At 45.3% G+C, this 72,089-nt stretch overlaps 2 protein-coding genes and 1 pseudogene across 2 annotated transcripts; all 3 read right to left on the bottom strand.

The window, feature by feature from the left end:
* Positions 1-21,551: 21,551 nt before the first annotated feature.
* On the bottom strand, positions 21,552-21,926 carry LOC137364996 (histone H2AX-like; the record flags this gene model as incomplete). The annotated part of the gene is made up of 1 exon (XM_068027868.1): positions 21,552-21,926. A coding segment is annotated over exon 1 (375 nt), but the record flags the coding sequence as incomplete, so codon positions are not given.
* A 14,673-nt stretch (positions 21,927-36,599) lies between these two features.
* On the bottom strand, positions 36,600-36,734 carry LOC137365032 (U2 spliceosomal RNA; annotated as a pseudogene).
* Positions 36,735-43,587: 6,853 nt separating this feature from the next.
* On the bottom strand, positions 43,588-54,658 carry LOC137365006 (histone H2A-like; the record flags this gene model as incomplete). Its single annotated transcript, XM_068027878.1, has 3 exons — positions 43,588-43,759; positions 47,932-48,062; positions 54,299-54,658. Coding segments are annotated over 3 exons (663 nt in total), but the record flags the coding sequence as incomplete, so codon positions are not given.
* Between the last annotated feature and the right edge of the window lie 17,431 nt (positions 54,659-72,089).

The raw sequence follows: 72,089 nt of genomic DNA, 5'->3' as shown, positions 1-72,089 counted from the left end.
ACTGCAGTTCCCGGTGGGCCGTGTTCACAGGCTCCTGAGAAAGGGCAACTATGCTGAGCGTGTGGGTGCCGGAGCCCCGGTCTATCTGGCTGCTGTGCTCGAGTATCTGACCACTGAAATCATCGAGCTGGCCGGTAACGCGGCCCGGGACAACAAGAAGAGCCGCATCATCCCCAGGCACCTGCAACTGGCCGTCCGCAACGACGAGGAGCTCAACAAGCTGCTGGGAAGGGAGGCCATCGCTCAGGGCGGTGTGCTGCCTAATATCCAGGCCGTGCTGCTACCCAAGAAAACCAGCGCTCAGAGCTCCCAGAAAAAGTAAAGCGGCCAAAATGTCATCTAATAAACCAAAGACTCTTTTCAGAGCCACCCACAGTCTCTGTGAAAGGGTTGGTTACTGTCAGGAGGGAGTCAGAGATGGAGTTATTGTAATGGTGCATTGACCAGTTTCACATCTGTCCAGGTGTGTTTTCCGTTCCCTCTCTGGATTTCGCTCTGCTCCTCTGCTCACACATCCCCCTGCACCCTTCCCCCCACCCCCAATTAAATGAAGAACTGAACTACATGATGTCAATCAACAATTTAATAAATGCCGCCACCTTCAATTTCATAAATTTGGAGACCCTCACGGTGCATTAATGATAAGTGGTTTGGTGCTGATGAATTAATTTAATAATGGAAGTATCTGGGTCAATTCTGGTCTGTTTTTCATTGAGACAGTTTGAATTCTTTTTTCTCTCTCCGGTGATCAATGAGAATCTGCTCCCGGAACAGAGCAAGTGCAGGAAGGAAGAGGCCATTCTCGGGCTGTGTGTGGACAAGGTAAGGGAGACAGAACGGGAAGAATCTGCTATTGAAAATCATTGTTGTTTTCTGTCCTCAAACCTGTAATGCACGTTCCTGGTTTGGCTTTAGTTTCACACTGTTTGTTGTTCTTGAACAGTGAATAGAGGAAATAGAGCCGGGCAGTAGGGATGTGGGCAGTTATGCGAACAACAACGATTGCTGTCACTCGGTAAGTATCGAGGAAATATTTTAAACAGCGGCTGTCGATTTCGGTTGAATTGTTGGTCCAATGAGAAACAAGGAAATGGCAGAGACTTTGAACAAGTATTTTGACTCAGTCTTCATGGTAGAAAACACTAAAAGCATCCAAAGAATAGTATAAAATCAAGGGGAAAAGGAGGGAAGGAACTTGAAACGATCATTGTCGCTGGAAAAAATGTATGAGGAAAACTAATGGGACTAAAATCTGACAGATCCCCGAGACCTGATGGCCTGCATCCCAGAGTTTAAAAGAAATGGCTCCAGCCATAGTGGATGCGTTGGTTGTAATCTTCGTCAATTCACGAGATTCTGGAACAGTGCCAGTGGATATTAAAACCACAAATGTAAAACCCCTATTCAAAAAGCAGGTAATGATAGGCCTGCTAGCCTAATGTCTGTCATTGGGAAAATGCTGGAATCCATGATTAAGTAAGTGGTAGCAGAACATTCAGAAAATTAAAGTACAATCATGCAGAGTCAACATGGATTTATGAAAGGGAAACCATGTTTGACAAAATTATTAGAGTTCTTTGAGGATGTAACAAGCAGGGTATATGAAGGGGAACCAGTAGATGTAGTGTATTTGGATTTTAAAAGCGTTCGATAAAGTGCCATGTAAAAAGTTACAACACAAGATAAGAGCTCATGGTGTTCAGGTGTAATATGTTAGCACGGATAGAGGATTGGCTAACTAACAAGAAACAGAGAATTGGGTTAAATGGGTCATTTTTCAGGTTGGCAAACTAACTAGTGGGGTGCCACAGGGATTGGTGTTGGGGCCTCAACTACTTACAATCTATATTAATAACTTGGATGAAGGGATCGAGTGTATTGTAATCAAATTTGCTGGGGATACAAAGATAGGTGGGAAAGCAAGTTGTGAGGAGGACACAATGAGTTTGCAAAGGGATAAAGACAGGTTAAGTGTGTGGACAAAAATTTGGCAATGAAGTATAATGTGGGAAAATGTGAGGTTATCCACTTTGGTATGACGTATAGAAAAGCAGAATATTATTTAATTCGAGAGAGAATGCAGAATACTGTGGTATAGAGGGATCTGGGTGTCCTCATATATGAATCACAATATGTTAGCATGAAAACACAGCAAGTAATTAGGAAGGCAAATGGAATGTTGGTGTTTATTGCAAGGGGGATGGGGTATAAATGTGCAGGTTGTTGGTTCGACCACACCTTGAGTGTTGCATGCAGTTTTGGTCTCCTTATTTAAGGAGAGATATATTTGCATTGGAGGTAGTTCAGGTAAGTACCACTAGGTTGATTTCTGGGATAAAGGTGTTGTGTTATGTGGAAAGGTTGACCTGGTTGTGGTGCACTCATTGGAGTTTAGAAGAATGAGAGTCAATCTTATTGAAATACATAAGATTCTGAGGGGGCTTGACAAGGTATTTGCTGAAATGATGTTTCCCCTCATGAGGGAATCGAGAACTATGGGGGAACAGTTTCAAAATAAGGAGTCTCTCATTTTAGATGGAGTCGAGGAGGAATTTCTTCTCACAAAGGGCTGCTATTCTTTGGAATTATCTACCCAAGAGGATGGTGGCGGTTAGTCATTGAATATATTCAAGGTTGAGTTAGACTGACTTTTGATCTACAAGGGAATAATTGGTTATAGGGGCAGGCAGGATAGTGGAGTTGAGGCCATGATTAGATCTGCCATGATCTTATTGAATGGTGGAACAGGCTCGAGTGGCAGAATAGCCTAATCCTGCTCTTAGTTATTATGTTCTTATGCTGTAATGCCAGATGGAAATAAAAATCTGACAGAGACTGCAATTTGAAGACAACAGAAGGCAGGTCTCTCTCTCTCTCACACACACACATGCAGAGTCCCAGAGACCCATGGGAGTAGCTCAACCCTCAAGACAGAAGACCAGCGAAACAAGTTTGAAAGTGTGCACTGGTCCCCAACAAGAACTGCAAGCCATAACAGCAATCAAAGACTTTCCATCAAACCCAAAGCCAGCAACTGAACTCCAGCTATTGCTTCAAATCTTTTCCCCTTTTCCGTTTCTATTTGTGTGTCTGTTTATCACATATGCACGCTAGCGTGGTTGTGCTGCGTATCTTTATTCATTTTAACTGAATTAGATTTTTAAGGTTAATAAACTTACACTGTTCTTTTTTAAATCTGAGAAAACATGCCTGGTTGATTTCTTTGCCATTAGAATTAGGGAGTAGTGAAGCTAAAACATGGTGTTTGAAAAAGTTAAACCCTGTTACAGGTAAGGAAGAGGCTGAGAGGGGGAGCCTTTCTCACCTGGTCGTAACAATGACTTTTCTAGCTTCTACCTCAATTGATCTTGAGTTACAGAGATATTTTTCTTTCTCCCTGTAGGCAAAAGCTTGAACGAACCTGAAGGAAGGTGGTGATTCCCCAGCACAAGGAAAAGTGCAGTCCACTCCTTCTAACACAGAGTAGGTACATTATCACACCCAGAGCACAGAGACACAGACAGGCCATGAGTTCCACAGGCACAGAGAGCAGAAGTAGTCAGACTCGCACAGATCCCAAGTTCCAGAGACACATTTTCAATCCAGCAGACAATCAAACAATGCAGGAGTGGCAGAAGTTGTTTCCAATTCACCCCAGCTCAGTACTGCTGAAAGGTAGGTCTATCAATCTCAGTTCAAAATCACACCCGCCATCAGATTGAAAGGCACCGGATTAATCCCACAAAAGTGCAGCCTAAGCTACAAATTAAATATCAGGTAGAGCAGCTGATGGAAAGGTACAGAATGAATCCTTAGCATGTAGCCCAGACTGCATACTCAGTGACAGATTACAATGTAGTACAAACATCTCATACAGTATCAAAAATAAAGTTATAGTATTATGTCAATTAGTGCACACTGCACTACTCATTTCATACCAGTCCAATAATCTCTGTAAGAGCTGTAACGAAAGATAGAGTATCAATTCAATGATTCTAATTGTACTGAGCACACCATTTGTGAGTTTGACATATATGCCATCATTCACAAATGTGTTCAGTTAAAGACTAAATATTAGTCCAAAACAGATAGCAATGAGGAAAAACCTCTTTACTCAGAGCGTTGGTAAACATTTGGAATTCTGTACCCCAGAGGGCTGTGGAAGCTCAGTCATTGAGTATGTTTAAAGCAGAGAGTGACAGATTTCTAAATACAAATGACATAAGGGGAAATGAGGATAGTGTGTGAAAAAGGCATTGAAGTGGATGATCAGCCATGATCATATTGAATGGCAGAGCATGCTCAATCGGCTGAATGTCCTGCTCCTATGATCCTATGTTCCTAAAATTCTCACACCACAACTCAATAAAACACACAGTTAAAATGTGATCCATATTTTGAAATACAAATGAGGCAAGCAAATCGTGACACATTATGGCATTAAACAAATAGTTCTCAATACCATCACTGAGATACATATTAAGTGCAGGTACAGAGGAATCCTCTACCAGAATTTCATAGATACACAATGTATCACATTTGCAGACAATGGCAGTAGCTGAGAGATACAAAATTAATCCCACTGTAACTGACTGTCTGAGAAACAGACACATAAAAAATGAATTGTAACACACATTCAGTACCAGAGACTGCCAAATGCAGAATGAGCCCTGGATGTGCACATGCAGAGTGTACCAGAAATTGACTGATACTGAATGAGACCCAGACTCATATGCAGTACCAGAGACTAACAGCTGAAGAATAAAACCAACATTCACTTCCAGTACCAGAAAATAATATATGCATAACAGATATCACTCATGTACAGTAGCAGAGATTGACAAACAACAGAATGCAGTTTGACAGTCGGGAAGGTGCGAGAGCGAGCTTACAGCTGGGAAGTCAATTTCAGTGGAAGTTTAAAAGTTAATTCCCTTTTGTTTTCGGAGGACCAGGGGACTGCTGGGTAAGTAAAAACTATATATTTGGGTGGTTTATAATCTCTTTCTTTTAGTTTTGGTGACTGCAGCTTGACAGTAGCGAAGGTGCGAGAGCGAGCTTACAGCTGGGAAGTCAATTTCAGTGGGAGTTTAAAAGTTAATTCCCTTTTGTTTTCGGAGGACCAGGGGACTGCTGGGTAAGTAAAAACTATATATTTGGGTGGTTTATAATCTCTTTCTTTTAGTTTTGGTGACTGCAGCTTGACAGTAGCGAAGGTGCGAGAGCGAGCTTGCAGCTGGGAAGTCAATTTCAGTGGGAGTTTAAAAGTTAATTCCCTTTTGTTTTCGGAGGGCCAGGGGACTGCTGGGTAAGTAAAAACTATATATTTGGGTGGTGGCTGTACCCGAGACACTACACGTGTAGTGTCTCCCACCCACCCTCCTCCTCTAACAAAAAAAAAGGACTCTGTTGTGTTGATATGGTAAGCTTTTTATTTAAGAAGTTCTGTCCGTTGGCTTGCTAACCTAACAAGTTTTGACAGTGTTTTGGTTTTTCAGTAGATTTGTTGGGAATTTAGAATAGAGGGAATGGAAGTTAAGGCAGTTGTATGTTCCTCCTGCGGAATGTGGGAGGTCAGGGTCGACAAGAGTGTCCCTGCTGACTGCATCTGCGGGAAGTGCACCCAACTCCAGCTCCTCGAGAACCGCGTTAGGGAACAGGAGCTGGAGCTGGATGAACTTCGGATCATTCGGGAGGCGGAGGGGGTTATTGAGAGGAGTTATGGGGAGGTAGTCACACCTCAGGTAAAAGTAGGTAGATGGGTTACCGTCAGGGGAAGGAGAGGGAACCAGCAGGCAGTGCAGGGATCCCCTCTGGCCCTTTCCCTCAACAACAGGTATACCGTTTTGGATACTGTTGCGGGGGACGACTTACCAGGGGTAAGCAATGGGGTACAGGTATCTGGCACAGAGTCTGTCCCTGTTGCTCAGAAGGGAAGGGGAAGAGGAGCAGAGCTTTAGTCATTGGGGACTCCATAGTTAGGGGAACAGATAGGAGGTTCTGTGGGAACGAGAGAGACGCACGGTTGGTATGTTGCCTCCCAGGTGCCAGGGTTCGTGATGTCTCGGATCGTGTTTTTGGGATCCTTAAGGGGGAGGCGGAGCAGCCCCAAGTTGTGGTCCACATAGGCACCAACGACATAGGTAGGAAGAGAGATGGGGATTTAAGACAGAAATTCAGGGAGCTAGGGTGGAAGCTTAGGGCGAGAACAAACAGAGTTGTTATCTCTGGGTTGTTGCCCGTGCCACGTGATAGCGAAGCGAGGAATAGGGAGAGAGAGGAGTTGAACATGTGGCTGCAGGGATGGTGTAGGAGGGAGGGTTTTGGTTTCCTGGATAATTGGGGCTCTTTCTGGGTAGGTGGGACCTCTACAAACAGGATGGTCTTCAACTGAACCAGAGGGGTACCAATATCCTGGGGGGGGGGGGGGGGGGAGATTTGCTAGTGCTTTTCGGGGGGGTTTAACCTAATTCACCAGGGGAATGGGAACCTAAAATGTAGTGCCAGTGTACAGGATGTGGAGAAGTGAGGTCAGGGATAAGGTTACAAGGACGCAAGAGGGCACTGGCAAGCAAGAAACTGGTTTAAAGTGTGTCTACTTCAACGCCAGGAGCATCCGGTACAAGGTGGGTGAGCTTGCAGCATGGGTTCGTACCTGGGATCTCGATGTAGTGGCCATTTCGGAGACATGGGGAGAGCAGGGGCAGGAATGGATGTTGCAGTTTCCGGGATTTAGATGTTTCAGTAAGAACAGAGAAGAGGGTAAAAGAGGGGGGGAGGGTGTGGCATTGTTAATCAAGGGGAGTATGACAGCGACAGAAAGGACGTTTGAGGACTCGTCTACTGAGGTAGTATGGGCCGAGGTTAGAAACAGGAGAGGTGAGGTCACCCTGTTGGGAGTCTTTTATAGACCGCCAAATAGTTCCAGAGATGTAGAGGAAAGGATAGCGAAGATGATTCTCGACAGGGGCGAGAGTAACAGGGTAGTTGTTATGGGGGACTTTAACTTTCCAAATATCGACTGGAAATACTATAGTTCGAGTACTTTAGATGGGTCTGTTTTTGTCCAGTGTGTGCAGGAGGGTTTTCTGACACAGCATGGAGACAGACCAACCAGGATGCCACATTGGATTTGGTACTGGGTAATGAACCCGGCCAGGTGTTAGATTTAGATGTAGGTGAGCACTTTGGTGATAGTGATCACAATTCGGTTAGGTTTATCTTAGCGATGGGCAGGGACAGGTATATACTGCAGGGCAAAAATTATAGCTGGGGGAAAGGAAATTATGATGCGATTCGGCAAGATTTAGGATGTGTAGGATGGGGAAGGAAACTGCAGGGGATGTGAACAATCGAAATGTGGAGCTTATTCAAGGAGCAGCTACTGCGTGTCCTTGATAAGTATGTACCTGTCAGGCAGGGAGGAAGTTGTCGAGCGAGGGAGCCGTGGTTTACTAAAGAAGTTGAAGCGCATGTCAAGAGGAAGAAGAAGGCTTATGTTAGGATGAGACGTGAAGGCTCAGTTAGGGCGCTTGAGAGTTACAAGCTAGCTAGGAAGGATCGAAAGGGAGAGCTAAGAAGAGCAAGGAGAGGACACGAGAAGTCATTGGCGGATAGGATCAGGGAAAACCCTTAGGCTTTCTATAGGTATATCAGGAATAAAAGAATGACGAGAGTTAGATTAGGGCCAATCAAGGATAGTAGTGGGAAGTTGTGTGTGGAATCAGAGGAGGTAGGGGAAGTGTTAAATGAATATTTTGCGTCAGTATTTACAGTAGAGACAGAAAATGTTGTCGAGGAGAATACTGAGAATCAGGCTACTAGGCTAGATGGGATTGAGGTTCACAAGGAGGAGGTATTATCAATTTTGGAGAGTCTGAAAATAGATAAGTCCCCTGGGCCAGATGGGATTTATCCGAGGATTCACTGGGAAGCTAGGGAGGAGATTGCAGAGCCTTTGTCCTTGATCTTTATCGTCATTGTCGACAGGAATAGTGCCGGAAGACTGGAGAATAGCAAATGTTGTCCCCTTGTTCAAGAAGGGGAGTAGAGACAGCTCTGGTAATTATAGACCTGTGAGCCTTACTTCGGTTGTGGGTAAAATGTTGGAAAAGGTTATAAGAGACAGGATTTATAATCATCTTGAAAACAATAAGTTCATTAGCGATAGTCAGCACGGTTTTGTGAAGGGTAGGTCGTGCCTCACAAACCTTATTGAGTTTTTCGACAAGGTGACCAAACAGGTGGATGAGGGTAAAGCAGTGGATGTGGTGTATATGGATTTCAGTAAGGCGTTTGATAAGGTTCCCCAAGGTAGGCGACTGCAGAAAATACGGAAGTATGGGGTTGAAGGTGATTTAGAGCTTTGGATCAGAAATTGGCCAGCTGAAAGAAGACAGAGGGTGGTGTTTGATGGCAAATGTTCATCCTGGAATTTAGTTACTAGTGGTGTACCGCAAGGATCTGTTTTGGGGCCACTGCTGTTTGTCATTTTTATAAGTGACCTGGAAGAGGGTGCAGAAGGGTGGGTTAGTAAATTTGTGGATAACACGAAGGTCGGTGGAGTTGTGGATAGTGCCGAAGGATGTTGTAGGGTTCAGAGGGACATAGATAGTCTGCAGAGCTGGGCTGAGAGATGGAAAATGGAGTTTAATGCAGAAAAGTGTGAGGTGATTCACTTTGGAAGGAGTAACAGGAATGCAGAGTACTGGGCTAATGGGAAGATTCTTGGTAGTGTAGATGAACAGAGAGATCTTGGTGTCCAGGTGCATAAATCCCTGAACGTTGCTACCCAGGTTAATAGGGCTGTTAAGAAGGCATATGGTGTGTTAGCTTTTATTAGTAGGGGGATCGAGTTTCGGAGCCACGAGGTCATGCTGCAGCTGTACAAAACTCTGGTGAGACCGCACCTGGAGTATTGCAAGCAGTTTTGGTCACCGCATTATAGGAAGGATGTGGAAGCTATGGAATGGGTGCAGAGGAGATTTACTAGGATGTTGCCTGGTATGGAGGGAAGGTCTTACGAGGAAAGGCTGAGGGACTTGAGGTCGTTTTCGTTGGAGAGAAGGAGGAGGAGAGGTGACTTAATAGAGACATATAAGATAATCAGAGGGTTGGATAGGGTGGATAGTGAGAGTTTTTTTCCTCGGATGGTGATGGCAAACACGAGATGACATAGCTTTAAGTTGAGGAGTGATAGATATAGGACAGATGTCAGAGGTAGTTTCTTTACTCAGAGTAGTAGGGGCGTGGAATGCCCTGCCAGCAACAGTAGTGGACTCGCCAACTTTAAGGGCATTTAAGTGGTCATTGGATAGACATATGGATGAAAATGGAATAGTGTAGGTCAGATGGTTTCACAGGTCAGCGCAACATCGAGGGCCGAAGGGCCTGTACTGCGCTGTAATGTTCTAATTCTAATTCTAAGAATGAATCCCACAATCTCATTCAGTGCCAGATACTGACAGGTACAGAATTAATCCCACCCGTACACACTGTACTAGGCACTGAAAGACATAGGAAGCATTGCACATTCACATACAAGAGCAAACATTGACAGATATTGTAGGAGTCACATGCTCACAGTCAGTACCAGATACTGTTGAAAAGAGAATTAATCCCACACTTGCATTCATTGCAAGAGACTGACAGTTACATAAAGGTTTTCCCACACTCACATAGAGTAACAGAGACTGACATGCAGAACTTGATCCACACCCATATATAGTACCAAAACCTGAAAGATATTGAGTCAATACCACAATCAGATACAGTGTCAAAGACTGACAGCCATATTATAGAGTTCACTTCCATGGAATGCCAGTTATTTACATGTGCAGAATGCATCTTGTTTCACATTCAGTCTGGATACTGACAGATACACAATGAATCACTACAATCATACTCAATACCAAGTTCAGACAAACACCATATATATCCCCCAATTATTCACAGTATCATAGACTGACAGACACAGAGTGAATCACAAAATCAATTAATTTCAGAGACCAGCAGATAGAGAATTAATCTCACTGTCACGGAAAGAACCAGAGAGTGACAGATATACAATGAGACCCAAGCTCACATAAAGTGACACACATAATTAAAACCACGCACATACATAGTACCTTAGATTGACACATTGAGAATGAATCAAACACATTCTGACAATAAGATTGATGCATACACAATGAAGCTCACACTCACATTTAGTTCCAGACATTGACAGATACAGAATGATATCCACATTCAGCCACAGTAGCAGATAGATACAGAAGCTGCCCCACATTCCCATACAACACTCATGAATGACATACAGAATGAATCAAACAATCACATTTAGTTCCATAGACTGACACTCAAATAATCTTACACTCAGACACAGTACCACAGAGATATATTTAGAATTAAATTCACTGTCATATAATGTACCAGAAAGTGTGGCAAAATTAATCTCATACAGTACAAAGGATGGATGGAATTTGTCCCACACTCAATGTAATAGGTTTTAAGTAAGTGAAGTGGGGTTGTCGGAGGGATGGGGGTGGAGGTGGGGAAGAGAACAAAATGGAAGGTATGTGTTAGGGCAGAGGGCAGGAGAGATTAACTGACAAATAGGTCATGCGGTAAAGGGAGAGTGCTAAGGGTGCAGTGAAAGGCAAAACATTAGTATAGAGAGAGTGTTAATGACAGAATAATGAACAGTTCTGTCCAAAAGCACAAACTTGAAACATCAAGATTAAGGCAGACACATGGTGACAAAAAATGATAAAATAAAATAAAATAATCTAAAAGAGCCAGTCATGCTCTGAAATTATTGTACTCAATGTTCAGTCCGGAAGGCTGTTGAGTGTCTAATCAGAAAATGAGGTTCTGTTCCTGGAGCTTGCTTCACTGGAACACTGCAGCAGGCCGAGGACAGAAATGTGGGCATGAGAGCAGGGTGGTGAACTGAAATGGCAAGCAACCGGAAGCTTGGGTTTATGCTTGCGGACTGAGCAGAGATGTTCCGCAAAGCAGTCACCCAATCTATGTTTGATCTCCCCAGTGTAGAGGTGGCTGCATTGTGAGCAGCGAATACAATGTATTAAATTGAAAGAAGTACAAGTAAATCACTGTTTCACCTGGAAGGAGTGTTTGGGGCCTTGGATGGTGAAGAGAGGGGAGGTAAAAGGACAGGATCTATGCCTCCTGCAATTACATGCAAAGATGTCATGGGAAGGGGACAAGGTGTCAGGGGTAATGCAGGAGTGGACAAGGGTGTCACGGAGGGAACAGTCCTTTGGATTGCTGACAGGGGAGTGGAAGATGGGTTTGGTAATGGCATCACGCTGGAGGTGGCAGAAATGGTGGATAATGATCCTTTGGATGTGCAGGCAGGTCGGGTGGAACTTGATTGCAGTTCTGGAAGGGAGGAGAAGGGATGAGGGTACAAGTGCAGGAAATTTGTCAGACACGGTTGAGGGCCCTGTCAACCACAGCTGGGGGGAAATCCTCGGTTGAGGAAAAATGAAAACACATCAGAAGTGCTGTTGTCGAAGGTTGCATCATCAGAAATGATGTGTCTGAGATGGAAAAACTGGGAGAATGGAATGGAGTCCTTACAAGAGGAAGGGTGTGAGGAAGTGTAGTCAAGGTAACTGTGGGAGTCAGTGGGCTTAGAATGAATATTAGTGGACAGCCTTATCCTCAGAGATGGAGACAGAGAAGTCACAAAGGGAAGGGAAGTGTCGGAGATAGATCATGTGAAGGTGAGGGAATGGTGGAAATTGGAAACAAAGTTGATGAATTTTTCCAGTTCGGGGCAGGAGCAGGAAATGACACTGACACAGTCATCATTCTACCAGAAAAAGAGCTGGGGGGTGGGGCCCTGAGTAGGACTGGAGAAAGGAATGTTTGACATACACCACAAAAAGACAGGCATAACTAGGACCTATGCGGGTATCCATAGCAAAGCCTTTTATGTTATTCTCTGAGTAACATACCTTCTGACTCACCAAACCCTGTCCATCATCTACAAGGCACAAGTTAGGTGTGTAATGGAATACTCTCCACTTGCCTGGATGAATGCAGCTCCAACAACACTCTGGAAGCTCGACTCCATCCAGGACAAAGTAGTTCACTTGATCGACACCCCGTCCACCACCTTAAATATTCACTCCCTCCACCACTGGTGGACAGTGGCAGCAGCGTTTAACATCCTAGACATCACCTTCCAAACACCCGACCTCTACCACCATTTTTTTTACAAGATGCACTGCAGCAACGCACCAAGGGTCCTTCGACAGCACCTTCCAAACCCGCAACCTCTACCAACTAGAAGACAAGGGCAGCAAATGCATGGAAACGCCACCAACTGCAAGTTCCCCCCAAGTCACACACTATCCTGACTTGGAACTATATCGCAGTTCCTTCACTGTCACTGGGTCAAAATCCTGGAACTCCCCTCCGAACAGCACTGTGAGTGTACCTACCTCACATGGACTGCAGTGGTTCAAGACAGCAGCTCACCATCACCTTCTCAAGGGCAGTTAGAGATGGGCAATAAATGCAGGCCGAGCCAGCGACGCCCACATCCCATGAATGAATTTTAAAAAGGTGCACACTGCTGCCACTGTACATCAGTGGCGGAGGGAGTGAATGTTTGTGGATAGGGTGCCAATCAAGTGGGCTGTTTTGGCCTGGATGGTATCGAGCTTCTTGAGAGTTGTTGGAGCTGCACCTATCCAGCAAGTGGACAGTATTCCATCACACTCCTGACTTGTGACTTGTCGATGGTGGACATGCTTTGTGGAGTCAGGAGGTGAGTTAATTGCCGCAGGATTCCTAGCCTCTGACCTGCTCTTGTAGCCACATTATTTTTTTGGCGACTCCAGTTCAATTTCTGGTCAATGGTAGCCCCTGGGATGTTGATAGTGGGGGATTCGGCGATGGTAATGCCATTGAATGTCAAGGGGAGATGGTTAGATTCTCTCTTGTTGGAGATGGTTATTGCTGGCACTTGTGTGGCATGAATGTTACTTGCTACTTATCAGCCCAAGCCTAGATATTGTCCAGGTCTTGCTGCATTTCTACACAGACTGCTTCAGTGTCTGAGCAGTCATGAATGCTGCTGAACATTGTGCAATTATCAGCGAATATCCCCACTTCTGACCTTCTGATTGAAGGAAGGTCATTGATGAAGCAGCTGAAGATGGTTGGGCCTTGGACACTACCCAGAGGAACTCCTGCAGTGATGTCCTGTAGCTCAGATGATTGACCTCCAACAACCACAACCATCTTCCTTTGTGCTAGGTATGACACCAACCAGCGGAGAGATTTCCCCCTGATTCCCTGGAAGGACAATAGCAGCAGATACATGGGAACACTGCAACCAGCAACCTCCCCTCCAAGCCACACAACATCGTGACTTGGATCTATTTTGCCGAGGGCATATCAAAATCCCGGAACTCCCTCCCTAATAGCACTGTGTGTGTACCTATAACATGTGGACTGCAGTGGTTCAAGTAGGCAGCTCACCAAAACCAGGGCAATTAGGGATGGGCAATAAATGATGGTCTTGCCAGCGATGCTTACATCCCATGAAAAAAATAACAAAAATGAAATGGAGTTAAAATCTCTATGAAAGAAATCTTTATAAAATTCTGCAATCAGTCCATGTGACCAGGAGATCCCCACCCCCTTCATTCCAGTTCCTGCTAAGTTTACTTGCATTGATTCCACTTCATTGTCACACACGATTCTCTCATCCTCCTTTAAACCCTCTTCAATAAAACCACTCACTTTCAATAATTTGCAAATGGATTCATTTGCACATAACTCCTAATAAATAGGAGATACTGGAACGGCTGGCTGTACTTCATGTTGATAAGTCATTAGGACTGGATGGGATGGAACCAAGACTGCTGAGAGCTGTCAGGGTGGAAATTGCCAGAATCTTCTGAATTTTATTTTTTGGATTGACAGCTGCCAGCCATTTGTTTGTCCCAGGACACAATAACGAACTAAAATGAATCTGCACCGAGCAAATATTAACGTCCCACATCTGCAGGTTTCTTCCAAAACATCAGGAATTTCAGTTTCAATCCTCGGACCTTTTATGTTCTGTTCCATTGATATTTTGTCCCCTGATTAAAATTGATTCTGGGAAGTCTGTCCTCTGAGCGGCCTGGCACTCCGAGTTCCTCTGCAGACATCCGGTTGCTGTTGGTGGACCAAAAGATCCCGAAAACCCGAGAAGAAACGTCTCCCAAACCCCTCCGAGTGTGTCTCCATTAGACCATGCAACCACTACCTGTATAATGGATAGCAATGGTGAGGAGTATGAGTTATTTCAGTGCCTGCGTTTTGTGGAAATAGAGGATTAAAGATTAAAAATAATTAAAATCACTGAATAGATCTTCTGTGAGCAGGACTTAAACCAAACTGGGATAAGTCCAGTGGATTTCAATGTTGAAATCTTTAACCACTGGACCATGGCAGCTGAAATCACACCCCTTTTATACAGACCGAGAATCATCCTACACTGATCCACTTCTGTTCATTTTTGTGTCCTGGGACAAAAAAGTTCTTCGTAGCTGTCAATCAAAAAATGGTTGGAAGGAACTTCATTTATTCAAATACCAGCAGCCGCCAGTTGTCAATGAACTCAATCCCTTCAGCAATAGACTGGGAGAAAGAGAGAGAGAGACTGTTAGAGAACTTCCTGCATTCAGTCCTGACCCTGTCACACTCAGCAGTTTCTCACCCAGACCCTACTCTCATCAACACTGAACATTGTTACTGAGACCCTTCAAATACTGTTTATAAAATGAATAAAGGTTCAAAGTTTATGACAGCTGGATTGACTGGAACCAAGTTTAATAAACTTTTCACTCTGACTTGATAACCACATTAGACAGTCCTTCAATTGGTAGCAAAGTTATCAGCTGTAAGAATGTTTTTACTGAGTTGAATAATTTCTGTGTGAGGAATGTTCCAGCATCATAAACCAGGGGAACGTGCTGACTGAGCTGTGTCTTCATCACTTCTGGGCAATCAGACAGTTCATCCTTCATTCTGTTCTGATTCACTTTCCCAAAGTGGATCTCCAGATTCTCAAATCTGGGGACAAGGATTTCTTATTTGCTTCTTTTCAGTTTTTATCATTCTCAACTGACAATATAATCCAAAACTCGGACAAATCCTCCACCTTGCATCGTGTCCCAGACTCAGTAGAAAGCAGCACATAGTGACGTGAACACACTGACAGATACAATCCGTCACCCTCTGATTCAGTGAGATTAATGTCAAGAGTGGTTTCCAGATCAAATGTAATGATGAACAAATTTCTCTCAAAGGAGGTGTGGTTGACAGAGGTACCTTTATAGTATTTGCAGTGAATTTCTGTACAAGAAGGGACAATCGTCAAACATCCATTCCGAAATCCTTCGCTCAGCAAAGACAGATCGAGTCCTGTTTTAAATAAAAACAGAAAGTGCTGGAAATATTCAGCAGGTCTGGTAGCATCTGTGCAGAGAGGAGCAGAGTTAACATTTCAGCAGTTCTGATAAAATGTCACAGACCTGAAAGGTTAACTCTGCTTCTCTGTCCACAGATGCCACCAGACCCGCTGAGTATTTCCAGCACTTTCTGTTTTCATTTCAGATTTCCAGCATCTGCAGTATTTTGCTTTTGTTACTGTCCTGTCTTGTTGTGCTGCTCAATAAAGTAGTTGGAAAACCAAGTTACAGTCAGGCTGAAAGGGGATTTGAATCCAGGATTGATCTGTTCATTAAAGAGGTACTTCGACCAACTAAGTCAAAGGGACAAAATACAGTGTTTGAGTTTTTTGAGCTACAGATTAGTGCAGATCTTTCTAGCTGTGCTGAACATTGATTTCCATCTCCGGGTTCTTTCTGAATCTGTGAGTTTGCAGTTCTTTGCGAGTGAGTGGGACACATGGAGATATGTTTAGACGATTTCCTGGCAAATCATTTGCAACTCCATATTTTTCTGAAATTTGTACGAACACATTAATGACATACGTCACGCCGTGAAATTTCTCCACAAAACACTGAAAGGTGACATTGTTAATTGTGAGGGGGGTTTTTCACTTATTCAGACATACATTTGGAAGGAGTGATCAGAACGTGATTCACACATGACGTGATGACGTAATGGCGTGAAGAAACACTTCCTTGAACTGGCCATATTTGGTATCCATTTTTTCTGCTCGACCCACCTGAATATTATAGAGAAAATGGCAACAAGGGGAAGATAAAGTCTGTAAATATAGGCAGAAAACAGCAGCAGGGACTGCAGTAAACAAGATCAGCCAGTTCCTGGTGACTTCGTTGCTCGGATAGTGAAGAATTTAGATGGGTTGTGGACAGCCTGAGCCTCAGACTGTCTCCTGAGTTGAATAGGATACCGCACGGTCTTCGTGCTCATTGAGGAAATTTGGCTGTACTCATGGGATACAGCTGAAAGATGGCAACGAATGAGAGGGTTTGAGCAACATTCCGTTCCTGTATTGAAAGAATGGGCATGTTTTTAGAGTTAAGAATATTTTGGGACTGGAAGGTGAGGCGGTCAAGACTCAGAATAAGGCAATTCCTGAGCAAAAGAAAACAATTTTGTTCGTGGAAATTGGCCTGGAAGTGTATGACATGCTAACAAAGCTTCCTGCTCTGAATAAAGCAAAATATGTGCCAGTCAAAACAAAATCACCAAGTTGGAGGAACATTTCAATCCTAAGCCACTAGAGATAGCAGAATGCTATAAATTTGGAACCAGAAATCAGAAAAGTAGTGAAGCAGTTGGTGAGTATATTGTGGCACTGAAGAATTTTTATTACGTTGCAACTTTGGCACATTCTTAGACCATGCATTATGAGACATATTTGTGTGTGGATTTGTGAACAAAAGAATCCAATCGAAGCTACTAAACACACAAAATCTTACATTTGAGATTGTGTGTAAGATTGCTGTTTCCATGGAGATGGCATCAAAGAATGTTAGGGAATTTTGTCCTATGCAGGTAACTAGTACAGGCTTCTGTCCACTGTTAAAGTGCTTCAGCCAAGTCTAAAGTGGACAGACATAGCCAGAAGAGTGCCAATGATAGCAGTTTAGTGTCGTTATCACCATCAGGGCAACCACACAGCCCAATCAGGTCAGTACAGAAATGCAAAATGTTTTAATTGTCAAGCAGAGGCCAAAGAAGGAAAGGGAACTAATTCCAGTGGTAATGGAAAACAGTGATGTTATAAGGGTGGAGTTCACAATCTTGAAGTGAATCCAGAGTGCCTAACCAAAGAGGAGCAAGGGCTGTACAGCATTTATGCCACTAGCAATCACTCAAATGATGGAGACTTTTGTATAATGTTGTTGGTAAATAAACAGTCCATTGCTACGACCATGGATTGCTCCATCATGAGTAGAGAAATGTATGGGAGCAAAGTCAGTGATGTCCGTCAAACTGAGAGCACCAGTCAATTGAAAACCTACTCTGGTGAGGTGTGAGAAATGTGTGGGCAAATGGAGTGCAATATCCAACATAAGGGCAGGCCCCTCAAGTTACCCATTGTTTAAAAAATTAGGTCAGTGGAAGTAGGCATCACTGGCAAGGCCAGCATTTATTGCCCATTCCTAATTGCCCTTGACAACTGAATTGCTTGCTAGGTCATTTCAGAGGACAGGTGAGAGTAAACCAAATTGTTGTGGGCCAGCATCACATACAGGCCAGACCAGGTAAGCACAGCAGATTGCCTTCTGTGAAGGGTATGAGTGAACCAGATGGTTTTTAATGAAAATCAATTATAGTTGCATGGCACCACTGCTCAGATTTTATATTATTCATTAATGAATTGAATCTGAATTCCACCAGCTGCCATGGTGGGATTTAAACTCATATCCCCAGGGCATTAGTCTGAGTCGTGAGATTATTAGTTCAGTGACATTACTGCTATGCCAGCCTCTCCACTACAAGGTAGTGAGATATGTCAACAAACCAATAATAATGGGGAAAGACTGGCTTTGAAAGCTGAAGTTAGACTGGAAGCATGTTTTTTCAAGTTGAAACAACCAAGGAGCTTGATCAGGCATTGAATTGTTACAGGAACACTTTCGAGGACAGCTATGAAGGCATAATCAGTGTGAAAGCTCACATCTGAATCAGGCCTGATACCAAACCAGTATATTGCAAAGTTTGGCTGCTTCCTTATGCTTCCAAAACCAAGGTTGAAGAGGAGCAAAAGAATCTGGAGAGATATGGTGTGCTGGTGAAAACTGATCACTGTGATTGGGCAAACCCAATTGTCATTGTGCCCAAGTCAGACAAAACCATCAGTCTATGTGGGGATGACAATGTCACAATGAACCAGGCAGTGGATTATGAGAAGTATACACTACTGATCTCGAGATTTGTATGCGGATTTAGCAGGATCCAAGCTATTCACAAAGTTGGATTTATTCCATGCTTATGCACAGCTCAATGTGAATCAAGTGAATCTGCAGTATCTCACGATAAACACACACATGGGGTTATACTCCTACATAAAGCTGCCGTACGGTGTGAAGCCTTCTCCAAACTTCTTCCAAGTTACAATGGGTAAGATTTTACAAGGAGTGCTACATTGCTTGTGCAATCAGGATGATGTGTTGATCATGACTGTAACAAATGAAGAGAATTTTCAAGTGTTGGATGAAGTGTTAAAAAGGCTCAATGATCACAATGTGTCAGTTGAAAAAGAACAAGTGTGCCTTTGTACAATCTGAGGTGGTGTACCTTGGCCTGATAATCAATGAAAAGTACTACAGCCAGTGAAAGAGAAGATAGAGGCTATGGTCAAAGCCCCGAAGACAAAAAGATGTGTCTGAGCTTAGATCTTTTCTACGCATGGTCCAATACTACTTGCAATTTCTGCCTGAGCATGCAATGGTGTTAGCTCCACTACATGAGTTGTTGAAGAAAGATGTGAAATGGAAATGGTCTAAAGCACAGCAAGATGCTTATGATGCATGTAAGAGAAGCTTGACCAGTGACACACTACACATTCATTACCACACAAATGGTGAACTGAAGCTAGCTTCAAAATATGGAGTTGGAGCAGTAATCAGTCATGTTGTGGATCATGGTCAGGAGAAGCCCAGAGCATTTGTGTCACGTACCCTGACCAAGAGTGACTGGAACTACACACAGATAGGAAAGGAAGTGTTTGGAATCATCTTTGGAAACAAAACGTTTCACCAGATTTTGTTGGGTGGTAACTTTACGCTAGTAACAGATCATAAACCACTAATAGCTATTCTGGGACCAAAGTCTACAATACTGACAATGGCAGTATCAAGGATGCTGCAGTGGGCTGTACTTCTCTCACTGTTTGACTGTAACATTGAATATCGTAGTTCAAAGGAGAATGCTATCGCTGACGCACTGTCACATTTACTGCATGAAGATTTAGATGTAGACTGTGAAGGTGCAATCTTCATAATAGAAATTGTGGCCATGACTGAGTCGACCAGTCGGCAGGTTCACTGTGAGCCGATAACACTGCCGGGTAAAGGCCGCTTTCCAACTCCAATCTTAACACAGGAGATTCCCCAAACAGCTGTAATAAGGTGTTTGTAAACTGCTGGAAGCGGATGTGTGTGGAAATGGTGATGTTACTGAGGAGGTTTCTTAGTATCGAATGGATTGCGTTTCGGTGGGAACATAACTGAGTGTTAATTGTAGCGGGACCATATTGAAAAGCTCCGGCTTTCTGGAAGGCTTTGACTACGAATGCCGAGTCTGGAAGGGTTTGTGTGGAGAGCTGGGTTTCGGTTCTACTGTTAATAAAGGGTTTGAAATTGGCAGCCCGGAGGAAACTGGAGGTGGATCTGAAAGATGAGGGGCCGTTCTCTCTCTGTCTTGTCACTCTGGGTGTCTCCTCCCTCTCGCTCTCTGTTTAATCCTCACTCTGTCTCCTCCACTCCCTGCTCTCACTCTGCCTTTCTCAGCCAGGTCCAGGGGGTCTGTATACAAAGGATCCTGAAGGATTCTGTTACTCATGTACTGCAGTGATCTGAGTGAAGAATCATCATGTCTGGCAGAGGTAAAGGAGGCAAAGGACTGGGCAAAGGCGGAGCAAAGCGGCACCGCAAAGTGCTTCGTGATAATATCCAGGGCATCACCAAACCAGCAATCCGCCGCCTGGCTCGCCGTGGCGGGGTCAAGCGAATCTCGGGTTTGATCTGTGAGGAGACTCGCGGGGTGTTGAAGGTTTTCCTGGAGAATGTGATCAGGGATGCGGTCACCTACACTGAGCACGCCAAGCGCAAGACGGTCACTGCCATGGATGTGGTGTACGCTCTGAAACGGCAGGGCCGCACTCTCTACGGATTCGGCGGTTGAACAACTTGACCCTTTCCAGCAAACGCACAACAAAGGCTCTTTTCAGAGCCACCCACCACCTCACAGAGAAAGCAGTGACCTGGAAATGGGAGCTGGGATAGGCTGTTCAGAACAGTTCAATCAATCTGCTGTGTTCGGGATACAAAACTGGAATCCCCGAGTTTGATATTTCAGTTGTAGCAAGGATGTGCAGTGGATTTGATTTTGTAAACGTGCTGTGTAAACAGTGCCCGAGACTCTCCAGTTAGTTATTTCCCCAGTCGACACATGCCCTCAGTGAAAAGCCACATCACTCCTCCAGAATCACTCATTGTTTTCATAGAATTTCAAAATGATTTCGATGCAATGAGAGAATCCGGGAGTTTTGCAGCAGCCGTTGAATCGGTCACTGGAACCAGACCCACTTGTGATGTTATTTCTCCCGAGACGGTGTTTCCTGCACTGAAACTGAGAGGGTTTGTGAAACTGATCAGTTTCAGCTCAATCATTCAGGGACCTGGAATTCCCGCAGTTTGAGCCCGAGCCCACTTCTGATTGGTCACCCTCTTCCCATTCGTATGTCTTAACCAATCGCAGAGCTTCGAATTGGAAAATGCAGCAAATCATTGGCTCAAATTGTCGACCTGACAAAGTTTGAATTCGAAAAAGCCGCCAATTTCAGTATCGGAAAGAAGCGATTACTGGAAAATCTATCCAAAGCTGATCGTTTTATATATATATATATATATATATACATGTATGACCATTAAAAAACATTTATATTCCGCTTTTATCAGCAAATTCCTGGCACCATTTTAAAGCTGTTCGTAAAATAGCGCCAGGAAATTGTGCTGATAAAAGCGGAATAAAAAACAAGATTTTGGATGGTTATGTCCATATTTTACGAACAGCTTTAATCTGTAATATTATTGGTTACTCATCTGTAACTGCCGGCAAAATGTAACGGGACAAATAACTCAAATTCGGTGTGGAAGTAATAAATTGGACAGGGTTTCGGGGGACAGTGAGAAGTCACTGAAATAGTTGCTTGAACATTGTAAATAAATCTGATTCGGTCCTGTTACTGACATTCTGGAATCAGACAGTAATCAGCCCTTTCACAGAGACTGTCGGTGGCTCTGAAAAGAGCCTTTGGTTTATTCGATGATATTTTGGCCGCTTTACTTTTTCTGGGAGCTCTGAGCGCCGGTTTTCTTGGGCAACAGCACGGCCTGGATATTAGGCAGCACCCCGCCCTGAGCGATGGTCACCCCTCCCAGCAGCATGTTGAGCTCCTCGTCGTTGCGGACGGCCAGCTGCAGGTGCCTGGGGATGATGCGGGTCTTCTTGTTGTCCCGGGCCGCGTTACCGGCGAGTTCGAGGATTTCAGCGGTCAGATACTCGAGCACAGCAGCCAGATAGACCGGGGCTCCAGCACCCACACGCTCAGCATAGTTGCCCTTTTTCAGGAGCCTGTGAACACGGCCCACCGGGAACTGCAGTCCAGCCCGGGAGGAGCGAGACTTGGCCTTGGCCCGAGCTTTGCCGCCGGTCTTTCCTCTTCCAGACATTTTCACAAATTCTTTCACGAAGAATGGATATTTTCCACTGCATTTACTGTACTTACAGACTGAAAACTCTCCTCATTGGTCGGTACTTAATTCACCTTATTTGCCTATATTCATCACCAATCAGGTCACTGACAACAGAAGAGGGCGGGATTTACCCACCACAACCTCAGAAACAGAATTTGTCAATTTCAAAAAGCCCGCCAATTTCATTTTCGGAAAGGAGCGGATTAAAATAAATGTCATCCTTCGTCAAAGATTTAAAATCCCTTCTCTTTATTTTCTTTCATTCAACTCCTTTCGTCACCAATCAGAGACGCGGGTTTAAAATGTTGTTTAAATTGTGGATCTTCCCACAATCGCTTTCAAACTGTCCCGGGAGGTACTAAATCCCTGTTCACAGCATTTCCCTGAAGCGAAACGTTCAGTTTATCTTCAATCAGAGCCCAGTGTCCTTCTCTGAAAAGAGGGAGCCGGATCGAATCCTCAAACTGCCCTTAATCTGCTCTCTAATGATCCCATTCCGGGCTGTGACACTGCGGAGAGTTACTGTTAATAAAATGATGAATCAGTTCACATTTCAGGAATAGAGTGAAGGAACGGAGGTCTGACTCTTCCCGCTGAAAGCAGCTGTTAAAGCGGTCATTCAGGGGCTGTGCAAAATAAATAACAGCTTAAAGCAAAAAAGGAAAGGCGAATGAGCGCATTATGGGTTCATGGGACAGGAGACACAAACACAGTATATTATACATTATCTTAAAGTGATTTAATAGAGATGTTCGGATGCAGCTTTTTCAGAGAGATTGTGGGTGGCTCTTCAAAGAGCCGTTGTGTTTGGGATGTTTTTCAGTCCATTGTGCAGTTTTACTTGGAGCTGGTGTACTTGGTCACCGCCTTTGTCCCTTCCGACACGGCGTGCTTGGCCAGCTCCCCGGGCAGCAGCAGGCGCACGGCGGTCTGGATCTCCCGGGAGCTGATGGTGCTGCGCTTGTTGTAATGGGCCAGGCGGGAAGCCTCACCCGCGATGCGCTCGAAAATATCGTTCACAAACGAGTTCATGATGCTCATGGCCTTGGAGGAGATGCCGGTGTCGGGGTGAACCTGCTTCATCACTTTGTAGATGTAGATGGAGTAACTCTCCTTCCTCGACTTTCTCCGCTTTTGCCGCCCTTTGCTGACGGTTTATTTAAGGTTTTCTTGGCGCCCTTCTTAGGAGCTGCTTTCTTCTTCTCTTCAACCATCTTCAGATTCAATTTCAGACACAGAAATAAACCAAACCCCTTCCGAGTGCGGATTAAATAGACAATCCCACAGCTCTATGCAAATGAGGGATGGGGGAAAATAAAGATTGTGATTGGGTGACTGGCAGTGATGTCACAAAGGTTTCATATTGTAATTCTCTAATTGGTCTCTTTCGCCATCCAATCAGATTAAACATTTGCAACCAATCACAAACACCCTTCCTGCAATCAGGAAGTATATTTCCCAAAGACTGTCTCCAACCCCAGTTTCTGTTGAAAGAGCCGCTTCTTATGTAAAGCTCCCTGGAAATGTCCTGGCTGTTGTTGGGAAGACACATATTGGCTGATTCTGTGTCCTTGTGTCTCTGCTATTGCATGTGAGCGTGCAATTAATTTCATTTATTTTTTCTCTGATCCTGTGTTTGAGCGTGTTGTGTAATTCGGTAGCTCTCAGTCTCTGGTGCAGTAGGGATTCATTCTGTATATTACAGACTCTGGTACTGTGAGTGTGACATCCATTCTGTATCTGTCTGTCTCTGGTACTGTGTTTGAGTGTGAGGAGATGAGGTGGAATGTTGCAGGGAGGAAGATGGAAAAGAGCTTTGGTGCGATGACACAGCCTTGCTTGAGCCCAGTTTACATTGGGATTAGGTCAGTGCTAGGTCCGTTGCCAATGATTACATGTCATGCAGTCGGCAGACGATGGTGCCGAATTTCTCCGGGCAGCCAAATTTGAAGAAGATGTTCCATAATCCCTCCCAGTTTGGAGAGTTGAAGGCCTTTGTCAGGTCAGAGAAGGCCATGTAGAAAGGTTGCTGCTGCTCCCTACATTTTTCTTGGGAATGTCTTGCTGTGAATATTATGTTTACTGTGCCTCTTGATTGACAGAATCCACATTGTGATTCCAGTAGGAGCTCTTCAGCCATGGGGAGGAGGCGGTTGAGAATGACTCTTGTGATGACCTTCCCTGTGACGGACAGCAGGGCTGCCCCTCTGTAGTTACTACAGTCGGGGTTGTCACCTTTTTTGAAGATGGTCACAATTACGGCATCTCGGAAATCCCTGACATGCTCTCTTCCTTCCACATGAGAGACGTGAGACGATGTATTTGTGTCAAGAGTGCTTCTCTGCTGTATTTTCGAATTTTGGTGGGAATTCCATCTATGCCGGTGGCCTTATTTTTTTTTTAGCTGTCAATCTCTGTCAGTCTGGGATTGTGCTGACGTCATGGTGGGTAGCATGCTGTGGAATGTAGTCAAGGGCACTCACATCAAAGACGGCATCGCAATTGAGGAGATATTCAAAGTGCTCCTTCCAATGAGTGCTGACTGCCTCTCTGTCCTTGATCAGTGTCACTCCATTTTTTGCTCTCAGTGGGGTAGGTCCTTTGATACTTGGGCCGTGAATGATCTTGACAGTGCCGAAGAAGCCACATATGTCGTGGCTTTCAGCAAGTTTTTGTAGTTCCAGCGTTCTTTCAGCCCACCAGCTGTTGTGTCAGTCGATCTACTCTATAGTACGAGTTGGAAACTATTGAACTGACATTGCCTCCAGTCCAGAAGCAAGGCCATTCCAACATCTGTCATCTAGCTGCAATACGCTGACAACGCCTGCGGGTGCGCACACCCAGTGACCAAGCTTCAAACCCTGATCGATGCATTCATTGAGGCATATGAAAGAATTGGCCTTAAGCTAAATGTCTGGAAGACAAAGGTCCTCTGCCAGCCTGCTCCCCGACACTGCCCCTCTATATCAAGATCCATGGCGAACCACTGGACGATGTGATCACTGCTCATCCCTAGCGAGCATTGTCTCATCAAGGGCAGCCATCGACAACAGGGCAGCACAGTGGTGCAGTGGTTAGCACTGCAGCCTCACAGCTCCAGCGACCCGGGTTCAATTCTGGGTACTGCCTGTGTGGGGTTTGCAAGTTCTCCCTGTGTCTGCGTGGGTTTCCTCCGGGTGCTCCGGTTTCCTCCCACATGCCAAAGACTTGCAGGTTGATAGGTAAATTGGCCATTATAAAAATTGCCCCGAGTAGAGGTAGGTGGCAGGGAAATGTGGGGATGTGGTAGGAATGTGGAATTAGTGCAGGATTAGTATAAATGGGTGGTTGATGGTTGGCACAGACTCGGTGGGCCGAAGGGCCTGTTTTAGTGCTGTATCTCTAAACTAAAGACAATCCAACATCCCAGGAATCAGCCCAGTGAACTTTCTCTGAACTGATTCCAATGCATGTGTACCCCTCCTTAAATAAGGAGACCAAAACTGTGTGGAGTCCTTTAGTTGGGATGTCACTAATGCCCTGTACAGTTATAGCAAAACTTCCCTACTTTTATACTCCATTCCCCTTGCTAAAAATGCCAATATTCCATTTGCCTTCCGAATTACTTGCCTTAGCTGCATGCTAACGTTTTTGTAATTCATGTACCTGGACACCCAGATCCCTCGGTACAGCAGCATTCTGCAGTCTCTCTGATGCAAGTAATAGTCTGCTTTTCTATTCTTCCTGCCAAAGTAGACAATCTCACATTTTCCCGTATTATACCCCATCTGCCAAATTTTTGCCCACTGACTTAACCCATCTATATCTCTTTGCAGACACTTTGTGGCCTCCTCACAACTTGCTTTCCTACCTATCTTTGTACCGTCCATAAATTTGGCAACAAAACACTCAGTGCCTTCATGCAATTATTAATATAGGCCATAAATAGTTGAGGCACCAGCACTGATCCCTGTGACACTCCATTAGTTACAGTTTGCCCATCTGAAAATGCCCCATTTATCCCCACTCTCTGTTTCCTGTGAGTTAGCCAATTCTATATCCATGTGTGTGTAGTTTTCAGATTGTGTCTGTCAGTGTCTGGTACTCTGAGTTTTGGACTCTTTCACAATCTCTCAGTGCTACTATTTGTGTGTTAGGTTCCTTTAGATGACTCAGGCTGAGATACTGTGAGTGTAGTAATCAACCTATACAGTGGCGCAGTGGTTAGCACCGCAGCCTCACAGCTCCAGGGACCCGGGTTCGATTCCGGGTACTGCCTGTGTGGAGTTTGCAAGTTCTCCCTGTGTCTGCGTGGGTTTTCTCCAGGTGCTCTGGTTTCCTGCCAAAAGACTTGCAGGTTGGTAGGTAAATTGGCCATTAGAAATTGTCGCTAGTATAGGTAGGTGGTAGGGAAAGGTTTGGTAGGAATATGGGATTAGTGTAGGATTAGTATAAATGGGTGGTTGATGTTCGGCACAGACTCGGTGGGCCGAAGGGCCTGTTTCAGTGCCGTATCTCTAATCTAAAAAAAAAACCTTTCAGCATCTGGCACTTAGCATGTGTTTCAGACGATAGAGGTCGAGGTCAAGGAGGACCTCCATGAGGTGAAGATTCAGGAGGCCTCACTCTTTGCCACAGAGGCCTCCAAAATCATCTTCCGGTCCAGAGTCCACTCCATTGAACAGGATGAGATGTGTTTGCACTACCTCTTCCAAAAGCTTCACACAGCTTCATCAGAAGCCTGAAGGAAGAGGATGGCTCGGTAACGTCTTCGCAGTCCGACATACTAAGAATTAGCAAATCCTTTTATGCCGGGCTGTCTGACGCGAAGCGCACAGACAGCAGAGCTTCCTGTGATCGATCACAGCTGTCTTAGATGATAGCATGAGGGAGAGACTGGACATGCCGCTAACTCTGGACAAGCTGACAAAGGCCGTCAAGTCCTTTGAGACGAGTAAAACTCCCGGAAGCGATGCCTTACTGGTTGAGTTGTATTCGGCCCTGTGGGACTGGATCGGCCCAGACCTGCTGGAAGTATACGAGAGTATGCTCCTGGCCGGCAGCATGTCAGAATCCATGAGGAAAGGCATCATCACCCTCATCTCCAAGCGGAAGGGGGAGAGGGCAGGAATCAGAAATTGGCAGCCCATCTCACTACTTAATTTTGACTACAAGATGCTGTCCAAAGTCATAGCCAGTCGAGTCAAGTCTGCTCTGGAGTTGGTGATTCACCCTGATCAGACCTGTACTGTACCCGGCAGGAAGATCTCTGATAGTCTCGCGTAACTCAGGGATACGATCGCCTATGTACGGGACAGGAGGGTGTACACCTGCCTCATCAGCCTGGACCAGGAGAAGGCTTGTGACAGGATATCGCACACCTTCATAATGGATGTGCTTTCCAAAATGGGGTTTGGGGAGGGAATCTGCAATTGGATCAAACTGCACTTCACAAATATCAGTAGCGCTGTCTCAATCAATGGGTGGGAATCAGAAAGTTTTCCGATCCAATCTGGAGTCAGACAGGGCTGTCCTCTCTCCCCGGTCTTGTTTGTTTGCTGTTTGAACCCTTTGCTAAGTATATTAGGAAGGATGTGAACATAAGAGGGGTGACAATCCCAGGCAGCAGAGCCACTCAGGTTAAAACCTCCCTGTACATGGATGACGTCGTCGTCTTCTGCTTGGACCCGCTGTCTGTGTGCATCTGCAACCAGTTCGAACTGGCCTCAGGGGCCAGAGTTAACCAGGGCAAGAGCGAGGCCATGTTCTTTGGGAACTGGGCTGACCAATTCTTTGTCCCCTTCACCATTAGGTCACAGTACCTGAAGATGCTGGGGATATGGTTCGGAAGGGCTGGGGCGTGCACCAAAACCTGGGAGGAGTGAGTAGCCAGGGTACAACATAAGCTGAGCATGTGGGAGCAGCGATCTCTCTCCAATATGGGTAAGAACCTGGTCATCAGATGCGAGGTGCTCACGTTGTTGCTGTATGTGGCGCAGGTCTAGCCCATACCCCACTCCTGCGCTCTGGTGGTCACCCAAGTCATTTTCCACTTCATCTGGGGATGCAAAATGGACCGGGTCCGGAGGGACACGATGTTCAAACCTCTGGATAAGGGCGGGAAAAATGTACCCAACGTTGCCCTCATCCTGATGACTACCATCGTGTGCGGCGGCATCGAGCTGTGTGTAGATCCCCAGTACGCAAACACCAAATGTCACTATGTGCTGAGGTTCTATCTGTACCCGATGTTGAGAAGGATGGACTTCGTCACATTGCCGCGGAACGCTCCATCCTGTTGGGCCGTGCCGTACCACCTATCCTTCGTGGGAAAATTTCTGCAGAAAAACACCTTTGACCACCAACCCATCAGGCAGTGGTCTGCATGGAATGTCCACAAGGCCCTACGGGAAAAGGAGATGGTGGATCCTGTTGGATGGTTCCCCAAGCAGACTGCCAAAGTCATTAGACAGAATGCCTCATCACCAGAACTTTCAAACAAGCACCAAGGTGTAGCTTGGCTGGTGGTGAGAAGAGCCCTCCCCGTCAGATCCTTCCTGCACGCCCGAAGTCTCACACCCTTCGCACAATGCCCTTGAGGTGGCTGCGGTGGGGAAGAGACGGTTGCCCACCTCCTTCTGGAATGTGTCTTTGCAAAGCAGGTGCGAAAAGAGATGCAGTGGTTTTTGTCGAGGTTCATCCCAAGCAGCTCTGTAACACAGGAGTCTGTGCTGTATTGGCTGTTCCCAGGGACATACACAGAGATAAACATCAACTGCTGCTGGAGGACTATCAATTTGGTCTGCCCCACGAAACTTGCTGGTCTTCCAGCACAAAGAGTTGTCCACGACCGAATGTTGCAGACTGGCACATTCCAAGGTCCAAGACTACGTGCTGAGGGACGTACTAAAGCTTGGGGCAGCCGCAGCAAAGGCTCAATGGGGAAACACCACTGTGTAAGGTCCCCCCACCAAGCTGAACTGCAGGGCTGGATCCATAGAAAACCCCTCGAACTTTATCGGGAAAATATTTGTTTGCTGTAAAATGTACATGGTACGTAAAATGAAATGGAAGGGTTGTGAGGCAATTCACTCCTGTATTGAAGGAAACTGATCTCCTTTGCACTCTTTGTATTGTCTGACTCGATGATGTTTGGAACTGTTCTGTATTGTTTTTTCTTACAGACTTTTATGAATAAAGTATATTTTGGAAATAAAAAAAGTCAGGAAGAGGAAAGACCAGCGGGAAAGCTCAGTCCAAGGCCAAGTCTCACTCCTCCCGGGCTGGACTGGAGTTCCCAGTGGCCGTGTACACAGGCTCCTGAGAAAGGGCAACTATGCTGAGCCTGTGGGTGCTGGCTGCTGTGCTCGAGTATCTAACCACTGAAATCCTCGAGCTGGCCGGTAACGCGGCCCGGGACAACAAGAAGATCCGCCTCATCCCCCGACACCTGCAACTGACCGTCCGCGACAACGCGGAGCTCAACAAGCTGCTGGGAGGGGTGACCATTGCACAGGGCGGGGTGCTGGCTAATATCCAGGCCGTGCTGCTGCCCAATAAAACCAGCGCTCAGAGCACCCAGAAAAAGTAAAGCGGCCAAAATGACATCTAATAAGCCAAAGGCTCTTTTCTGAGCCACCCACAGTCTCTGTGAAAGGGCTGATTACTGTCTAATTCCAAAACATTTGTAACAGGAATGGCAACTATTTAAAATGTTTAAGCAACTATTTCAGTGACTTCTCACTGTCTCCCTGAAGCCTGTGTGAAGGGGAATTACCAATTGTCCATAATTTATTAATTCCAAAGGATGTAGGTGCTTTGGAGAGGGTGCAGAGGAGGTTCACCAGGATGTTGCCTGGTATGGAGGGCGCTAGCTATGAAGAGAGGTTGAGTAGATTAGGATTATTTTCATTCGAAAGACGGAGGTTGAGGGGGGACCTGATTGAGGTGTACAAAATCGTGACATGTATAGACAGGGTGGATAGCAAGAAGCTTTTTCCCAGAGTGGGGGATTCAATTACTCGGGGTCACGAGTTCAAAGTGAGAGGGGAAAGGTTTAGGGGGGATATGCGTGGAAAGTTCTTTACGCAGAGGGTGGTGGGTGCCTGGAACGCGTTGCCAGCGGAGGTGGTAGACGCGGGCACGATAGCGTTTTTTAAGATGTATCTAGACAGATACATGAATGGGCAGGAAGCAAAGAGATACAGACCCTTAGAAAATAGGCGACATGTTAAGAAAGAGCATCTGGATCGGCGCAGCCTTGGAGGGCCGAAGGGCCTGTTCCTGTTCTGTAATTTTCTTTGTTCTTCGTTCTTTGTTCCACACGGAGTTTGAGTTACTTGTCCCATTATAGATTGCTGAACAGAGTTGTTTCCCGCCAGTTCGAACAGTTGACAACAATTGACAAATTAAATCTGCTTGTGAAATAGCGCCCGGAATTTGTGACAGTAAAAGTGGAATATGGAAACAGGTTTTTAACTTGTTACTGGACTTTTTTTTATTATTTCCAAAATATGCATTATTCATAAAAATCTGTAAAAAGTACATGACTAAACAGTTCTAAACAGCACCAAGTCGAAAATTACAAACAGTGCAAAGGAGGTCAGTTTCCTTCATTGCAGGAGTGAGCTGCCTCACAACCCTTCCATTTCATTTTCCATGCCATATACATTTTACAGCAAACGAAAATTTTCCTGATACATTTCGAGGGGTTTTCCATCGACCCAGCCCATCCGTTCAACTTGGTGGGGGGACCTTACACAGTGGTCTTTTCCCATTGAACATTTGCTGCGGCTGCCCCAAGCTTTAGTGCGTCCCTCAGCACATCGTCCTGGACCTTGGAATGTGCCAGTCTGCAACATTCGGTCGTGGACAACTCTTTGTGCTGGAAGACCAGCAAGTTTCGGGCAGAACAACGGGTGTCTTTCACCGAATTGATAGTCCTCCAGCAGCAGTTGATGTTTATCTCAGTGTGCGTCCCTGGGAACAGCCCGTAGAGCACAGACTCCTGTGTTACAGAGCTGCTTGAGATGAAGTTCGACAAAAACCACTGCATCTCTTTCCACACCTGCTTTGCAAAGACAAATTCCAGAAGGAGGTGGGCAACCATCTCTTCCCCACCACAGTCACCTCGAGGGTGTTGTGCAGAGGGGGTGAGACTTCGGGTGTGCAGGAAGGATCTGACTGGGAGGGCTCTTCTCACCACCAGCCAAGCTTCATCTTGGTGCTTGTTTGAAGGTTCTGGTGATGAGGCATTCCGCCAAATGACTTCGGTGGTCTGCTTGGGGAAGAGGATCCGCCATCTCCTTTTCCTGTAGGGCCTTGAGGACATTCTGTGCAGACCACTGGCTGATGGACCGGTGGTCAAAGGTGTTTTTCCGCAGAAACCGCTCGACGAAGGATAGGTGGAACGACACAGTCCAACTGGATGGAGCATTCCGCGGCAATGTGACAAGGCTTCGCAACACCGGGGACAGATAGAACCTCAGCACGTGGTGACACTTGGAGTTTGCGTCTACACACAGCTTGATGCAGCCACACACGAAGGTAGTCATCAGGATGAGGGTGATGTTGGGTACATTTTTCCCACCCTTATCCAGAGGTTTGAGCATCGTGTCCCTCCGGACCCGGTCCATTTTGGATCCCCAGATGAAGCGGAAAATGGCTCGGGTGACCGCCACAGCGCCGGAGTGGGGTTTGGGCCAGACCTGCGCCATGAACAGCAACAACGTGAGCGCCTTGCACCTGATGACCAGGTTCTTACCCACATTGGAGAGAGATCGCTTCTCCCACATGCTCAGCTTGTGTTGTACCTTGGCTGCTCGCTCTTCCCAGATTTTGGTGCACACCCCGGCCCTTCTGAACCATATTCCCAGCACCTTCAGGTAGTCTGAGCTGACGGTGAAGGGGACAAAGGATCGGTAAGCCCTGTTCCCAAAGAACATGGCCTCTCTCTTGCCGTGGTTAACTTTGGCTCCCGAGGTCAGTTTCAACTGGTCGCAGATGCTCATCAGTCTGCACACAGACAGCGGGTCCGAGCAGAAGACCGCGACGTCATCCATGTAGAGGGAGGTTTTAACCCGAGTGCCTCCTCTGCCTGGAATTGTCACCCCTCTTCTGCTCACATTCTTCCTAATAGACTCAACAAATGGTTCAATACAGCAAACAAACAAGACAGGGGAGAGAGGATAGCCCTGTCTGACTCCAGATTGGATCGGGAAACTTTCCGATTCCCACCCATTGATTGAGACTGCGCCACTGATGTTTGTGTAGGGCAGTTTGATCCAATTGCAGATTCCCTCCGCAAACGCCATTTTGGAAACACGTCCATCATGTATGTGTGTGATATTCTGTCAAAAACCTTCTCCTGGTCCAGGCTGATGAGGCAGGTGTCCACCCTCCTGTCCCGTACATAGGCGATTGTATCCCTGAGTAGAGCGAGACTATCGGAGATCTTCCTGCCAGGCGCAGTACAGGTCTGATCAGGGTGGATCACCAACTCCAGAGCAGACTTGACTCGACTGGCTATGACTTTGGACAGAATCTTGTCGTCAACATTAAGCAGTGAGATGGGCTGCCAATTTCCAATTTCTGCCCTCTCCCCGTTCCGCTTGTCAATGAGGGTGATGATGCCTTTCCTCATGGATTCTGATATGCTGCCGGCCAGGAGCATACTCTCGTATACTTCCAGCTGGTCCAGGCAAACCCAGTCCCACAGGACACAATACAGCTCAACCGGTAAGCCATCACTTCCGGGAGTTTTATTCGTCTCGAAGGACTTGACGGCCTTTGTTAGCTCATCCCGAGTTAGCGGCTTGTCCAGTCTCTCCCTCCTGCTGTCATCTAAGACCTCTGTGATAGATGACAGGAAGGACTGGGAGGCTCTTCTGTCTGTGGGCTTCGCGTCATACAGCCCAGCATAAAAGGATTTTCTGATCCTTAGTATGTCGGACTGCGAAGATGTTACCGAGCCATCTTATTCCTTCTGGCTGCTGATAACAGAGCTCTCTCTGTGTACCTTTTGGAAGAAGTAATGCAAGCACATCTCATCCTGCTCAATCGGGTGGACTCTGGACCGGAAGATGATATTGGAGGTCTCCGTGGCAAAGAGCGAGGCCTGCTTTCTCTTCACCTCTTGGAGGTCCTCCTTGACCTCAACCCCCATCGACTGTAGCCGGAGCAGATTTTGCATACTTTTCTGGAGTCAGGACATTTCCCTCTGTCTCTCTCTCGCTCTCTGAACACCTTTTGAGGAGAAAGAACCTCTTGATGTTCTCCTTGATCGCGTCCCACCTGTGAACTGGAGACTCAGGAGGGGTTTCACGGTTCTCCAACCTTTGTAATCCCTTTTAAGTTCCTCAACGTTCTCTGGGTTTAGCAGTGTAGCATTGAGCTTCCACGTCCCTCTGCCAACCCGCTAGTCGTCCTGTAAGTGACAGTCGGCCATTACGAGGCAGTGGTTCGACAAGAACACCGGCTTGACGTCAATGGATCTGACCGTGACGGCATGGGCCACAAACAGGAAGTCAATCCTGGAATGGGCAGACCCGTCCAATCTTGACCATGTCTATCTACGCTGCACTCCGTCTGCAGGTTTGCTGAATACGTCGTGCAGTTTTGCATCTTTTACTGTTTCTATTAGGAATCTGGACATAGCGTCCAGTTTGCTGTCGTCTCTGCCAGATCGCCCAGCTGCATCGATGATGCAGTTGAAGTCACCGCCGAGGATGACTGGCCTGCACGTTGCCAGCAGCAATGGTTGATGGCAAATGTTCATCCTGGAGTTGAGTTACTAGTGGTGTACCGCAAGGTTCTGTTTTGGGGCCACTGCTGTTTGTCATTTTTATAAATGACCTGGATGAGGGTGTAGAAGGGTGGGTTAGTAAATTTGCGGATGACACGAAGTCGGTGGAGTTGTGGATATTGTCGAAGGGTGTTGTAGGGTACAGAGGGACATAGATAGGCTGCAGAGCTGGGCTGAGAGATGGCAAATGGAGTTTCATGCGGAGAAGTGTGAGGTGATTCACTTTGGAAGAAGTAACAGCAATGCAGAGTACTGGGCTAATGGGAAGATTCTTGGTAGTGCAGATGTACAGAGAGATCTTGGTGTCCAGGTACATAAATCCCTGAAGGTTGCTATCCAGGTTAATAGGGCTGTTAAGAAGGCATATGGTGTGTTCGCTTTTATTAGTAGGGGGATCGAGTTTCGGAGCCACGACGTCATGATGCAGCTGTACAAAATTCTGGTGAGGCCGCACCTTGAGTATTGCGTGCAGTTCTGGTCACCGCATTATCGGAAGGATGTGGAAGCTTTGGAAAGGGTGCAGAGGAGATTTACTAGGATGTTGCCTGGTATGGAAGGAAGGTCTTACGAGGAAAGGCTGAGGGACTTGGGGTTGTTTTCGTTAGAGAGAAGGAGGAGGAGAGGTGACTTAATAGAGACATCCAAGATAATCAGAGGGTTAGATAGGGTGGATATTGAAAGTCTTTTTCCTCGGATGATGATGGCAAACACGAGGGGACATAGCTTTAAGTTGAGGGGTGAAAGATATAGGACAGATGTCAGAGGTAGTTTCTTTACGCAGAGAGTAGTAGGGGCGTGGAACGCCCTGTCTGCAACAATAGTAGACTCGCCAACTTTAAGGGCATTTAAGTGGTCATTGGATAGACATATGGATGAAAATGGAATAGTGTAGGTCAGATGGTCGGCGCAACATCGAGGGCCAAAGGGCCTGTACTGCGCTGTAATGTTCTAGTTCTAATTCTAATTCTAATTCTAAAGACGGTCAACCGTTCGCTGCATTGAAACGGGGCGTACATGCTGATCAACCAGAGCGAAGCATTGTTGTACATTACATCTGCGATGAGGAGGCGACTGCCCACCACCTCCTTAACTTCGGAGATGGTGAAGTTACCTCCCCGCAGCAGAAGACCCAGGCCGGAGGAATGGCAATCATTACCCCCTGACCAGATCGATGGCCCGTGGGACCACCATTGCGACCACTGCCTGTCGGTGCTGAGATGTGGTATTCCACACTCCTGCAGAAACAGGGGGTCGGCTTTGACCTTGGCGAGGTAATCCATCGCATAGTGGATTTAATGCTGCGCACATTAATTGAAGCAATCCTTATACCCATTTTTTTAAAGTTAGTTGTTGCTTCCCATACCATTTGTCCTTGCTAGTCCCAGTCCTTCAGGATGTTCCTGTATACCCATAGTGTACGCAAGCTGTTTCACACTCGTTGGGCTCAGAAACCCCTCCTGGTTTTTCATGCAGGGTTTCTTCCACTGAGGTGACATCGGTGGGGGGGCAAGGGTCTTGTTGGCAGCAGGGATTGGGCTGTTCTCTGCTGTTCCCCTCTGTTCCTCCTCCAAAACATCACTGCTGCCGGCTTCCCAGAGCTGAAGTGCGCCAGACGTGTCTTTGCTCTCAGTGTCCCAGAGCTGGGATGTGTTGGCCATGTCGCTAGGTGTGGCGCTTTGGGTTTGGGGCTTGACAGGCCCATCACAGCTTCCAGTGCCCGGGGGCTGGGGGGTTTTATCTTCCAGCTCCTTTTGAGTTCTGCCGCTTCTTTTGAAGGTGCTGTCGCTCCGGCACTTCCTCATCCAGTGAAGAGGAGCTGCTGTAGTCTGTCTCAGACGGTAGCCTCCTCTTGCCACTGGTTTGGGTGGTGGCCTGTTCCGCTTTTGGATGTCTTTTCTTTGTGGTTTTCCTTTGGACAAACTGCCACTGATCTGTTTGTCCATCTGCTGCCTCCTCCTCCATTGATTCTGTCTGTGGAGGAGGGGTTTCCGGGTGCAGGTTAGGTGCCGGGTTGCTGGTTTCAGTTGCCTTCCCTTTCTTCTCCTTCTCAGGTAGAAGTTCCTCACTGCAGAGAAGGTTGCTTGTCTCCTTTCCAACACCGGACGCCTTCGTCGAACCTTCTCCCGGCCTTTCCTTGGACCTTGCCGCCTGAGCATAACTGAGGCAGCGTTTGGGGCAGGTTTTGTAGAGATGGCCTGCCGCACCGCACAGGTTGCAACACTTACTCTGCTTACAGTCCTTGGTCTGATGGCCTTCCTTCTTGCAGTTCTTGCAGACAACCGTGCTGCAGTTAGCTGCCACGTGACCAGATTTGCCACAGGTGCTACAAACTTTGGGCTGCCCAGCGTAGACCAAGAAGCCTCGACTTCCCCTGATAGCGAAGCTGGAGGGAGGGTGGATGATGGCTCCATTGGCATCGACCGTCAAGGTCACCTTGACTTGCCGCTTATTGGTCCAAATCCCAAAGGGGTCTTTGACATCAGTGCTGGCCACCTCGATGTACCTGGCGAGAAAGGTGAGTACATCCACCACAGGAACATGGGGGTTGGAGAGGTGAATTGTCACCACCCGGTCATGTTGTGACGGAAGCGTGAAGAGCGACTCCACTGGGAGGATCGACAGCGGCGCCCGGTCCCCTTTCTCCTTGAACGCCTTCAGGAACTTGATGCACCCCGCCACATTCTTGAATGTCATGTCGATATACCCACTGCTGGGGAAATCCTGCAGGCAGAAGATGTGCCTAGCTTGAAATCCACAGCAATCGATGAGGATTTTCTTGATGAAGAAGGTGCGATCGACCAGTGCATCTCCTTCCTTGTCCTTCACCACCACCCGAATGGTGTTCCGCACTCCCTGGCCTGAAGCTCAAAGATTGGTTATAGCCATTTTACTCAAAGCCTACCCAGGATCAAAAGCCACTGATCATGGTTTCTCCTCTGCCAAGTAAGTACTGATAAGAACAGATACTACACTTGATCTTAGCCAAAAGGCTGAGAAGCTCCACCACTGGCGGTCCTGCCTTCAGTTGCCTGGACCCCAAGCTACTGGACATAGATTTTCCAGGAATTCGCTTCTTCACTGCACTGAAATTGGAGGCTTTTTCGATTTAAAATATTCTGTCAGGTCGACAATTTAAGCCAATGCTTGGCTGCATTTTCTAATTCAAGGCTCTGCGATTGGTTAAGACATGTGAATAAGAAGAGGGTGACCAATCAGAAGTGGGTTCGGGTAAGCATGGGCTCAAACTGTGTGAATTCCAGGTCCCTGAATGACTGAGCTGAAACTCTGTCCAAAGTCATAGCCAGTCGAGTCAAGTCTGCTCTGGAGTTGGTGATTCACCCTGACCAGACCTGTACTGTACCCGGCAGGAAGATCTCTGATAGTCTCGTGCTACTCAGGGATACGATCGCCTATGTACGGGACAGGAGGGTGGACACCTGCCTCATCAGCCTGGACCAGGAGAAGGCTTTTGACAGGAAATCGCACACCTACATGATGGACGTTCTTTCCAAAATGGGGTTCAGGGAAGGGAATCTGCAATTGGATCAAACTGCTCTACACGAACATCAGTAGCGCAGTCTCAATCAATGGGTGGGAATCGGAAAGTTTCCTGATCCAATCTGGAGTCAGACAGGGCTGTCCTCTCTCCCCTGTCTTGTTTGTTTGCTGTGTTGAACCCTTTGCTGAGTCTATTAGGAAGGATGCGAGCATGAGAGGGGGTGACAATCCCAGGCAGCAGAGGCACTCAGGTGTGGTGGTCACCCGAGCCATTTTCCGCTTCATCTGGGGATCAACAATGGACTGGGTCCGGAGGGACACGATGTTCAAATCTCTGGTCAAGGGCGGGAAAAATGTACCCAACGTTGCCCTCATCCTGATGACCACCTTCGTGTGCGGCTGCATCAAGCAGTGTGTAGACCTCCAGTATGCAAACTGCAAGTGTCACTCCGTGCTGAGGTTCTATATGTTCCCAGTGTTGCGAAGGATGGGCCTGGTCACATTGCCGCGGAACGCTCCATGTAGTTGGACCGTGCTGTACCACCTATCCTTCGTGGAGCAGTTTCTGCGGGAAAACACCTTTGACCACTGATCCATCAGGCAGTGGTCTGCACGGAATGTTCTCAAGGCCCTACGGGAAAAGGAGATGGGGTATCCTGTCGGATGGTTCCCCGAGCAGACTACCAAAGTCATTTGGCAGAATGCCTCATCACCAGAACTTTCAAACAAGCACCAAGATGTAGTTTGGCTGGTGGTGAGAAGAGCCTTCCCCGTCAGATCCTTCCTGCACGCCCGAAGACTCGCCCCCTCCGCGCAATGCCCCCACGGTGGCTGTGGTGGGGAAGAGACGGTTGCCCACCTCCTCCTGGAATATGTCTTTGCAAAGCAGGTGTGGAAAGAGATGCATTGTTTTATGTCGAGGTTTATCCCAAGCAGCTCTGTAACACAGGAGTCTGTGCTCTACGGGCTGTTCCCAGGGACACACACCGAGACAGACATCAACTGCTGTTGGAGGACTATCAATTCGGTGAAAGACGCCCTTTGGTCTGCCCGAAACTTGCTGTCTTCCAGCGCAAGGAGTTGTCCACCACCGAATGTTGCAGACTGGCACATTCCAAGGACCAGGACTACGTGCTGAGGGATGCACTAAAGCTTGGGGTAGCCGCAGCAAAGGCTCAATGAGGAAAGACCACTGTGTAAGGTCCCCCCACCAGGCTGAACTGAGGGGCTGGATCCATGGGAAACTCCTCGAACTGTATCGGGAAAATGTTCATTTGCTGTAAATGTAAAACTGTAATTGGCATGACAAATGTGAAATGGAAGGGTTGTGAAGCAACTCATGATTGTGTTGAAGGAAACTGATCTCCCTTGCAATGTTTGTATTTTTTGGTGCTGTTTGAAACTGTTTGGCAATGTAATTTTTACAGATTTTTATGAATAAAGTATATTTTGGAAATTGGTCAGTTTCACAAACCCTGTCAGTTTCAGTGCAGGAAACACCGTCTCGGGGGAAATAACATCACAAGTGGGTCTGGTTCCAGTGACCGATTTAACGGCTGCTGCAAAACTCCCGGATTCCCTCATTGCAGCGAAATCATTTTGAAATTCTTTGAAAACAATGAGTGATTCTGGAGGAGTGATGTGGCTTTTCACTGAGGGCATGTGTCGACTGGGGAAATAACTAAGTGTGGAGCCTCGGGCACTGTTTACACAGCCCGTTTTGAAAATCAAATCCACTGCACATCCTTGCTGCAAATGAAATGTCAAACTCGGGGATTCCAGTTTTATACCCGAACACAGCACAGATTTATTCCAGTCAGTTCTGAACAGCCTATCCCATCTCCCGTTTCCAGGTCACTGCTCTCTCTGTGAGGCGGTGGGTGGCTCTTCGAAGAGCCTTTGTTGTGTGTTTGTGGGAAAGGGGCTGGTTTCTCAGCCGCCGAATCCGCAGAGAGTGCGGCCCTGCCGTTTCAGAGCGTACACCACATCCATGGCAGTGACCGTCTTGCGCTTGGCGTGCTCAGTGTAGGTGACCGCATCCCTGATCACATTCTCCAGGAAACCTTTCAACACCCCGCGAGTCTCCTCATAGATCAAACCCGAGATCCGCTTGACCCTGCCACGGCGAGCCAGGCGGAGGATTGCTGGTTTGGTGATGCCCTGGATATTATCACGAAGCACTGTGCGGTGCCGCTTTGCTCTGCCTTTGCCAGGTCCCTTGCATCCTTCACCTCTGCCAGACACTTTTTCCCAAAAGTATACTCCATTCATAAAAATCTGTTTAAAAAAAGCTTTACAAAACAGTCCAAAACAGCACCAAGTTGACATTCCAAAAGCGCAAAGGAAATCAGTTTTCTTCGATACAGGAGTGAGTTGCCTCACAACCCTTCCATTCCATTTTACATGCCATGTACATTTTACAGCAGACCCATGTTGGTGTCGACAGTCAGAGGGGTTTCCCATGGGTCCAGCCCTTTAGTTCACTCTGGTGGGAAGACCTTACACAGTGTTCTTTCCCCATTGAGCCTTTGCAGCGGCCATGATCCACAACATGACTGATTACTGCTGCAACTCCATATTTTGAAGCTAGCTTCAGTTCACCATTTGTGTGGTAATGAATGTGTAGTGTGTCACTGATCGAGCTTCTCTTACATGCATCATTAGCATCTTGTGTTTCAGACCATTTCCATTTCACATCTTTCTTCAACAACTTATGTAGTGGAGCTAACACCATTGCATGCTCAGGCAGAAATTGTGAGTAGTATTGGACCATGCCGAGAAAAGATCTAAGCTCAGACACATCTTTTTGTCTTTGGGGCTTTGACCATAGCCTCTATCTTCTCTTTCACTGGCTGGAGTTCTTTTCATTGATTTTCAGGCCAAGGTACACCACATGAAAAAAACATGCTTCCAGTCTAACTTCAGCTTTCAAAGCCAGTCTTTCCCCATTATTATTGGTTTGTTGACATATCTCACTACCTTGTAGGGGAGAGGCTGGCATAGCAGTAATGTCACTGAACTGATAATCTCACGACTCAGACTAATGCCCTGGGGATATGGGTTTAAATCCCACCATGGCAGCTGGTGGAATTCAGATTCAATTCATTAATGAATAATATAAAATCTGAGTAGTGGTGCCATGCAACTATAATTGATTTTCATTAAAACCCATCTGGTTCACTCATACCCTTTACAGAAGGCAATCTGCTGTGCTTACCTGGTCTGGCCTGTATGTGATGCTGGCCCACAACAATGTGGTTTACTCTCACCTGTCCTCTGAAATGACCGAGCAAGCAATTCAGTTGTCAAGGGCAATTAGGAATGGGCAATAAATGCTGGCCTTGCCAGTGATGCCCGCCTCCCATGAAATAATGAATAAAAAACAGGTATCTTGAGGGGCCTGCCCTTATGTTGCACATTACACTCCATTTGCCAACACATTGCTAACACCTCACCAGAGTAGGTTTTCAATTGAGCTGTGCTCTCAGTTGGAGGTACATCACTGACTTTGCTCCCATACATTTCTCTATTCATGATGTAGCAATCCATGGTCGTAGCAATTTGCTGTTTATTTACCAACAACATTGTACAAAAGTCTGCGTCATTTGAGTGATTGCTAGTGGCATAAATGCTGTAAAGCCCTTGCTCCTCTTTGGTTAGGCACTCTGGATTCACTTCAAGATTGTGAACTCCACCCTTATAACATCACTGTTTTCCATTACCACTGGAATTAGTTCCCTTTCCTTCTTTGGCCTCTGCTTGACAATTAAAACATTTTGCATTTCTGTACTGACATGATTGTGCTGTGTGGTTGCCGTTATGGTGATAACGACACTAAACTGCTATCATTGGCACTCTTCTGGCTATGTCTGTCCACTTTAGACTTGGCTGAAGCACTTTAACAGTGGACAGAAGCCTGTACTAGTTACCAGCATGGGATAAAATTCCCTAACATTCTTTGATGCCATCTCCATGGAAACAGCAATCTTACACACGATCTCAAATGTAAGATTTTGTGTGTTTAGTAACTTTGATTGGATTCTTTTGTTCACAAATCCACACACAAATATGTCTCAAAATGCATGGTCTAAGAATGTGCCAAAGTTGCAACGGAATAAAAATTCTTCAGTGCCACAATATACTCACCAATTACTTCACTACTTTTCTGATTTCTGGTTCCAAATTTATAGCATTCTGCTATCTCTAGTGGCTTAGGATTGAAATGTTCCTCCACGTTGGTGATTTTGTTTTGACTGGCACATATTTTGCTTTGTTCAGAGCAGGAAGCTTTGTCAGCATGCCAGACACTTCCAGGCCAATTTCCACAAGCAAAATTGTTTTCCTTTGCTCAGGAATTGCCTTATTCTGAGTCTTGACCGCCTCACCTACCAGTCCCAAAATATTCTTAACTCTAAGAACATGCCCATTCTTTCAATACAGGAACGGAATGTTGCTCAAAGCCTCTCATTCGTTGCCAGCTTTCAGCTGTATCACATGGGTACAGCCAAATTTCCTCAATGAGCACTAAGACCCTGCGGTATCCTATTCAACTCAGGAGACAGTCTGAGGCTCAGGCTGCCCACAACCCAGCTAAATTCTCCACTATCCGAGCAACTAAGTCACCAGGCTGATCTTGTTTACTGCAGTCCCTGCTGCTGTTTTCTGCCTATATTTACAGACTTTATCTTCCCCTAGTTGCCATTTTCTCTAATATTTTCAGGTGGGTCCAGCAGAGGAAATGGACACCAAATATGGCCAGTTCAAATAAGTGTTTATTCACGCCATTACATCATCACGTCATTACATTATTAGCATAATATACAAATACACTACATATGTGAATCACGTCCTGATCACTTTTACTAGATATGTGTCTGAATAAGTGGAAACCCCTCACAATCAACACTGTCACCTTTCAGTGTTTTGTGGAGAAATTTCACGGCGTGACTTATGTGATTCCCTCATTTAATGTGTTTGTACAAATTTCAGAAAAATATGGAGATGCAAATAACTTACGAGAAATCGTCTAAACATATCTTCATGTCTGGCACTCACTCGCAAAGAACTGCAAACTCACAGACTCAGAAAGAACCCGGAGATGGAAATCAATGTTCAGCACAGCTAGAAAGATCTGCACTAATCTATAGCTCAAAAAACTCAAACACTTTATTTTGACCCTTTGATTTAGTTGGTCGAAGCACCTCTTTAATGAACAGATCAATCCTGGATTCAAATCCCCTTTAAGCCTGACTGTAACTTGGTTTTCCAACTACTTTATTGAGCAGCACAATAAGACAGGACAGTAACAAAAGCAAAATACTGCAGATGCTGGAAATCTGAAATGAAAACAGAAAGTGCTGGAAATACTCAGCGGGTCTGGTGGCATCTGTGGACAGAGAAGCAGAGTTAACCTTTCAGGACTGTGACATTTTATCAGAACTGCTGAAATGTTAACTCTGCTCCTCTCTGCACAGATGCTACCAGACCTGCTGAATATTTCCAGAATAAAAACAGAAAGTGCTGGAAATATTCAGCAGGTCTGGTAGCATCTGTGCAGAGAGGAGCAGAGTTAACATTTCAGCAGTTCTGATAAAATGTCACAGTCCTGAAAGGTTAACGCTGCTTCTCTGTCCACAGATGCCACCAGACCCGCTGAGTATTTCCAGCACTTTCTGTTTTTATTTAAAACAGGACTCTATCTGTCTTTGCTGAGCGAAGGATTTCGGAATGGATGTTTGACGATTGTCCCTTCTTGCACAGAAATTCACTGCAAATACTATAAAGGTACCTCAGTCAACCACACCTCCTTTGAGAGAAATTTGTTCATCATTGCATTTGATCTGGAAACCACTCTTGACATTAATCTCACTGAATCAGAGTGTGACGGATTGCATCTGTCAGTGTGTTCATGTCACTATGTGCTGCTTTCTACTGAGTCTGGGACACGATGCAAGGTGGAGGATTTGTCCGAGTTTTGGATTATATTGTCAGTTGAGAATGATAAAAACTGAAAGGAAGCAAATAAGAAATCCTTGTCCCCAGATTTGAGAATCTGTAGATCTGCTTTGGGAAAGTGAATCAGAGCAGAATGAAGGGTGAACTGTCTGATTGCCCAGAAGTGGTGAAAACACAGCTCAGTCAGCACGTTCTAATAAATAGGAGATACTGGAACGGCTGGCTGTACTTCATGTTGATAAGTCATGAGGACTGGATGAGATGGAACCAAGACTGCTGAGAGCTGTAAGGGTGGAAATTGCCAGAATCTTCTGATTTTTATTTTTTGGATTGACAGCTGCCAGCCATTTGTTTGTCGCAGGACACAATAACGGACTAAAGTGAATCTGCACCGAGCAAATATTAACGTCCCACATCTGCAGGTTTCTTCCAAAACATCGGGAATTTCAGCCTCAATCCTCGGACCTTTGATGTCCTGTTCCACTGATATTTTGTGCCCTGATTAAAATTGATCCTGGGAAGTCTGTCCTCTGAGCGGCCTGGCACTCCGAGTTCCTCTGCAGACATCCGGTTGCTGTTGGTAGACCAAAAGAGTCCTAAAACCCGAGAAGAAACCTCTCCCAGAGCCCTCCTAGTGTGTCTCCATTAGACCATGCAGCCACTACCTGTATAATGGATAGCAATGGTGAGGAGTATGAGTTATTTCAGTGCCTGCGTTTTGTGGAAATAGAGGATTAAAGATTTAAAATAATTAAAATCACTGAATAGATCCTCTGTGAGCAGGACTCAAACCAAACTGGGATAAGTCCAGTGGATTTCAATGTTGAAATCTTTAACCACTGGACCATGGCAGCTGAAATCACACCCCTTTTATACAGACCGAGAATCATCCTACACTGATCCACTTCTGTTCATTTTTGTGTCTAGTTTTAGTTTAGAGATACAGCACTGAAACAGGCCCTTCGGCCCACCGAGTCTGTGCCGACCATCAACCAACCATTTATACTAATCCTACACGAATCCCACATTCCAATAACATCCCCACCGGTCCCTTTATATTTCCCTACCACCTACCTATACTAGGGGCAATTTATGATGGCCAATTAACCTATCAACCTGCAAGTCTTTGGCATGTGGGAGGAAACCGGAGCACCCGGAGGAAACCCACGCAGACACAGGGAGAACTTGCAAACTCCGCACAGGCAGTACCCAGAATCGAACCCGGGTCGCTGGAGCTGTGAGGCTGCAGTGCTAACCACTGCGCAACTGTGCCTGGAACAAAAAAGTTCTGTGCAGCTGTCAATCAAAAAATGGTTGGAAGAAACTTCATTTATTCAAATACCAGCAGCCGCCAGTTGTCAATCAACTCAATCCCTTCAGCAATAGAGAGGGAGAAAGAGAGAGACTGTTAGAGAACTTCCTGCATTCAGTCCTGACCCTGTCACACTCAGCAGCTTCTCACCCAGACCCCACTCTCATCAACACTGAACATTGTTACTGAGACCCTTCAAATACTGTTTATAAAATGAATAAAGGTTCAAAGTTTATGACAGCTGGATTGAATGGAACCAAGTTTAATAAACTTTTCACTCTGACTTGATAACCACATTAGACAGTCCTTCAATTGGTAGCAAAGTTATCAGCTGTAAGAATGTTTTTACTGAGTTGAATAATTTCTGTGTGAGGAATGTTCCAGCATCATAAATGAATCCATTTGCAAATTGTTGATGGAAAGTGAGTGGTTTTATTGAAGAGGGTTTAAAGGAGGATGAGAGAATCGTGTGTGACAATGAAGTGGAATCAATGCAAGTAAAAACTGGAATGAAGGGGGTGGGGATCTCCTGGTCACATGGACTGATTGCAGAATTTTATAAAGATTTCTTTCATAGAGATTTTAACTCCATTTTATTTTTGTTATTTTTTTTCATGGGATGTAAGCATCGCTGGCAAGACCATCATTTATTGCCCATCCCTAATTGCCCTGGTTTTGGTGAGCTGCCTACTTGAACCACTGCAGTCCATATGTTATAGGTACACACACAGTGCTATTAGGGAGGGAGTTCCAGGATTTTGATATGCCCTAGGGAAGGGACGGCAAAATAGTTCCAAGTCAGGATGTGGATTGGAGGGGAGGTTGCTGATTGTAGTGTTCCCATGTGTCTGCTGCTCTTGTCCTTCTAAGGAATCAGGGGGATATCTCTCCGCTGGTTAGAGTCATACCTAGCAAAAAGGAAGATGGTTGTGGTTGTTGGAGGTCAATTATCTGAGCTCCAGGAGATCACTGCAGGAGTTCCTCAGGGTAGTGTCCTAGGCCCAACCATCTTCAGCTGCTTCATCAATAATCTTCTTCAATCATAAGGTCAGAAGTGGGGATTTTCGCTGATAATTGCACAGTGTTCAGCACCATTCGTGACTCCTCAGATACTGAAGCAGTCTGTGTAGAAATGCAACAAGTGCTCGACAGTATCCAGGACTTATCCAATGACCACCTTCAACAAGAGAGAATCTAAGCATCTCCCTTGACATTCAATGGCATTACCATTGCCGAATCCCCCACTATCAACATCCTAGGGGCTACCATTGACCAGAAATTGAACTGGAGTAGCCACAAAATACTGTGGCTACAAGAGCAGGTCACAGGCTAGTAATCCTGCAATGAGTAAGTCTCCTCCTGACTCCCCAAAGCCTGTCCACCATCTACAAGGCACAAGTCAGGAACGTGATGAAACACTCTCCACTTGTCTGGATGGATGCAGCTCCAAGAACACGCAAGAAGCTTGATACCATGCAGGACAAAGCAGCCCACTTGATTGGCACCCCATCCACAAACATTCACACCCTCCACCAGCGCGCACAGTGGCAGCAGTGTGCACCATCTACAAGATGCACTGCAGCAACACACCGAGGCTCCTTAGACAGCACTTTCCAAACCCACAACCGATACCAATTAGAAGTACAAGGGCAGCAAATGCATGGGAACACCACCACCAGCAAGTTCCCCTCCAAGTCACACACTATCCTGATGTGGAACTATATTGTCGTTCCTTCACTGTCACTGGGTCAAAGCCCTGGAACTCCCTTCCTAACGGCATTGTGTGTGTACCTACCTCACATGGACTGCAGCGGTTCAAGAAGGCAACTCACCACCACCTTCTCCAGGGCAATTAGGGATGGGCAATAAATGCTGGCCTAGCCAGCAACACCCACATCCCATGAATGATTTTTTAAAAATGGTGGTCGAGTTCACGTGTTTGGAAGGTGCTGTCTCGGATTGTAAACACTGCTGCCACTGTGCACCAGTGGTGGAAGGAGTGAATATTTAAGGTGGTGGACGGGGTGTTGATCAAGGGAGCTACTTTGTCCTGGATGGGGTCGAGCTTCCAGAGTGAAGTTAGAGCTGAACTCAGCTAGGCAAGTGGAGAGTATTCTATTACACACCTCACTTGTGCCATGTAGATGGTGGACAGGGTTTGGTGAATCAGGAGCTGTGTTACTCAGAGAATAACATAAAAGGTGTTGCCATGGTTACCCACATGGGTCCTAGTTATGCCTGTCTTTTTGTGGTGTATGTCAAACATTCCTTTTTCCTGTCCTACTCAGGGCCCCACCCCCCAGCTCTTTTTCCGGTAGAATGATGACTGTGTCAGTGTCATTTCCTGCTCCCGCCCGGAACTGGAAAACTTCATCAACTTTGTTTCCAATTTCCACCCTTCCCTCACCTTCACATGATCTATCTCCGACACTTCCCTTCCCTTTGTGACTTCTCTGTCTCCATCTCTGAATTTAAGGCTGTCCGCTAATATTCTTTCTAAGCCCACCGACTCCCACAGTTACCTTGACTACACTTTCTCACACCCTGCTTCCTGTAAGGACTCCATTCCATTCTCCCAGTTTCCCCATCTCTGACACATCATTTCTGATGATGCAACCTTCGACAACAGCAGTTCTGATATGTCTTCCTTTTTCCTCAACCGAGGATTCCCCCACACTGTGGTTGACAGGGCCCTCAACCGTGTCTGACCCATTTCCTGCACTTCTGCCCTCATCCCTTCCCCTCCCTCCCAGAACTGCAACCAAGTTCCACCCGACCTGCCTGCACATCCAAAGGATCATCCTCCACTATTTCTGCCACCTCCAGCATGATGCCATTATCAAACACATCTTCCCCTCCACTGCCCTGTCAGCATTCCCCTTCCCATGGCCTCTTCCCATATAATCGCAGGAGGCATAGATCCTGCCCTTTTACCTCCTCTCTCCTCACCATCCAAGGCCCCAAGCACTCCTTCCAGGTGAAGCAGCGATTTACTTGTACTTCTTTCAATTTAGTCTTCTGTATTCGCTGCTCACAATGCGGCACCTCTACATTGGGGAGACCAAACGCAGATTGGGTGACTGCTTTGCGGAACATCTCTGGACAATCTGTAAGCATGAACCCAAGCTTCAGGTTGCTTGCCACTTCACTTCACCACACTGTTCTCATACCCACATTTCTGTCCTCGGTCTGCTGCAGTGTTCCAGTGAAGCAAGCTCCAGGAACAGAACCTCATTTTCTGATTAGACACTCAAAAGCCTTCCGGACTGAACATTAAGTAAAATAATTTCAGAGCATGGCTGGATCTTTTTTATTATTTTATTTTATTTTGATTGATAATTTTTTGTTACCATGTTCCTGCCTGAATCTTGGTTTTTCAAGTTTGTGCTTTTGGAGAGAGCTGTTCATTATTCTGTCATTAACACTGTCTGTACACTAATGTTTTGCCCTTCACTGCACCATTAGCACTCTCCCTTTGTCTTTGCTGCATGACCTGCTTGTCAGTTAATCTCTCCTGCCCTAACACTTTTTGTTGAATTCCAAGATATATTTTATTCATAAAAATCTGTAAAAAATACATTACAAAAATACAAACAATGCAAAGCAGATCAGTTTCCTTCAATACTGGAGTGAATTGCCTCACCACCCTTCCATTTCATTTTACATTTTATAGCAAACAAAAATTTTCCGGATACAGTTCAAGGGGTTTTCCATGGATCCAGCCCCTCCGTTCAGCTTGGTGGGGGGACCTTACACATTGGTCTTTCCCCATTGAGTCTTTGCTGCGGCTGCCCCAAGCTTTAGTGCGTTCCTCAGCACGTAGTCCTGGACCTTGGAATGTGCCAGTCTGCAACATTCGGTGGTGGACAACTCTTTGCGCTGGAAGACCAGCAAGTTTTGTGCAGACCAAAGGGCGTCTTTTACCAAATTGATAGTCTTCCAGCAGCAGCTGATGTTTATCTCGGTGCGCGTCTCTGGGAACAGCCCGTAGAGCACAGACTCTTGTGTTACAGAGCTGCTTGGGATGAATCTCAACAAAATCCACTGCATCTCTTTCCACACCTGCTTTGCAAAGACACATTCCAGGAGGAGGTGGGCAACCGTCTCCTGCCTGAACACACACCTTCCTTTTTGTTCTCTTCCCCACCTCCACCTACCCTCCCCACCCCTCCGCCATCCCCACTTCACTTACTTAAAACTTATTACATTGAGTGTGGAACAAATTCCATCAATCTTTTGTACTGTATGAGATTAAGTTTGTCACACTTTCTGGTACATTATATGACAGCAAATTTAATTCTAAATCTATCTCTGTTGTACTGTATCTGAGTGTGAGATTATTTGAGTGTCAGTCTATGGAACTAAATGTGATTGTGTGATTCATTCTGTCTGTCAATCATGAGTATTGTATGTGAATGTGTGGCAGCTTCTGTATCTATCTGCTACTGTGGGTGAATGTGGATATTATTCTGTATCTGTCAGTGTCTGGAACTAAATGTGAGTGTGAGATTCATTCTGTATGCACCAGTCTTACAGTCAGAATGTGATTGTTTGATTCATTCTCTATGTGTCAGTCTAAGGTATTATGTATGTGTGTGGTTTTAATTAAGTGTCTGTCACTTTATGTGAGCTTGGGTCTCATTGTATATTTGTCAGTCTCTGGTTCTTTCTGTGAGAGTGAGATTAATTCTCTATCTGCTGGTCTCTGAAATTAATTGATTTTGTGACTCACTATGTGTCTGTCAGTCTCTGCTAGTGTATGTGAGTGATATCTGTTATGCATATATTATTTTCTGGTACTGGAAGTGAATGTTGGATTTATTCTTTAGCTGTTAGTCTCTGGTACAACGTATGAGTGTGGGTCCCATTCAGTATTAGTCAATTTCTGGTACAGTCTGCATGTGCACATCCAGAGCTCATTCTGCATTTGGCAGTCTCTGGTACTTAATGTGTGTTACAATTCATTTTTTATGTGTCTGTTTCTGGGACAGTCAGATAAAGTGGAATTAATTTTGTATCTCTCAGCTACTGGTATTGTCTACAAGTGTGGTACATTCTGTATCTATGAGACTCTGGTGCAGGATTCCTCTGTACCGGTACTTAATATGTATTTCAGGGATGGTATTGAGAACTATTTGTTTAACGCCATAATGTATCACAATTTGCCTCATTTTAACTGTGTGTTTTATTGAGTTGTGGTATGAGAGTTTTAGGAACATAGGAGCAGGACACCCAGCATGCTCTGCCATTCAATAGGATCAGGACTGATCATCCACTTCAATGCCTTTTTTCCCACACTATCCTCATATCCCCTTATGTCATTTGTATTTACAAATCTGTCAATCTCTGCTTTAAACATACTCAATGACTGAGCTTCCACAGTTCTCTGGGGTAAAGAATTCCTAATGTTTAACAACCCTCTGAGTAAAGAAATTTCTCCTCATCTCTGTTTGTTTTGGACGAGTATTTAGTCTGTAACTCTGAACACATTTGTGAATGATGACATATATTTCAAACTCACAAATGGTGTGCTCAGTATAATTAGAATCATTGAATTGATACTCTATCTTTCATTACAGCTCTGACAGAGATTATTGGATTGGTATGTAATGTGTAGTGCAGTCTGCACTAATTGGCATAATACTGTAACTTTCCTTTTGATACTGTATGAGATGTTTGTACTACATTGTAATCTGTCTCTCAGTCTGCACTCTGGTCTACATTCTTAGGATTCATTCTGTACCTTTCCATCAGCTGCTCTACCTCATATTTAATTTGTAGCTTAGGCTGCACTTTTGTGAGATTGATCCGGTGCCTTTCAATCTGATAGTGTGTGTGATTTTGAACTGAGATCAATGGACCTACCTTTCAGCAGTACTGAGTTGGGCTGAATTGGAAACAACTTCTGCCTCTCCGGCATTGTTTGATTGTCTGCTGGGAGAGTGGAGTGTGGTGGTGCGTGGGGGGAGGGTTGCGTGGGGAGGGGGGAGCGTAATGCAGTATCTTACACATTCAATGTCTCTTGATCATCTCCATTGACAACCCCATCTGGCTAATTGAATCAGGGAGCACTCCCACTGTCTTGTTTAGTCTTTTAGAATGCAAATGTGCAGCCATATTTTCAGCCATTGTTGTGGTCTTTTTAAACAAGGTATTTGAAGTCCATAACAGTTCATACGACAAAATTAATATGTCTCGTTTTTGACAGGTGTGGTTTTCGGCATAACATGAATGTAATATTTCAATTAATAATCATTATGACCAACCACAAAGGATGATCAGTAATACAAAGAGTGTCAGTGTCTGATTCCACTGCAGCACTCAGCTTCTGCTGATCAGGTTTTCTTTGGTAGTTTTACAACAAGTTAGTGACATCCAGGAACAACCCAACATCTGCACTGCTCCATGAATGGGAATACCTGCTGGAGCAGGGATGTATGCATAAGTCAGGATTTTATTTCCACCTGGCAATATTATGTAAGAACATAATAACTAGGTGCAGGATTATGCCATTCCACCAATTGAGCCTGCTCCACCATTCAATAAAATCATGGCAGATCTAATCATGGCCTCAACTTCACTATCCTGCCTGCCCCTATAACCCTTCATTCCCTTGTAGATCAAAAGTCAGTCTAACTAAGCCTTAAATATATTCAATGACCAGTCTCCACCATCCTCTTGGGTAGAGAATTCCAAAGAATAGCAGCCCTTTGAGAGAAGATATTCCTCCTCAACTACATCGAAAATGAGACCCCTTATTTTGAAACTGTTCCCCCGAGTTCTTGATTCCCTCATGAGGGGAAACATCATCTCAGTAAATACCCTGTCAAGCCCCCTCAGAATCTTATGTATTTCAATAAGATTGACTCTCATTCTTCTAAACTCCAATGAGTGCACCACAACCAGGTCAACCTTTCCACATAACACAACACCTTCATCCCAGAAATCAACCTAGTGGTTCTTGCCTGAACGACCTCCAATGCAAATATATCTCTCCATAAATAAGGAGACCAAAACTGCATGCAACACTCAAGGTGTGGTCGAACCAACAACTTGAACATTTCTACCCCATCCCCCTTGGAATAAAGGCCAACATTCCATTTGCCTTCCTAATTACTTGCTGTACTTTCATGCTAACATTTTGTGATTCATATACAAGGACCCCCTGATTCTCTGTACCACAGCATTCTGCAGTCTCTCTCTATTTAAATAATATTCTGCTTTTCTTCACATCATACCAAAGTGGATAACCTCACATTTTCCCACATTATACTTCATTGCCAAATTTTTGTCCACACACTTAACCTGCCTTTATCCCTTTGCAAACTCATTGTGGCCTCCTCACAACTTTCCCACCTATATTTGTATCACCAGCAAATTTGGTTACAATACACTCGATCCCTTCATCTAAGCCAGTAATTATAGATTGTAAGTGGTTGAGACCCCAACACCGATCCCTGTGGCACACCATTAGTTAGTTTGCCAAACTGAAAAATGACCCATTGAACCCAATTCCCTGTTTCTTGTTAGGTAGCCAATCCTCTATCCATGCTAATATATTACACCTGAACACCATGAGCTCTTATCTTGTGTCTTTTACATGGCACTTTATCGAACACCTTTTAAACTCCAAATAAACAACATCTACTGATATAAAAACAGGAAATGCTGGAAATACTCAGCAGGTCTGGCAGCATCTGTGGAGAGAGAAGCAGAGTTAACGTTTCGGGTCAGTGACACGTCTTTGGACCTGGCAAATATTAGAAATGTCAAAGGTTCTAAGCAAGTAAAGCGGGGGTGGGGCAAGAGATAAGAAAGGAGAAGGTGTAGATAGGACAAGGTCACAGAGAATAACTGACCAGAAGGTCATGGAGCAAAGGCAAACAATATGTTAATGATGTGTTGAAAGCCAAAGCATTATTACAGATAGGGTGTTAACGGACTGAAAATTGAATAGCAGCAAGTACAGACATAAAAAAAAACAGTGGGTAAGCCAATTGAACAGACTAAGATGAAATAAAATAAACATACAAAAAAATGTAAAAAGAAAAAATAACTAAAAATGAAAGTAAAATGGGGGGCTGTCATGCAATGAAATTATTGAACTCAATGTTCAGTCCGGCAGGCTGTAGTGTGCCTAATTGGTAAATGAGATGCTGTTCCTCGAGCTTTCGTTGATGTTCACCGGAACACTGCAGCAAGCCCATGATAGAGATGTGAGCATGAGAGCAAGGGGGAGTGTTGAAATGGCAAGCGACCGGAAGCTCAGGGTCCTGCTTGTGGACTGAGCGGAGGTGTTTCGCAAAGCGGTCATCCAGTCTGCGTTTGGTCTCCCCAATGTAGAGGAGACCACATTGTGAGCAGCAAATACAGTATACTACGTTGAAAGAAGTACAAATAAGTTGCTGCTTAACCTGAAAGGAGTGTTTGGGGCCTGGGATAGTGAGGAGAGAGGAGGTAAATGGGCAGGTATTACACCTCCTGCGATTGCAGAGGAAGGTGCCATGGGAAGGGGACGAGGTGGTGGGGGTAATGGAGGAGTGGACCAGGGTGTGGCGGAGGGAAAGATCCCTTCAGAATGCTGACAGGGGAAGGGAGGGGAAGATGCGTTCGGTCGTGGCATCATGCTGGAGGTGGCGGAAATGGCGGAGGATGATCCTTTGGATATGGAGGCTGATGGGGTGGAAAGTGAGGACAAGGGGAACCCTGTCACGGTTCTGGGAGGAAGGGGAAGGGGTGAGGATAGAGGTGCGGGAAATGGGCCCGACACGGTTGAGGGCCCTGTCAACCACGGTGGGGGGAATCCTCTGTTGAGGAAAAAGGAAGACATATCAGAAGTGCTGTCATGGAAGGTAGCATCATCAGAGCAGATCACTACATCTACTGGTTCCCCTTCATATACCCTGCTTGTTACATCCTCAAAAATAATTTTGTCAAATATGATTTCTTTTTCATAAATCCATGTTGACTCTGCATGATTGTACATTAATTTTCTGAATGTTCTGCTACCACTTACTTAATCATGGATTTCAGCATTTTCCCAATGACAGACATTAGGCTAGCAGGCCTATCATTACCTGCTTTTTGAATAGGGGTTTCACATTTGCGGTTTTAATATCCACTGGGACTGTTCCAGAATCTCGGGAATTTAAGATTACAACCAATGCATCCACTGTAGCCATTTCTTTTAAACTCTAGGATGCAGGCCATCAGGTCCAGGGGATCTGTCAGTCTTTAGTCCCATTAGTTTTCCAACTACATTTTTTCTAGCGATAGGGATTGTTTCAAGTTCCTTCTCTTACTCTGCACTCACTCTGTTCCATGAGCAGATTCTCAGTGAGAAGCGGCGCTCAGATCACCGGAGGAAAAAAAGAACAGAATTCAAACTGTCTAAATGAAAAACAGACCAGAATTGACCCAGATACTGTCATTATTAAATTAATTAATCAGCGCCAAACCACTTATCATTAATGCACCAGGAGGGTCTCCGAATTTATGAAATTGAAGGTGGCAGCATTTATTAAATTGTTGATGGACACCCTGTAGTTCAGTTCTTCATTTAACTGGGGGTGGGTGGGTACAGGGGGATGTGTGAGGAGAGAAACAGAGCGCAATCCAGAGAGGGAACGGAAAACACACCTGGACAGATGTGAAACAGGTCAATCCACTGTTACAATAACTCCATCACTGACTCCCTCCTGACAGTAACCAGCCCTTTCACAGAGACTGTCGGTGGCTCTGAAAAGAGCCTTTGGGTTATTGGATGACATTTTGGCCGCTTTACTTTTTCTGGGAGCTCTGAGCGCTGGTTTTCTTGGGCAGCAGCACGGCCTGGATATCAGGCAGCACCCCGCCCTGAGCGATGGTCACTCCTCCCAGAAGCTTGTTGAGCTCCTCGTCATTGCGGACCGCCAGCTGCAGGTGTCTGGGGATGATGCGGCTCTTCTTGTTGTCCCGGGCCGCATTACCGGCCAGCTCGCCGATTTCAGCGGTCAGATACTCGAGCACAGCAGCCAGATAGACCGGGGCTCCGGCACCCACACGCTCAGCATAGTTACCCTTTCTCAGGAGCCTGTGAACACGACCCACCGGGAACTGCATTCCAGCCTGGGAGGAGCGAGACTTGGCCTTGGCCCGAGCTTTCCCGCTGGTCTTTCCTCTTCCAGACCTTTTTTTTTATTTCCAAAATATACTTTATTCATCAAAATCTGGAAAAAAAAATACATTACCGGACAGTTTCAAACAGCATCAAGTCAAAAAATACAAACAGTGCAAAGGAGGTCAGTTTCCTTCAGTAAAGGAGTGAGTTGCCTCACAACCATTTCATTTGTCATGCCAGATACATTTTTACATTTTATAGCACACAAATATTTTCCAGATAAAGTTCGAGGGGTTTTCCATGGATCCAGCCCCTCCATTCAGCTTGATGAGGGGAACTTACACAGTGGTCTTTCCCCATTGAGCCTTTGCTGCGGCTGCCCCAAGCTTTAGTGCGTCCCTCAGCACATAGTCCTGGACCATGGAATGTGCCAGTCTGCAACATTCGGTCATGGACAACACTTTGTGCTGGAAGACCAGCAAGTTTCGGGCAGACCAAAGGGCGTCTTTCACCGAATTGATAGTCCTCCAGCAGTAGTTGATGTTTATCTCGGTGTGCGTCCCTGGGAACAGCCCATAGAGCACAGATTCCTGTGTTGCAGAGCTGCTTGGGATGAACCTCGACAAAAACCACTGCATCTCTCTCCACACCTGCTTTGCAAAGACACATTCCAGAAGGAGGTGGGCAACCGTCTCTTTCTCACCACAGCCACCTCGAGGGCATTGTGCGGAGGGGGTGAGACTTCAGGCGTGCAGGAAGGATCTGACGGGGAGGGCTCTTCTCACCACGAGCCAAGCTACATCTTGGTGCTTGTTTGAAAGTTCTGGTGATGAGGCGTTCTGCCAAATGATTTTGGCGGTCTGCTCGGGGAACCATCCGACCGGATCCACCATCTACGTTTCCCGTAGGGCCTTGAGGACATTCCGTGCAGACCACTGCCTGATGGATTGGTGGTCAAAGGTGTTTTCCGCAGAAACCTTCCCACGCAGGATAGGTGGTACGGCACGGTCCAACTGGATGGAGCGTTCCGCGGCAATGTGACCAGGTCCATCCTTCTCAACATCGGGTACAGATAGAACCTCAGCACGTAATGACACTTGGTGTTTGCGCACTGAGCAGAAGACGGCAACGTCATCCATGTATGAGAAAAGCTCGAGTAGACTATGCTAGAATTCCCCAGAATGTAGAAGAATGACAAGTAATCGTACTGACAAATAAAAATCTTAAGTGGTTTGACACAATAGATACTGGGAGGCTGTTTCCTCTGGCTGGCAAACCCAGAACAAAGGCTCATAGTCTCAGTCTGAAGGGCTCAGTCATTCAGGACTGAGAAGAGATTTTTTTTCACTCTAATGGTTGTTAATCTTTGGAATTCTCTTCCCCAGAGAGCTGTGGATGCTCAATCATTGCGTATATTCAAGAGAGAGATTAATAGGTTTTTGGACACTTAGGTGATCAAGGGATCAGCCCTAATCTTATCGAATGGCAGAGCTATTTCGAAGGGCCGAGTGGCCTAATCCTCCTTCTTATGCAAAGTTCCATTCTGTAAGAAATGGGACCTTTAATAACTGGTTCTTCTCATAATAATGTCGAATGCTTATAGCAATATATTATAGCGGCACATTGGCGCAGTGGTTAGCACTGCAGCCTCACAGCTGCAGCGACCCCGGTTCGATTCTGGGTACTGCCTGTACGGAGTTTGCAAGTTCTCCCTGCGACCATGTGGATTTTCGCTGGGTGCTCCGGTTTCCACCCACAGCCAAAGACTTGCAGGTTGATAGGTAAATTGGCCATTATAAATTGCCCCTAGTATAGGTGTGGGGATGTGGTAGGAATATAGGATTAGTATAAATGGGTAGTTGATGGTCAGCACAGACTCAGTGGGCCGAAGGGCCTGCTTCAGTGCTGTATCTCTAAATAAATAAAAGTAGCAGACAGAGCATGAGGCCACCCATAGAAAAGCAGTTCTTAGCAGCGAGGGTCAGCACTGGTATAAACAAAGATAGGGGCTGAGGAGTATGCTGTTCCTGAGGTGGTCATAATAGAAGCCACTGGACACCATAGACATTCCTGAACTGATAGATGGAGTCTTCTTGCACTTTGTGTACCCTGTTATCAATACAAGTGTCTAGTGAAAGCTAAAAATGGGCTCCAGTATAAGATATACTGAAAGATGACCTTGAGCAAAAGTGATGGACAAAGTTGGGGGGGGGGGGGGTGTGGCCACCCTGATACTTCAGTTACCTGTCCTGTATTCATTGGTTAGAAGTGTTTGAACAAATGATTGACATAGGGTACCAGTCCCGAGAAATAAAGTATATAAACAGGTGCTCGACAGGGAAATAGTCAGTCTTATTCAGACAGGAGAGCTTCCCAAAGCTCGGCTTCAGCTGAGTGTTAGACTTTGGCCTAACACTTTGGTTGGCTGAAGAAGACTGAGGACACCAACACCAACACCTCGCCTGCTTCATCGTCAGGGAGACTGTCAACACTGTTCTTCCCCACTGTATGATCCGGATCTGTAATCCATTCAATCTGTTATGGGTCGTACCTCTAATTCATCTATTTAGCTTACGCATCATCATATTTAAACTGTTCATATTTAAACTGATACTTCTTAATATTACATTAAACTGTTGCTTCTTAATAAACTATTTTAAAATCACATTATGAGCTCGGTCCCCTTCTTTGTGTGTCTGTGAAGACCGAACCAAAATCTTACAATTCCTTCCCAGGGAATATTTCATTCTTCAAAAAGAGAAACTTGCTGGAAATCTGAATAACAGAAGATTCTGGAAACACTCAGCAGTTCCAGCAGTATCTATGGAGAGAGGAAGGCAGGAGCAACGTTTCAGGTCTATAGAAGGGTCACAGAACTGGACCATTAACCTGAGCTTCTCTTCTCCACAGTTGTTTCTGGACTGGCTGAGTGTTTTCAGTATTTTAGTTTTTTTTTGTATTTCATCCCTTTCCCTTTTGACTGTTTGCTGTGAAACTTTCAGCGTTGTGCTCAGTTCTTTGTGTAGTTATGTTTTCTTTGTTTGAAGTGATGTAAATAGTATCCTAAAATATCAGACAGAAATACTGCTCAATTTAGTGTAAAATATAACAGGGCACATTTACAAATATCTAATCAATTAAGGCAATTTTTAAAAATAAGAATCAATTACCTTTATTTTCAATATAAAAATATGAAGCAATATGAGTGCAGCACTTGCAGACAAAATCTATTACCTCACATTACCTGCATCTTTAACCTTGACAGACTGTGTAAATTTCTTCTCCTATGTTACAGTTCTCACTTTCAGCTAGCAAATGTCAGCAATCTGTGATGCAGTGCAGTTTACAGATCAGACCGTCAGTCACAACATGCAATGATTGTTCAGCTTATGTTGGACAGGTGGAACTTAGAAATATTGGGAATGGAGACAAAGAACAAAGAACAAAGAAAATTACAGAACAGGAACAGGCCCTTCGGCCCTCCAAGCCTGCGCCGATCCAGATCCTCTTTCTTAACATGTCGCCTATTTTCTAAGGGTCTGTATCTCTTTGCTTCCTGCCCATTCATGTATCTGTCTAGATACATCTTAAAAGACGCTATCGTGCCCGCGTCTACCACTTCCGCTGGCAACGTGTTCCAGGCACCCACCACCCTCTGCGTAAAGAACTTTCCACGCATATCCCCCCTAAACTTTTCCCTCTCACTTTGAACTCGTGACCCCTAGTAATTGAATCCCCCACTCTGGGAAAAATCTTCTTGCTATCAACCCGGTCTATACCTCTCATGATTTTGTACACCTCAATCAGGTCCCCCCTCAACCTCCGTCTTTCTAATGAAAATAATCCTAATCTACTCAACCTCTCTTCATAGCTAGCGCCCTCCATACCAGGCAACATCCTGGTGAACCTCCTCTGCATCCTCTCCAAAGCATCTACATCCTTTTGGTAATGTGGCGACCAGAACTGCATGCAGTATTCCAAATGTGGCCGAACCAAAGTCTTATACAACTGTAACATGACCTGCCAACTCTTGTACTCAATACCCCGTCCGATGAAGGAAAGCATGCCGTGTGCGTTCTTGACCACTCTTTTGACCTGCGCTGCCACCTTCAAGGAACAATGGACCTGAACACCCAAATCTCTCTGGACATCAATTTTCCCCAGGACTTTTCCATTTACTGTATAGTGCACTCTTGAATTGGATCTTCCAAAATGCATCACCTCGCATTTGCCCTGATTGAACTCCATCTGCCATTTCCCTGCCCAACTTTCCAATCTATCTACAATCTGCTGTATTCTCTGACAGTCCCCTTCACTATCTGCTACTCCACCAATCTTAGTGTCGTCTGCAAACTTGCTAGTCAGACCACCTATACTTTCCTCCAAATCATTTATGTATATCACAAACAACAGCGGTCCCAGCACGGATCCCTGTGGAACACCACTGGTCACACTTCTCCATTTTGAGAAACTCCCTTCCACTACTACTCTCTGTCTCCTGTTGCCCAGCCAGTTCTTTATCCATCTGGCTAGTACACCTTGGACCCCATGCGACTTCACTTTCTCCATCAGCCTACCATGGGGAACCTTATCAAACGCCTTACTGAAGTCCATGTATATGACATCTACAGCCCTTCCCTCATCAATCAACTTTGTCACTTCCTCAAAGAATTCTATTAAGTTGGTAAGACATGACCTTCCCTGCACAAAACCATGTTGCCTTTCACTGATAAGCCCATTTTCTTCCAAATGGGAATAGATCCTATCCCTCAGTATCTTCTCCAGCAGCTTCCCTACCACTGACATCAGGCTCCCAGGTCTATAATTACCTGGATTTTCCCTGCTCCCCTTCTTAAACAAGGGGACAACATTAGCAATTCTCCAGTCCTCCGGGACATCATCCGTGTTTAAGGATGCTGCAAAGATATCTGTTAAGGCCCCAGCTATTTCCTCTCTTGCTTCCCTCAGAAACCTGGGATAGATCCCATCCGGACCTGGGGACTTGTCCACCTTAATGCCTTTTAGAATACCCAACACTTCCTCCCTCCTTATGCCGACTTGACCTAGAGTAATCAAACATCTGTCCCTAACCTCAACATCCGTCGTGTCCCTCTCCTCGGTGAATACCGATGCAAAGTACTCATTTAAAATCTCACCCATTTTCTCTGACTCCACGCAAAGCTTTCTTCCTTTGTCCTTGAGTGGGCCGATCCTTTCTCTAGTTACCCTCTTGCTCCTTAGATATGAATAAAAAGCTTTGGGATTTTCCTTAACCCTGTTTGCCAAAGATATTTCATGACCCCTTTTAGCCCTCTTAATTCCTCGTTTCAGATTGGTCCTACATTCCCGATATTCTTCCAAAGCTTCGTCTTTCTTCAGCCGCATAGACCTTATGTATGCTTCCTTTTCCCTCTTAGCTCGTCTCACAATTTCACCTGTCATCCATGGTTCCCTAATCTTGCCATTTCTACCCCTCATTTTCACAGGAACATGTCTCTCCTGCACACTAATCAACCTCTCTTTAAAGGCCTCCCACATATCAAATGTGGATTTACCTTCAAACAGCTGCTCCCAATCTACATTCCCCAGCTCCTGCCGAATTTTGGTATAGTTGGCCTTCCCCCAATTTAGCACTCTTCCTTTAGGACCACTCTCGTCTTTGTCCATGAGTATTCTAAAACTTATGGAATTGTGATCACTATTCCCAAAGTAGTCCCCTACTAAAACTTCAACCACCTGGCCGGGCTCATTCCCCAACACCAGGTCCAGTATGGCCCCTTCCCGAGTTGGACTATTTACATACTGCTCGAGAAAACCCTCCTGGATGCTCCTTACAAATTCTGCTCCATCTAGACCTCTAACACTAAGTGAATCCCAGTCAATGTTGGGAAAATTAAAATCTCCTATCACCACCACCCTGTTGCTCCTACATCTTTCCATAATCTGTTTACATATTTGTACCTCTATCTCACGCTCGCTGTTGGGAGGCCTATAGTACAGCCCCAACATTCTTACCGCACCCTTCCTATTTCTGAGTTCTGCCCATATTGCCTCACTGCTCGAGTCCTCCATAGTGCCCTCCTTCAGCACAAGCTGTGATATCCTCTTTGACCAGTAATGCAACTCCTCCACCCCTTTTACCTCCCTCTCTATCCCTCCTGAAGCATCGATATCCTGGGATATTTAGTTGCCAATCGTGCCCTTCCCTCAACCAAGTCTCAGTAATAGCAATAACATCATTCTCCCAGGTACTAATCCAAGCCCTAAGTTCATCTGCCGTACCTACTACACTTCTTGCATTAAAACAAATACACCTCAGACCACCAGTCCCTTTGCGTACATCATCTGCTCCCTGCCTACTCTTTCCCTTTGTCACGCTGACTTCATTATCTGGTTCCTTACAGGCTTTAGTTACTACCTCCTTACTGTCCACTGACCTCCTCATTTGGTTCCCATCCCCCTGCCACATTAGTTTAAACCCTCCCCAACAGCGTTAGCAAAAGCACCCCGAAGGACATTGATTCCAGTCCGGCCCAGGTGTAGACCGTCCAATTTGTAATAGTCCCACCTCCCCCAGAACCGGTCCCAATGTCCCAAAAATCTGAACCCCTCACTCCTGCACCATCTCTCAAGCCACGCATTCATCCTGACTATTCTTTCATTTCTACTCTGACTATCACGTGGCACTGGTAGCAATCCTGAGATTACTACCTCTGAGGTCCTACAGATAGCCATTATTGCACTGAGTTTGTCCAAACATTAATTGTACCATTGTGCCACATCAGCCAGCCTGTTGTCCCGTACATGAGAATGCGAATCATTCTTTATATGCGGCTAACTGTCAGTCTTGGTTACTGAGTGGGAGTATGGGATTCATGCTCCAGTCAGTCATATTCTAGTCCTATATGTGACTGATTCATACTGTGCTAATAGGTCTCTGTTGCTGTATGTGACTTTATGATCCAGTCTGTATCTGTCAGTACTGTGTGTTGGTGTAGACTCATTCTGTATCTCAGTCTCATGTATGCTATTTGAGTGTGCGATTCATTCTGTATCTTTAAGTTACTGGTACAGTATGTGAGTGTAGGAATATTGTTGTAATTCTCAGCCACTGTAACTTTTTGAATCTGGGACTCATTCAGTATCAGTCTCTCGTCCTGTGTATGAGTGTGGCTTTCATTCAGTATCTGTCAATCTCTGGTGTGGCCTGTGCATGTGGGTTTCATTCAGTATCTGTCAGTCTCTGGTACTGCCTGTGAATGTGGGTTTCATTCAGTATCTGTCAGTCTCTGGTACTGCCTGTGAATGTGGGTTTCATTCAGTATCTGTCAGTCTCTGGTACTGCCTGTGAATGTGGGTTTCATTCAGTATCTGTCAGTCTCTGGTACTGCCTGTGAATGTGGGTGTTTTCAGTATCTGTCAGTCTCTGGTACTGCCTGTGAGTGTGGGTTTCGTTCAGTATCTGTCAGTCTCTGCTGCAGCCTGTGAGTGTTGGTTTCATTCAGTATCTGTCAGTCTCTGCTACAGCCTGTGAGTGTGGGTTTCATTCAGTATCTGTCAGTCTCTGGTACTGCCTGTGAATGTGGGTTTTGTTCAGTATCTGTCAGTCCATGGTACTGCCTGTGAAAGTGGGTTTCATTCAGTATCTGTCAGTCTCTGGTACTGCCTGTGAATGTGGGTTTCATTCAGTATCTGTCAGTCTCTGGTACTGCCTGTGAATGTGGGTTTTGTTCAGTATCTGTCAGTCTCTGGTACTGCCTGTGAGTGTGGGTTTTTTCAGTATCTGTCAGTCTCTGGTACTGCCTGTGAGTGTGGGTTTCGTTCAGTATCTGTAAGTCTCTGGGATTCTGTTTATGGGATATAGTCCGCAACCATTAATCTCTGGGATGTCTTGCTGTTCTGAATTCATTCTACACAGAATTACATAGAATTTACAGCAAAGAGACAGGCTATTGTGCCCAAGATTTTGCATTTCCACATGAGCCTCCTCCAACTCTACTTCATCTAATCTGATCAGCAAACCCCTCAAATCTTTTCTGCCTCATATAATCATTTAACTTGCTGTTAAATGTCGCAATGTTCATGAACTCAACTGCTGCATGTGGTGGCATGTTACAGATTCTAACCACGGTCAAAGCAGGGTGAAGAAGTTTCTCCTGAATTATTTATTTGATTTATTACTGACTATTTCCTATTCACAACTTTTCCCACAAGTGTGAAAAATCTCTAGCTCTACCCTATCAAATCCTTTCATAGCCAATGCTTCTATTAGCCTGAACACTGAGCCTCCTTCTTTCCAGAGAAAGGAGCTCAGGCTTATTCAATAATGTGGAACATGTAGTTCTGTTGCAGTCATGGAATAAATATTGTATCTCAGTCTGAAACTGTATGCGATTTTAGATTGGTATGTAATGTGGAGCTCAGGCTGCAATCAATAATTGAGACAGTATCTTTCACTCTAACACTATAGATTTTTGGAGTGCTATGTTATCTGTACTTCAGCCGGTTCCAATGGAATAGATAATGTTATCTCTAAGTCTGATAATGCTTGTTTATTAATTCACAGGATGTTAGTGTCACTGGCAAGGTCAGCATTTATTGCCCATCCCTAATTACACTTTCAAGACAGCTGAGTGGTTTGCTGGGCCATTTCAGAGGACAGTTAAGATTCAATCACATTGCTGTGGGCCTGGAATCACTTATACTTCAGACTGGGTCAGAATGGCAGATTTCCTTCTCTCAAGGACATTCATGAATCTGATGGATTTTTTGACAGCAATCCAGTAGCTCCAGGGTCACCAGTGCTGAGACTAGATTTTTTTTATTCCAGATTTATTTAATTAACTGAATTTAAATTACCCAGCTGCTGTAGTGGAATTTAAACTCATGTGTCTGAATCATTAGTCGAGACTTCTGGATTAATCCTGTACCACAACCACTAAAACCTCCATACCTCTGTTAGATTAGATTTTTTACTGGTTTGTAATGTGGAGCTCAGTCTACACAAATGAAATTGATACTCTATTTCATTCTGATACTGTATATGTTTTTATGGCTGGTAAATAATGTGTAATTCAGTCTACTGTATTTTTCAATTCTTCAGTTTGGGTGAGTTCTGTACTGACATCTAATTTACACCCCAGTTTACAATTTACAAGCATTGCACAATCGGATACTGTGGGCTGGATTTTACAGACCCCCACCCGACATTGCCTTTCATGATGGGGGAGGGGGGGCAGCAGAAAATGCCTCCGGGAGAGGCTGGGAGGGTCCAGCCCGCCGATATTGCCGGTGGCAGCGAGGCCTCATGGCAGCACCCCATTTCCCGCCGCTCAGCGACCAGACCTCCATTTGCATATTCAAATATATGTAAATGAATGCACTAATTATATTTACGTCCCCACCTGAGTTACTGCTCCCATCGTCAGTCTGGTGGCTGGCCTTCGGATCCCTGTCCCGGGAAACGAGGCACACACTCATGGGCAGGGGGAAGGAGGTAAGTTTCTTAGTGCAGGAGGGAGGGGGAACATGGTCAAAGTAACATATTGGTGTAGGGGATGGTGGGAAGGGTTTGAGGTTAAAGTTTATGCACTTTGGGTGGGGGGGCACGGAAGGTCAGGTGGACAAGGTAAGTGTTTTTGGGGAGAGAGGGCAAGTCATTAATTTAATTGATACTGGGGGTGGGAGAGAGACAGAAGAAATGTCTTTGTTTATTTTCATGTCCTTGCGGTTTAAATATTTAAATTTAAAGATAGGGCTCAAAGCCCTTTAAAAATGGTATCAGCGCCTGCGCACAGGCGGCTGACGCCATTGCCAGGGATGGTCAGCTCGCCCCCTACATGTGATCGGCGGGAGGTGGCCCACCCCGGCTATTTAAATGAGCCACCACGCTTAGGATCGCGGTGACTCCACGACGTGTGGCCCGCACGAGCGGACCACCATTGTTTTCACCGGCCGTCGATTTCGGCAGCAGGCTTATAAAATTCAGCCCTGTGTGTGATTTTTGGACTGGCAATGTTTAGCTCAATCTGTACTAATGGAACTGATACTGTATTTCAGTTTGATATTGTATGTGTTTTTAGAATGGTATGTAATATTTAGTAATTTTTCATGGTGTGGGTGAGTTTTGAACTGGTATCTAATTTGTGTCTCAGGTTACGCGATTTTTCAGCCCTTTTAAATATTTTACTGCAATGAATGTTGAACTTGTATGTAACTTGTATCTCAGGGTACACTATTGGGATGGTTAATCATCTTTTATAATCAATAGGCGTGAGCTTTGGGTATGGTATTTAATTAAAAACTCAGGGTACATCATTAGGTCAGATTCTGTGCCATTCAGTCAATACTGTGTGCCAGTTCTATCTGATATTTAATTGATAGCTAAGTCTGCATTATATTTAGATTGACACATTGCATTTCAATCTGCCAGTGGGTTTGATTATGACCTGGGATTGATGTATCGACCTGTTAGTGGTACTGAGTTGGGGTGAAACACAAACAATTTATTTCTCTCCCGCTTTGTTTGATTGTTGGATTGAAAATATGACTCTGGAACTCGGGATCAATGTGAGCCTGACTACTTCTGCAGTCTGAGACTGGGGAACTGATGAACTGTCTATCCCTCTGTCCTCTGAGTGATAATGTACCTACTGTGTGTGAGAGGAGCTGGCTGCACTGTTCCTTGTGCCTCGAGTGCAGCAACCATCACATTCATCACAATACCTTCAAATATTTGCCTGTTGGAAGAAAAATATATCTTATAACTCAAGAACAGGTGAGGTGCAAAATATCAAAGTGATCAATTTAATTTCTCAATTAATATTCATTAAGAACACACACAATTGAAAACCAGTGTCAGTATCAGCCTCCACTGAAGTACTGAAGCTCCCAGCTCCTGCATCACAAGTGTTCTGGGCAGATCCATCCTGACAAAACACTGCATTGGGATCATCCCAACTGCTCTATGCTCTACACATATTTCCAGCCATCCTGCTTCATATAAATGAATAACAGAAAAATAAAGCCCTATATGTATAGTCCTCTATTCCTTTCACCCCATACATCTGTTCAGCGTCCCCTTCAGTGCACCGACCGATACTATTCGCCTCAACCTCTCCCTGTGGTAGCATGTTCCAGATTCTAAGCACTCACTACATAAACACATTTTTCATTAATTCCTCATTTCTTTTAAATTTTAAATTTCTCGCCCTTTTTTCCCACAAGTGGAAACATGTCTCCATCTACCCTATCAAACCCCCTTCACTATTTCCTCATATTGCAAGGTTTCTTTAACCCTGACAGACTTTGGGAGTTTCTGCCACTCTATTGAAATTCTTGCTTCCAGCCAGTAGATGTCACCTCACTCCAATACAGTGAAGTTTACAAATCTGCGAGGGACACAACAGGAAATAATTGTTCACATTATAGTGAATGTGTGGGATTTAGAAATACTAGGAGTGGAGATGAGCTATTAATGCATTTTATTTAAGCAATCATTGGTTTTGATGTTGTCATAAATCTGTCAGCTTGTTGTCTTGCCTGTGAAAGTGAAAGTCATTTTTTAAATCTGTCAGTCTCTGGTACTGACCGTCAGTGAAATTCATTACCTATCTGTCATTCACTGGTGCAGTGTGTGAGTGTGGGATTAACACTGTATTTGTCATTTTCTGGTAATGCATGTGTGAGTGTGGAAAACACTTTGTATCTGTCAGAGCTGTTATACATGAGTCTGGGATTCATTCTGTGTCTGATACTTGGTGTGTTTGGTGGGGGGGAGGAGTTTTCTTTCTGTAACTGTGGTCTCTCATTCTGTGTGTGAGTGTGGAATTTATTCAGTCTCTGTTTTCTGATACATTGTGTCTGAGTATGGGATTAATTCAGTGTTTGTGAGGTTGTGGTAGTGTCTGAGTGTGGACTTCATTCTCCATCTGTCAATCTCTGGCACTGTATGTGAGTATGGGATTCATTCTGCAGCTGTCAATTTCTGGAACAGTATGTGAGTGTGTTTGTCAGTCTCTAACACTGTCAGTGAATGTGGTATTTTTTCTATATCTTTGAATCTTTGGTATTATGTCTGAGTGTGCGCATCTGTATGCCAGGCTCTGTTCCTGTGTGTCCATGATGGATTAATAAAAATATGACAGTCTCTGATACTCTATGTGAGTATAAGTTTCTTTCTTCATCCATCTGCCTTGGGCACTCTATAAAGATGTTGATATCCTTCCTTATCCATCACTCACTGAAACTAAATAGGATTAATTCTGTTTCAGTCAATAACTGAAACTAAATGTCACTGGTAATTACTGAATGTCAGTTACTCTCTGGTATTGCATCTGAATGCAGGTCTCACTCATTCGTGCCAGTGCCTGGTACTGTGTGTGAATATGATATTAATTCCATACCTGTTAACACCTGGAGTTGAATGGAAGTGTAAAATTCAGCTTGTATCTGTCAATCTCTGGTACTGTGTGAGAGTTATAGAGAGATACAGCACTGAAACAGGCCCTTCAGCCCACTGAGTCTGTGCCAACCATCAGCCACCCATTTCTACTAATCCAACATTAATCCCATATTCCCTCCCACATCTCCACCTTCCCTCAATTCTCCTACCACCTACCTACCTACACGAGGGGCAAGTTACAATGGCCAATTTACCTATCAACCTGTAAGTCGTTGGCTGTGGGAAGAAACTAGAGCACCCGGCGGAAACCCACAGTCACAGGGAGAACTTGCAAATTCCGCACAGGCAGTACCCAGAACGGAACCCAGGTCGCTGGAGCTGTGAAGCTGCGGTACTAACCGCTGCACCACTGTGCCACCCTGTGGGATACATCCTCTGTCTGCCATTCTCAGGTATGGTAAGCAACTGAAATTATTCTGCATCTCTCAGTGCCGAGGGCTGAATGAGAATAAGTCCCACACTCACAATCACTCCATCTCTTGTATTCATTTAGACTCATTCTATACTTGGATAACATTGGTGCTGTATGTGAGAGTGGGATTAATTCTGTATCTGTCAGTTTGAGGGATGATATATGAGTGTGGGATTCATTTTGTCTGTGTGAGACTCTGGTATTCTGTATGATTACATTCTGTAAATCTTAGTCCCTGATTCTGTGCATAAGTGTGCAACTCATTCTGTCTCCATCAGTCTTTGTTTCTGGTCATGTAATAGTGACTCCTCTGTAACACTCACCAATGTATGAGTGTGGGATTCATTCGGTAGCTCTCCATCTCTGGAACTGTTTGAGACTTATTCTGCATCGATCAGTCAGTTGTACAATACATGCTTGTGGGATTCATTCTGTACCTGTCAGTCCATGGCACTGTGTATGAGTGCGGGATTCATTCTGCATCTGTCAACCTCTGGTACTGTATGTGAGCACAGGATTTATTTTATAGTTGCCACTCACTAGCATTATGTATCAGTGTGGGATTTATTCTGTATCTGTTAATCTGTTAACATGTAGGATTTGTTGTGTAGCTCTCTGTTTGGAGTGCTGTATATGAATGTGGGATTCATTCAGTTGCTCTCAGTATCTGGTGTTCCATGTGAGTTTGGGATGCATTCTGTATCGGTCAGGTATGGTGTTGGAAAGGATATGTTTCACACCTTAATGTTCCATAAATGTATTCTGACTTGTATCTAATTGAAAGGTGGATCAACTGAAGTTAATAGCTGTTGGTTTTAATCAGATATTGTGAGAGAGTTTTGGTCTAGTATTCAATCAGTATCACTGTGAACACAATTTGAGAATGGCAATATATTTTACAATCTGATTGATGGCCTGGTATGTGAGGTCAGCTTCATTCAACTCGTAACAATGGAATTAATATTGCGTCTTCCAGTCTGACCCTTTGTCAGTTTTGTGGAGTGGTGAGTAACAAGTAGCTCAGTCTGCAGTCTGGGTACATTATTGAGATTAATTCTGTACCTTGCAATCAGGTACTGTTTGTCTGTTCTATCTTTGTTATTTTTTTATTTTTATTTAGAGATACAGCACTGAAACAGGCCCTTCGGCCCACCGAGTCTGTGCCGACCAACAACCACCCATTTATACTAACCCTACACTAACCCCATATTCTCTACCACATCCCCACTATTCTCCTACCACATACCTACCACCTACCTACACTAGGGGCAATTTACAATGGCCAATTTGCCTATCAACCTGCAAGTCTTTTGGAGGTGGGAGGAAACCGGAGCACCCAGAGGAAACCCACGCAGACACAGGGAGAACTTGCAAACTCCACACAGGCAGTACCAAGAATCGAACCCGGGTCGCTGGAGCTGTGAGGCTGCGGTGCTAACCACTGCACCACTGACATTGAATTTGTAGTTGAGGTTGCACTCTTATGAGAGTGACACAGTGCCTTGCAATCTGATAGTGGGTGTGATTTTGGACTGGGATTGATGTATCTACCTGTCAGTGGGACTGAGTTGGGGCGAAATGGAAACAACTTCAGTCTTTCCTGCTCTGTGTGACTGTTGGATTGAATGAATGTCTCTGGAACTTGAGATCAGTGCCAGTCTGACTACTTCTGTTGTTGGTGGAACTGATGTCTCTTCTCTCTGAGAGTGATACTGTACTTACTATGTGTGGATTGGCTGCACTTCCCCTTGAGTCGAGGAATCACTACATTTATTCCACTTCCTTCAAGTATTTGCCTGTAGGAAGAAAAGGTATTTATAGTTGACTTTGTTGCAGTTAGATACAACTGAGAGGCTTGCTAGGCCATTTCACAGGGCATTTAAGAGTCAAATTTATTGCTGTGGGTCTGGAGTCACATGTAGGCCGGACCAAGTAAGGAGAGCAGATTTCCTTCCCAGAAGGAAAATAGTGAACCAGATGGGTTTTTACAACAACCAACAATGGTTTCATGGCCATCATAAAACGAGCTTCATTTAATTCCAGATTTATTAAATAAATTCAACATTTTGCCATGGTGGAATTTGAACCCATGTCCCCAGAACAAGGCCCTGGGTTTCTGAGGTACTCGCCCAGTGACAATACCACTGCATCACTGCCTCCCCAATCAAAATCCTGGAACTCGCTTTCTAAGAGCACTGTTGGTGTACCTAACCCACATGGACTGCAGCTGTTCAAGAAGGCAGCTCACCACCACCTTCTCAAGGACAATTAGGGATGGGCAATAAATGTTGGCCTAGCCAGCGATGCCCACGTCACATGAACGAATAAAAAAAATCAGGAAGATGTGTGGTAGAAGATACAAATGTGACCAAAACAATGTTTCAATTAATAATCATTGTGAACAATCACAAAGGAAACCCAGCAACACAAACAGAGTCAGTGTCTGATTCCACTGCAGTCCTGCAGCCCCCAGCTACTGCATACCAGAGGCTTTGGCCATTTTACAACAATTAAATGACATCCAGAAACAATCCACTGGGCCATGAATGGGACTGACCGACGGAACCGGGACTTTTACACAGGTCAGATTTCCAGTTCTCGCTCCTATGGTCGAAGCGAAACCAAACAGCCGCTGTTTAAAATGTGTCCTTCACACTTCTCACCTGGTGCCTATAATAGATTCTCTTTGTGTAAATCCCCACATCCTGACTGTCCGCTTCTGTTTCCACACTTCACTGTCCAATAACAATAAACTGTGGGATCAGGCTGGATCGCTCTTTGCGCTGGCACGGTCACGATGGGCCGAATGGCCTCATTCTGTGTCGGAAATTTTCCATGTTTCTGTTAGCGGAATTGTTGCAGAAATCTGCGCCTGCACTCCCCTCCCCCAGCACTGCCTGTGAGCGGAAGAAGATGCTTTAAAACAGCCGCCAATGAAGAGATCCCGGTACCGGGGGAAGGCAGCAAACAGCAGCCTCCTTCCAGCAGCACATCGCTTTGGGAGCGTGTCCGCAGATGGACTCAGAGATCAGCATCGAGTCCGGGGCAAGTTCAGGGGGAGGTGGGGGCTGTTTGTAAGAGACGGAGTGGAGCGAGAACTGGTCCCGGAACATGGAGTGAGTGGGGGAAGGGAGAGACTATTCTCGGGCTGTGTGTGGACAAGGGGAGGGAGACAGAATGGGAAGAAACTGTTATTGTAGTGGAGTGAAACACTGACAATATTTGTGTGGCTGGGGTTCCTTTGCGGGTATCCATAATGATTATTATTTGAGGGATTAAATTAATTAAAACTCTATCTCCTATTTCACCTTGATTTGAATTAAAAAACATACTTTTGTTCCAACAGGCAAATAATTGAAGAAACCAGAGTAAATGTCATTTTTCCTCCACCCAAGTTACAAGGAAGAGTGTCACCAGCTCCTTCTCACACACAGTACGTACATTATCACTCACAGAGCGCAGAGAGACAGACAGATCATCAGTTCCACAGTCTCAGACAGCAGAAATAGTTCCAGAGACACATTTTCAATGTATCAATCAAACAGAACAGGAGAGACAGACGTTGTTTCCATGTCACCCCAACTCAGTACCACTGACAGGTAGATACATACATCCCAGTCCAAATTCACACCCACTATCAAATTATCAGTGTGTCAATCCCACAACACTGCAACCTCAGCTACAAATTAAATACACATAGAACTGGGTACATGGTTTCCGTTTCAAAGTTACAGAATTAGCCTCAATAATGTACTCTGAGATTCAAGTTAATACCCGCCCAATATTAACACATTATGGGTTTATAAGTTGCAGTATTAATTCCCATAGTGTATGCTGACATATACATTAGATACTAGTCCAAATTTCAGGTGCAGAATCAGATTGAGAGATTCCGTAAAATAGAATGTCTTTCCTGGATGTCAAGTGATATAGAGGATTGGATAAGGAAAAAAAAGGAGGCTTATGGCAGATTCAGAGTGCTGAAAACAGTGGAGGCACGAGAGGAGTATGGAAAGTGTAGGGCAGTACTTTAAAAAAGTAATTAGGAGAGCAAAGTGGGGTGATGAGAAAACACTGGCGGGCAAGATAAAGGAAAATCCCAAGGCATTTTATAAGTATATTATTTATTTTTTAAATTTTATTTAGAGATACAGCACTGAAACAGGCCCTTCAGCCCACCGAGTCTGCGCCGATCAACAAGCACCCATTTGTACTAATCCTACATTAACCCCATATTCTCTACCACATCCCCACCATTCTCCTACCACTTACCTACACTAGGGGCAATTTACAATGACCAATTTACCTATCAACCTGCAAGTCTTTGGAGCTGGGAGGAAACCGGAGCATCCAGCAGAAACCCACACAGACACAGGGAGAACTTGCAAACTCTGCACAGGCAGTAACCAGAACTGAACACAGGTTGACTGAAGCTGTGAGGCTGCAGTGCTAACTACTGCGCCACTGTGCCGCAAGAGGGTAACTAGGGAAAGAGTAGGGACCATTAGGGACCAAAGTGGCAATCTGCATGTGGAGCCGGAGGACATAAGTGAGGTTTTAAATGATTACTTTTCATCTGTGTTCACTATGGAGAAGGACGATGTAGGTATAGAGATCA

This window comes from Heterodontus francisci, unplaced genomic scaffold, assembly GCF_036365525.1.
Source record: "Heterodontus francisci isolate sHetFra1 unplaced genomic scaffold, sHetFra1.hap1 HAP1_SCAFFOLD_43, whole genome shotgun sequence".
Taxonomy (NCBI): Eukaryota; Metazoa; Chordata; class Chondrichthyes; order Heterodontiformes; family Heterodontidae; genus Heterodontus; species Heterodontus francisci.
Note: the sequence above shows the minus strand (reverse complement) of the source record. Positions and strands in the feature narration are given on the sequence as shown.